The sequence below is a fragment of the Genypterus blacodes genome, unplaced genomic scaffold (genome assembly GCF_046128005.1).
Source record: "Genypterus blacodes isolate CSIRO-AG114 ecotype Tasmania unplaced genomic scaffold, CSIRO-AGI_Gbla_v1 ptg000056l_1, whole genome shotgun sequence".
Taxonomy (NCBI): domain Eukaryota; kingdom Metazoa; phylum Chordata; class Actinopteri; order Ophidiiformes; family Ophidiidae; genus Genypterus; species Genypterus blacodes.
The window spans coordinates 2,212,482-2,273,429 of NW_027466868.1; the positions used below are offsets into that span (position 1 = coordinate 2,212,482).

A 60,948-nucleotide genomic window follows, 5' to 3' on the forward strand; every position below is an offset into this window, starting at 1 on the left:
GAGATTAGCAACCACCTAAAGGCAAATATGATCTAACACCAACATCTGCAACACATCCACCAGTTGCAGCAAATTGAAGGTAATTTGTTGATATCAAATTCTGCGCTGTAAGTTTAGTCTTCACCGCTCGTGACCTCACACTGTCCAGTAGGAGGGGCTGATGTCATTAATGGCGGTAATGGCGCTGTAAAGACATTTTTCTCTCATTACTTAGATCAGCGTTATGGGAATATTACTCACCGGCAGTACTAACAGCAGCCAAAACTCGCCGTAATTTCAACTGAGATGACAGGGAACCCGCCGCATTCCTGTGTGAAACACGAGAGCAAAGGGGTTTAGAGAAGCGAACAAACACCTGACAGAGGCGCTGGATGGGACGGACCACACAGTTTGCGCGCTGAGAAACTGGGCTGTGAGATCTATTAACACAACAAACCGCCGTGGGTTGTTTCCCCCCGCAGATGAGTCGAAGCGAGCCAACGTCGGGAATAAAGCTCGTAAAGACAGATCCTCCCTGCCTGTGGTGCAGGTGAGGGCTTCACAGCAGTGGTTTATGGGTAATGGAACGGGAGGATGACCTGAGGAGGAAGGTTTGAGCAATTAATGGCCCAAACGAAAACAGAGGCGGACTGGAAGACGGATGAGGGTTATGCGTTCATATGTGTTTGTTTAGCAGCAGGATTACTTCAAAAGTTATGGGCCCGTTACCATGGACCTCAGCTTGCAGGTTGGGACGCGATCCAGCAAAGAGCCCATTAGGTTTTGGTGCCAATGCGAGGGAGGATAACAGCCACGCCATCCTGATTGTTTTGCCAGTTTCGCTGATGAGAACATCGTGCAGGTCGTTACGCTTTCACGTTCCTCGGCTTGCGGGCGTTTGACGGCTCATTCTGCGTGTACACGGCAAACGAGGCGGGTCAGTTTATCTGATGAGCCGCATGACAGCGCCGGTCTGTCTTTGATTAAGCCTGCATGCTGACCTTTCAACTCATAAAGAAGGCACGTGTTTTGTATTTTGCCTCTTCTGTTATCGACCATACAACATGTGGGCTGAGGTGGGGGGATGAGGGCGAGGGGGGCTGTCCCTGACATTGACCCACCCCCCACCCCCCAACCCCGCAGGAGATGTATATTTTCATAACAAATACATATTAGTACACCATGTTCTTTTTCAGGGTAGGTTCCCCCCCCCCCCCGGCTGTGTGTTATGGCTGCCAAAGTCATGATAAACAAACAGCAGCCAACACAATTTGTTTTCACTCATCATACATAACAGTGCTGCAATGCGCAACAACAGGAGGCAGCAGACTTCGCGCTCAGGTCGGTCACTTGCACTGAAACCCACACTGTGCTTTCAGTATTCCCTTTGAACCGGTTCATATCTGTATGATCACTGTTTGCATTAAGGAATGTGCCCTTAATGCCCGTCTGATTTTGGAATGCCTGCTTTTCCCTTAAAATCCCTGCGATCCGTAGCCTTTGCAGCTAAAAGTAGAAAAGGATTGTTTGTCTTTATTATGATCTGCGCTCCGCATGAAGCAAAGCCCTCATAAACATTCCAGGGGGATTGATTCATAAAAGTTTATGAGAGCAGTAATTTTAAGTTCACTAATCTACGATCAGGGATCAGGAGCTGGAACCCTGAGAGCCACCCAAAGGTCTCACAGGCGTTTGGGAGTAACGATTGCATCTGAAGATGCAAAAGTTTTCTCCCTTTTCATTTAGCAGAAGAAGAGAAAGTGATCGTAAAGTATCATGCAGGGTTTCAGAGCGCGTTTGGGTTCTGCCTCTAAAGCTTGTTTACGTGAAGTCAGATTTGACAGACTGTCCCTTTAAAGCGTCCACGCTGGGCTCTCTGTTTACGACGGGTCGAAGGCAGACCGCGTCGAATCGCGAGGCTTTGTTCCTGTCGACCTCCCGTCGTCAGCAACACCCAAACATTCCAACCCTTCAAAAGAAACCACGTCACATAGCCGGGATGCCGTCCGGCCTGCCAACACCAGACGGTAAAGATCAAAAAGGTCAAATGTCAAAGTCAGGCTTAACGTGAAGATCAGACGCCCAGCTGTGTGAAGGCCGGGGTTACGTCAACGTCTGTCGGAGTCGCACTCTGACCTCCTGTGGAACGAGGTCGGATTTCAAACCTGAAAAAGTCAAATCTTTGGATCTCCGGACTAAAAGTGCGGCTGTGGAGGATATCTGGGAATCACGGAGGGAACGATGGCGTGATGAAACCGAACCGGCCTACTTTTCGCTCGTTAGTTTGCTTCCTTTGTGCTTTCCGACTCATTCAAGCGCCGGATCCTCCCAGGATAAACATCTCTGCTTCTCTGCTTTACACACCTGCTGCTTCTGGCTTTGTCCTGTGGGAGGCTGCCCATTAGACCGGATTAGATTACACACACACAAACACACACACACACACACACACACATACACACACACACACACAAACACACACTTGTGAATTTCAGCAATTATCCACTGTTGTTGTTCCCAGTTCTCAGGAGTTCTGGAGACTTTTGAACCCAGCTATGGTGGGAAAAAACGGCAAGATCATTCGGAATATTTTAACGTGATGTGGAACGCTGTGGGCAGTGTGAGGGAAACATTCCCGAAACAAATGTCCACTCCAATCTGAAAAATGTTTGCTCACATTTTGAGCTAATTTTTGAGAAGTTGAACATCCAGCTCAACACACACTTCACACACTCACACCGCTTGTGTGAATTGCCTCGTTGTCACCCGCCGCTTCCTCCGCTCCTTTAACGGGGAACAATCAATCATGGTCATTTCCTGTGCCAAAGTGGACTTCCTGTCTCACAGGACGTGGGTTAAGAGGGTCGCGGGCCGCGTGAGACTAACCCGTAACCCAAGCACGTCATGTCAGGAAACGTGCCAACTAAACAAACGACTGTACCTACTGTGTGTGTGTGTGTGTGTGTGCGTGTGTAATCGTGTACAGTAAGGAAACGTGTGGTGATAAGTTTGAATATGTATATTCTGGCCCACTTCCTGTAATTGGGCTGAATCAGCGGTAAATTGCTTTTTGGTTTCGATTATACCGGAACTGGGGTTCAATTGGAGCTGCGACCACGTCCTCCAAGCGGCATGGGCGCCACTCAAAGAGACAAAACTCTGCAGGTGTGAAGGCGTCCTTAAAGGAATATTCCACTTTTTGGAGCTATTTGGTCGTTACTTCATCCTCAGAATAGAAACTTTTGTGTGCAATATAATTTCAGAACTTTTCTTTCGGACTTCATTAGCTGTCATGCTCGTTGTATCCAGGCGCACGGGGAGCAGCTCGGCTCCTGTAAAACCAGGCTGAGAGAATGGAAACTGCACATTAGAGCGCGTGGGCGCAGGTTGGCGCCTTCAACATAAATGAGGGCGATGCCAGCGAGAGCCTGTCACACACACACACACACATATATACACTGTGGAATCTGTGCCGCTCCTGGCTTTGTGAGCAAGTTTACGCTGCATTCCACAGTGGCTCGATCCGGACACACACACCGGATTCCACAGGCGTCCTGCTGTAAACAGGCAGTAAAATTAGCAGAGGATGCTCATTGCAGAATCCAACGCTGCGAGCGAATCTCCAGCCTGCGTTCTCATTACCCTGGTGGTCTGCAGCACTTTAGGCCTCTGTAAACTTTGCTGAAATGGGAATAATTGATGCTTTCAGTGTCGTTAGGAAAGAAACGACAATGAGGATCAAAGCCCAGAGGACTTAATTATTACCCCAACACGTCGGCTATAGGGCAGGCGGTGGAAAACTGTGTTAATCACGAGTCAACTTAGAACTTTTTGGAAATATTTCATGAACTTTCGGGCAAGAGCTTTTCTGTGAAGGGAAAATGAAGACAGGAACAGAGGAGCGATTCACTTAAAGCCAAATAAATGGTTTTAATGTGGAGATTTGTGTCGTTTAGAACAGAAGGGCTCCAGTTTGAAGATGCCATCTGTGATCCAGGTTCATCTAAAGTGTTTAACCCTCTGCACTCACTAGAATTGATTTTTCTCCTAGTTTATTTTATTTTATTTTTTACAGCATTTTAGCTGATAAAAGAACACCAAAAATAAGTTAAATATTAATAAAGAATTCAAAGGGATGTTGCAATTGTTAACCAGTTTAACCTTTAACCATATTTCCCATCCTGTAAAGTCAAAACTGTTCATAAACAAAGGCGTTTAAAGATGTTTAGTCACTTATTAAGAGAAGCTGCTGTGAGGTTTTGGTCAGTGTGGGTGCAGATAATAAGACGAAGATGTTCATCCTACGCAGGTGAATGAGTCAGATTAGTGCCGATTCAGCAAAATGCGCGAGGGGATGAAATCCCTCATAAACCCGGATCACTCCTACACTCGCTCTGTAGGCCTTCGCCGTTATATTATGTCCATGCAGCGGCTGACTCTGCTTGCTGAGACCCCCGCACCCCTCCCAGGTCTCAGTGGACAGGAAGTAGGAGAGGAGAAAAGAAGAGAGGAAATCCAATCCGGGCTTTTCGAGTCAACAGTTGAAGAATAAAGTCATGACCTCGTCTCAGTCCCAGACATTCAATATAAATACGTGCATGAGATTGAGATACATCAATAAGCTTTGCAGATGTCTTCATGCAGCACTGCCAGCACGGAAAAAACATACAGCCCTGTGTGTTCTGGAAAAGAGGGAGACCGGAGACTCACCTCACCCACGTCGGAGCGGATTCACAGTTCAACGCACGCCTGTATGGACATATGGCTTAGCGGTTTGGAGACGAGAAGAGCGGATGAAAAGATGAATAATGATGAAATGATGCGGCACGGCACAGAAACAGAGAGAAAAACCAGCAGAAGATTTACTTTTATTTACACTGATTGCATTTGTCAGTTCGTCCCAATGAGGCGAAAAATCTCAACGTGTGCCACAGAGAGGATAAATACAGACGAATATGGAAGTGAAATAGGGGAATGGAGACGGAGAGCTGGGAGAGACCAGGGCGTCTTGGTCTTCTGGAAGGGTGGAAGTTAAGTAAGGGAGCAGCTGCGGCAGGATGTGAAAGGATCTGCCAGCCTCGGCCCTGGAATCCCCCAAACTGCTCCCACCAATACTGGGATCAACTGGAATCAGCTCCCACAAGGATAGACGTGTCTATGCCTTCATGTAACTGCAAGGGTCAAGGACTAAACTGAGCTATGAGGAAAGAAATACAGACACAAGACACGAAGGACATGAAAAGGGGAGTGAGAGGGAAAAGGAAACAAGGAGGAAGTGAGGAGGAGGAAGGGTGTAAAGAAGAAAGGAAGTAAGGAAACCGTGAAGGAAGGAAGGAAGAAAGACGCATACAAGGAAGAAAGAGAAAATAAGGGCACAAATAAAAGAAGGAAAAAAGAATACCTCCCCAAAGGAAGGAAAGAAGGGTATGAACAAAGGTGTAGGATAGAAAGGAAGATGGACAAGCAAGAAATATGACACAAGGGGGGACGAGAGAGCGACACAAGGAGGGAGGGATGTTAGGACGGAAACAACAAAGGAAGAAGAATGAAAGTACACAAGAACATATGGCAAAAGGATACAAGGAAGGAGGAAAGAGGGAACGGAGTAAAGACAGAAGTACAGTTGAAGGTTTTTGCTTTGTTGTGTCTCCTCTGACCCTGAACGTTTTGCTGTAAGTTGAATCCAGACAGACACACAGAGGGTGGTATCCTAAAATCCCACAGCACCCGAACGCACCACACACAGCCGCAAAAACACACTTTTCCCACCCATCACTCATCTCTTACACATTCAGACAGACAGCTAGTCCGACAAGATTAGTGTAATGTTCCCACACACACACACATACACTCATACACACATCTGGTGCCAGCCATGGTCTCGGTGTGTATTCTGTGTGTGTGTAAGTGGAGGTGTTAGTACTGTCAGTCTTAAAAGTGATTAATGTTGGCCATGCTATCAGCACGAGACCACATACAGGATTAGTGCAAAGGTTGCTGGCTCAAATCCCATTACCCTCAGTACCCTGGGGCCCTGGGGCCTTGAGCATGAGCGTTAAAACCTGTTGGAGCCTTCTGGTGTGTAAAATATGTGTGAATGGAAGCGTGTGCTGAGCCACTGAGCCACATGTTTGTGTGTTGTTTGTACAGCTCTGGGCTCAACTGTTTCGCTGCAGCCGCTTAGTCAGGTGAGAAAAAGCAAACTAAGGGAGATCGACATGTTTATGACTCAAATGTTTAGAGTCACGCCTTTGTGTCTCTGAATCATTTTTGATTCAATATTTTCCTTCAGAGCTGTTTGGACTGTGAATGACATGTTTTTTGGCTTTTTTCGACTGAAATCAAATTTAACAACATGACTAGATAATGAATTGCATGAAATATAAATAAGTTCAAAAATGCTTCACACACACAATGTTGTCATCACAGTCACAGAAACATCTGCTGTCATTCCACTGTTTTTAGTTTCAGTTCAATGACGTTTCTGTTCATCAAACAAAGTTCATGTTTGGATTATTTTGAGGAATTTTAAATCTGTGATGTCTGAAACCAAAACATGTCGGACTTAATCAGAGGTGCTGACACAGGACTGTGTGTGTGCGTGTGTGCATGTGTGTGTGTGTGTGTGTGTGTGTGTGTGTGTGTGTGTGAGTGTGAGAGAGAGAGCGAGAGAGAGAGAGTGAGGGTAGAAGACAGAGTTAATGGGGCTTTGCTGATTGATATGTAGGCATCTCTTTTTGAGAGGGAAAGGGACAAGGAGGATACAGAGTAAACACACACACACACACACACACACACACATAGATTAAAAACACACACACCCACACATTCACAAAAAACACACATTCATGATCCAGTAAGATTGTTTGGACATTATTGTAACTAGAACCTCCCTGATCCAAATCCCTGCTCCATATCTGTCACTTCTGCTGCTGAGGTACCCTTGAGCAAGGCACTTCACTCTTGATTGCTGCTGCCTCTGCCAAAAGCAGAAGTCTGTGGCTGGCAACGGGACGTGCCGGAAAATTGCAATTGTGGTAATCGGAGTTCCTCCAAATGAAACATACTGTACGGTGAACACACACAGGCTAACACACACACACACACACACACACACGTCTGTCATCAGTCGTGAACTTTTTAAGAGTGCCAGCATACACAAGCAACCCCTCACATTTATCCATCCATTAGGACACTCCCTGCTTGATTAAGTTTCCTCCTGAACGGGAAAACTGACAGAAACGTGGCATCATAGAAGTGCAAGGAAAAAGGGAAGAGGTGAGGAGGAAGGCAGAGAGAGAGAGAGAGAGAGAGAGAGAGGGGGAGGACATGGGCATGCAAAGGAAGACAAGTCAGCAGCTTTACTCTCTTCACACACTTTTTGTTGGAGAATGTGGGTCACAAAAACACATTCCACCCTGTAAACATTCATACGATCCCTAAGAAAGCAGATGAGAGTGAAGGGGGGAGTGAAGGAGAGGGGGGGCTCTGGTCTGGACCAGGCAGCCAGAACCCACCAGAACTTCCCCATTACACATCACATTTACACAAAAACCAGCATGGAAGCACAAAACAGCTGAGGGAAACTTTCTGCGCCAACACATCTGAGGCGACTTTATCGGCTGTGAAGTTGTGAAGTTGTGATACAAACACGTGTTCATTGCAGCTCTACTGATATAAAAAAACATACTTAAGCTGTAAACATCATGGCTCACTTAAACAGATATCATCGGGATGCAGCGTTCCGAGCTCCCATGGAGTTGATCCACATGTCTGGTTTATGAGGCGACCATATTGAAAATGATGGATTTGATTTAGTGATGGATGTCAGATTCCATAACTTTCTATTTTCCTGGCTTTGACACAGTCAGGCATTCTCATTTTTCCACCTGCAGTGTGTGTGTGCTTGTGTATGTGTGTGTGTGTGTGTGTGTGGGATGTTTGCGTTCAGAGGGCTTCAGGTGCAAAGATCCCACGGGAGCAGAGAAACTAGATGGGATAATGTATCACAGTGATTGGTGTGGAAGGTGAAGGCTGGATTTAACATTATAGGAACGTCTTCATCAAAATCTTTCCCACCACGACTTCCTCAATCTTTCCTGACGCATTTGAGGTTAAAACGCAGTAAATCCGTTTACTTTGAGGCTTTAAGCTGCACATGGAGGGGGTTTCACCGTATTAAAGAAACAGACATTAATCATCTTAAATCGCAGAGTAAATCAAAGAAGTGTCTCCATTTCCCTTTAATCAACGGCTAATTTTCCATCGGACGCGCTCAAATAAAATTCCAGGATCCGACGTAATCACAGGAAATGAGAAATCAGATGTTAAAGGGGGAGTTCACCAATTTTCCTCATCAAATTCAGTTTTCCGGTCTTTAGAGGAACCATTTGGCATCCGAACACAACTGTTAGAATGTTTCTGCAGCTGTAGAGGGCGCTGTGCAATCTGAGGGACATTGACCTCTATGACATCACACAGGTCACTCCTCATAGTATCCGCTTATGGTTCTTGTTTAAATTCTTTGTAAAGTAACATTACTTTAATTTCAATCTAATTTTGTGGTTTACAAAATCTGTTTACTGCCTTTACCGGATTATAATTGAAGTGTTGTGAAAGCAATTTATTATGAGCCATACTCATGAAAGTCGAGAGTAAAGGCTCTACTTTAAATTTACACGCAGTCGGCAGCGTGGTCGACTTGAATGCGCTGCTGACATGAACCATGCTGTCATTGTGATGTACGCTCAGTGTGTGTGAGATCGTAATTACACGTCTGGCCGAATGTGTGTGCTCGGCTGCAAGTCAAAAACCACAGAGACAGCGGCCTGCATTTGTGTGTGTGTGTGTGTGTGTGTGTGTGTGTGTGTGTGTGTGTGTGTATGTTTGTGTGTGTATTTGAAGTATGAGTCTTACACAAACCATTTGCTCAGCACAAGCTCACAGGATAGCACAGAGTGAAGACTAAAGCTCTTTCTATTGTTCTTCTGTTTTCTTCTGTAGGTTTCTTTGGACATTAACTACTTCCACACACTACATGTGGAAAAAAGTTTCAGCGCTTGCTTCATCTACATACAGAAGAAGAAGACAAGAAAGAGTTTAGACATGTATGAGTTATGTAGCCTGAATAAAAAATCAGGCTACATTTAACACGAGTGATGTGGATGTAATGGTGCCCCCTCTGGCAGCTGGTGGTAATAATAGGGACAGGATTTCAGCAACTAGGACACAAAGTCAATGACATTTTGTGTGTATATGTGTGTCCCAAAGCAACATTCCCGCCTTTGCCACTCCGTCAAAGAGCCTGCAGGAAAGAAGTGAAACACACAACCTCCCCCGAAATACAACAAACAACGGCAGTTGCTGTTTTTCGGCTCAGTTTAATCGTTTAAGGTGGAGTTTCCTTGTGCAAACAAACCTGTGTGTGTGCAGATTTGTCATATTTAATGAAGTCTTTTTCGGGATGTTTGTCTGTTCTGCTAATTGTGGTGCTGTGATGGGGACTCAGCCGCTGCCCCTGGCACTGACCTACTTCTCTCAGTTTGCTGCCGTTTTAGGCCACAATGATTATCTGTGATCAGAGCTCTGTGCGTGTGTGTGTGTGGGGAGCATTCTGGGTAAGTGAGTGTTTGGATGTGTCAGTCTGTTAGTGTGTCAGTGTGTCAGAGTGCACCAGGCCATGACACAAGGGTGTGGAGGTTCGGGTGGGTTTCATCATTCTCTGTGAAAGACACACACACACACACACACTTGCAGTCCGTTGACAGATTAAGCCAAGCGAGCCCTCAGTCAGAGGTGTCCTCTCTCACCCGATCCCCTCTTACTTTACTCTAACTCATCCAGACAGGACAGGAAGTTGCCTTTGACCACTAGGCCATTGACTGTGAGACTCAGACACACAAAAACAGGAAGGGCACTTTTCCCTTGGATGAATGAGGCCAGCGGACTCTGATGGTGCACGCTATCGCACAAGAGCGGCTGAGCCTGGCACGCAGGATCAACCTCACCCTTACAGAGGAGGTAATGAGATACATTCTGTCTCATTTAGCTGATTTAAGAGAGTAAATGTAGATTTGTGTCAATACGTACAGCAGTATTAAGTTTAGAAATGCAGAGGATGCTTACAGAACGTAAACAAAAAACAAACAGTGGGCGTGATGCAGCGATGACTGGAACCCCTGGGGGCTCCGGCCAAAGCTGTCACTTTGTCCAAATGTTTGAGTTTTGAGGAATTTTGCTGCTGCTGAGTCATCCTACATAGAAACTCATTCTGCTAGAGTGGACATTCACCGACGATTGCCATATATTTGGAGTTAATCATGAAGACATCTGGGAGGTAACTGTCCAACCAAGAAATAGGAGACTATACCTAACCACTAATTTAGAAAAAATGTTTTGATCACTGTTGCCAAAAAAAACATCTCAGGCAAACGGTAATTTTTTTTTAAAATTTGAATTTGAAAATTTACAAAGAAATTATGGCATACCGGCTGGTGTGGAGTTAAGAAGTTTAAGTTTGAGAGAGCTTCATGTTGTTGTCCCCAGAGCTGAATCAAAAGGGTGTGTTTGGGTTGACTCTGCCATTCGTCCAGAGGGCATTAGCCGGTTGGGAACACGATCCCGAATACTGGGGAGCATCAGAAGCCATTAAAGGGAGGTGAGGAAAACCAGAGCCAGGCCTCTGGACAGCATCACTGTGAGAGCTGCAGGGCGGAGGAGGGGAATGAAACCTCACTCCAAACAGAGGCCTGCGTGAGCCGTTCCCACCATGATCCGCTCCGGCTACCGGCTGATAAGGAATTCAATAATATTTTTAAATCAGCTGGACGTGTGTGGTGTCGGCAGAAATAACCGAGTGCTCCAAGTCATCAACATGTTTCAATAACTAACTGGACATGGCTGCTTGGGAGTGAATGCTGCCAGAAAAAGATCGTAAAGGCTCTTCAAACGACAACTGAATCAACATTTTCAGCGAATCCCAGAGGGTCGGCGCTAAGCTGCGAAGTTCATTGCTAAGTTCAATTTTTGAAGTGAGGCGGAACCAGCGCCCGAGGTGAAGTCATGGTTGCTTCCAGGATGAGGACATGCAAACAGCTGCAGCCGCTGACCTCCTCCTCGGGACGTTGATGTTGCCATGGTGCTTACACAAGCGCTGTGTCACGCTGCCTGTGCACACACTGCCACATGCAAATGCAGCGCACGGGGTGTAAATCAGATGGAGTTGACCACCATTTTTATGAAAATCCCTCAAGCTTCTTTCATCTCCTTCTATTCAAACGAAACCAGTCTGAATCAACGCAATACCACTGGAAAGACAGAGAGCTTTCACACTCTCATCAACCCTGCTTGTCCTCGGAAAACCTGTGTCAGCATTTTGATAGAGACTCTCACACACACACACACACACACACACACACACACACACACACACACACACACAGATTGTGGGGCGGTGCAGGGGGGTCAGATCGTCTCCAGATGTCTAATTGGAGGGGGGATGTAAATAGGGTAACAATGACGGAGGATAAAGTCACAAAGTCAAGCTGAATCAGATGAGAGGCTTGTGGCTGCCTGTCGGAACAGATTTAAGACACACACACACACGCGTTCCTGCGTCCTCTTTAAAATCAGCAGTGGCAGGGGTATTAAGATTCAATCAAATATTTATCCAGTTAAGTGCTGCTGTGCTCCAGTTTTTACAGCTTTTCTTTGTCACATTTCAGTATATTTTGTTTGTATTTTACTTATTTTTGCTTTATGTTAACTAACCACTTCTCTTATTGCTCCGCCTCAAATTATTTACTCTAGAAACTGGCGTTAAACGTTCTGGGTAAGATTCTGCTTTTGGGGGTGATGAGGTCCCCCCCCCCCCTCAGAGGAAACGTTTGTAATCACGTTTAATAGGAGGAAGTTTGACACGGCAGGAGAAACTCCAGCCACGCAGCTCTGTAATGGTAAGCGGTGGGAGAGTTTGCCGTCTAGATACGATCTGTGAGAACCTCCCTGTAACATCAGCCGTCTGGTCGCTCAGATAGCCCCCCCCCCCCCCCCCCCCCCCTCCCCCCCCCCCCCATCTGTGTGTGTGTGTGTGTGTGTGTGTGTGTGTGTGTGTGTGTGTGTGTGCAACCCAACTCTGATACACTAATTCAGTGTGTTCTGTATACTTATCGCAAAAGCAACAGATTGGACAGGATATATGCACTGAATGTTCAACCACACTGTATACTACTTTGTCAAAAAGCTGTTAGAATTACTGTTTGGGACACCACTCTTGTGTACTTTTGTCGGAAAGAAGGAAGGAATGAACTTGACCTCAATATCTACAGTTCCATCTGTTTGAGATCAGTGAACGAAAGAACTGCAGGTGTACTGGTGTATTGCACTAGAACCTCCAAAATGTACTTTTTTAACAACATCTCTCATAACGTTGAGCTACATGCTGGAGGGATGAGGCGATGGATGGAAGGAATAAGGCTGAGACACATAAGGAATGACAGCAGGACAGAAAGTAAGAGAGGTGCAAGTTGAGGACAGATAGAGACAGCTTTAAAGGCTCTTTGTCTCCCCTGAAGGGGGGGACGGACAACCTGCGAGCCCAAAGTCATCTGGAAACAGTTTAGTCTCTCTTGAATGGATGGAGAGAATTAGAGAAGGTACAGAGGAAAGAAATCTGAGATGAAAGGCGATAGAGCAGAGGACAGAGCTCTATCTGGATGTATCGTGCTATCCTCCCTGCACGGGAATAAAAAGCATTCCGATGATGACCACGCTCTCTTAAAAGTGGCTCTGGTGGCATTCCAAAGCTGGGACCCCTCTGCTAATCTCCCTTTTATTGGCGCCAGGTGCTGGGGGGGCCGGCAGAGCGATCAGGTCTAGGCTGGGGGGGCGTGGACGGGTATGAGAACCTCCACGGATTTGTGATATGCCCAAACAAGATCGACCGGTTCAAGAGGTTAAAAGCAGTTTCCAGCTTAACAAAGTTGTTCCACAGTGGATTCCTTGGGGTTTTAAGGCACGCTTCAGTGGGTCCTAGGGGTCTTTTAGGAGGTTCTACGTGTTCTTGAGGTGCTGTGAGGAAGCTCCATGGATCTGTGAAGAGGCTCCATGGATCTGTGAAGAGGCTCCATGCCTTCTTGAAGAGGGTGTAGGAAATAGAAATGGCTCCTGAACACAAACATTTCCTGATTTCCTAAGAAAGTTTGCATATTCAGATATCGCAGACGTAATTGTCCATATAGAAACAGGAACTGCGATTGGTTCAACCATGTACTGTATGTGTGATGCGTCCAGGCCTCACAGTGTGGCTGGCCTGATCCCTCCATCTTCCACCTGTTCCTAATCATGCTGGACGCACCATTTTACATCTCTGCTCCAATGACTGCAGAACCGTGACCAATCAATAACCGTGAAATGGTGCCCCCGAGTGACGTTTCCATGCCGATCATCACCATCGCCATCATCACCGCTGGCATTCTGGAGCTCGGAGACATTCTTTTTCAGCGTGCAGAGCGGCGAACACCCATGCCGCATATTTCTTCTGCTTCCCAGAAGAAGAAACCAGAAACACATGGCAGGAGTTTTCTAAGAAACGGCTCTGTGAAATGTTTTGGATAATATTCCAAAAACCCAGACATTTTTCACACTCACACATGCTTTTATAGGACATATAGGTCTAATGCAGGCGTCTAACAGGCGAAGATGAAGCTTTGACTTTGGATCTAATTAGGAAAAATGACCACATGTAATTTCCACATGTGGTTTCTACGCTGTATTGTCTCCTGTCTCAGGTATGAGCCCCGAGTATTCTGAACAGTCGTAATGGACACCATGTCAATCTACTTAGCTGGAGTTTGAGGATGTCCTAGAATGTTCAGCGAAGGATCTAATGTTAGTCAGATGATTGTATCTTGGTGGGACGAGTATCGGACCACTGTAAGCGTAGGTAACTTCCACGGGTGGTCCATACGCTCTATGTACCGTTACTTGATTGGGCAGGAAATGTATTTACCGCCGGTCAGGGAATCGTTCTCTGTGAGGCGTGACTTCCTGCTGCATTTCTGCTACAAATTGACAGTTTGATTCGCTTAATGGCCTGATGGTTGTGGACAGATCAAACACTGGGTGTATTGATATTGGCGTGGTGTGTGTATGTGTGAGTGTGAGTCCAGGAGGATCCCTCTGGCTTCCACTGAAAGAAGCCCTCTGCAGTGTTCCCTCCCTTCCTTTTACGCTTCCTCGCTCTGCTCCACCCTCCAGACCTCCACCCAGGCCTCACCGGTTATGTTGGCCCGGGGACGTGCAGCTCTTCCTGGGCAGAGCCGCCCGATTGTTCCCCTGTGTTATTCTGTCATGGTTCTTCCTCCCAAACGTCCTCGCCAAAACCAGAGATGGACTGATAGTGTGTGTTTTTCTGCTTGCGTGTGTTTGTGTGTTTGCACTTGGTTGTGTGTGTTTGAGGGTGTGTTAATTCCCATTGGTGCCTGCCAACAAAAGAAGAGCAAGGAAACTAGCAACATCTTCTTGCTGATGTCAGCGCCTTTGTTAACTTTTGGCCCCTCCTATTGTTAGGCTTGACACACTGACCTCCGGTTTGATCGCGCTTTCCCACATAAACATTCAAACAGGAAGCCGGCAGAGTCACTCCGGGATGTAATGATTATTGATTCCCATTGGATGAAGCTGCTTCTACTTCTCAGCTTCATGTCGCCAAACTTCTTCACTCACATCTTTTAATGCAAATTCCAACAATTTGCAGCTAAACACACAAAACGCGGCAAGTGGCATGAAAACGCTTTTGGTTTGACCCATTGTGATTCTCTTCTTTCAGTGACCTGCTGGTGGCGTTGTTGCGCTCGTGCGTGAGATTTTTCTTCCCACTTCGGTGACTGATGTGCGTCTGCAAGGCACGACGAGCGCCGACGTAGGTGGCTCACAGTCTGATGGATGGGAGGAGGTCGTGTGTGTATTTTTCAGAAGACCCAAAGGGGAATAGAGCCCCTCACCTCTGTGTGTGTGTGTCAGTGTGTGCGTGTGTGTGTGTGTGTGAGGGAAATGTAGCCGCTTAACATTCCACCTCTCACGCCCATGGAAACCAAGGACAAACTTTATTTTTTCTGTTTCTCTTACACCACACACACACACACACACACACACACACACACACAGTCTCCACCAAGAACAGTTCATGTAACGTTACATATAAATCACTTGAGAAAGTTTTCAATCCACTCCAAATTAAACTTTTGTTGTGAGTGTTTGTGTTATTGTTTAGTGCCGCTACCTTTTGCTACCCGTTTGTTGCACTTGTGTGTTAAGGTTTGTTTGTTTACTTTCTGTAACCCAGCATCAGGATTCACATCAGCTCTGTCTGTAACCTGTAAGTGCATCTGTGCCCCATTAAGTCAGAGAAACAAGCACGATCTGTGGACATATTCTGTATACGAGGACGGGCCCAGATCAAAAAGTCTTGCACGCGCACACACACATACACACACACACACACACACACACACACACACACACACACACTTGCACTCTTCATCCCTAACAACATCAGGCAGGGAATTAGAGCAAAACCCCCGCAGACCATTTTGGCTTTCGATAACAGGCCCGATGACTGATCTGTGTGTGTGTGTGTGTGTGTGTGTATCTGTGTGTCTGTGTGTCTGTGTGTGTGTGTCTGTGTTCACATGGTTTGTCAGGTGATGTATGTTGCTGACTACCTGCAGTGCAGCTGCAGACTGTTTGTTCTGCAGTTTTGGCAGTACCAAACTCACACAGAGAGCTACACACACACACACACACACACACACACACACACACACACACAGATGAACTATTTTGATTCTTTGTAGCCAAGTTTGATTTATTGTCACACACACAGGACTCTCACACACACAAAGCTCATACCTCCGCCTCTCTGCCGTTAAAACATCGAGTCAAAGCCGAAAAAAACACCTGAGAACTTAACAAATGACTCACGTTACCGATCAACGTGTTCACCTGCAAATACACACACACACATGCACAGTGCCAGACATGAGGCGTCACAGGGATGCTCACACCTGCAGATATGTACAGACACACACACACACACACACACACACACACTGAGGGGGCGCTGGTACAGTGCAGTGCAGTGGTTCAGGAGTGTGTGTGTGGGCCCGGGCGATGTGGTTGGACTCTGTCATGAGAGCGCGGTAGGTTCAGCTGTGCTTCATCAGGGAAACCCTCACTGCCAAACCTCCCTTCTTCCTCCTCACCTCCTCTCTCCTCTACTCCTTCTCCTTCATTCCTTCCCCACCTCCCACCTTTCCGTTTGCGTCCCGCTGGCCATTTTACCCATAATCCTCGGCTCCTCAAACCCATCTGTTTCCCCTCTTTTCCTTTATGCTTATTTTCCTTCTCTCCTTTCTGAGATTTCCACTTTTCGTCTTTCAGCGAACTTTAATCAAAGCCATAAAACATCTCTGCATCCGATCTTCACATCTCATCTCTCTGTTTGCCGTGCCGGCCTTTAATCTCTCCGCGCTCCCTCCCGCTCGACCCCTGTGACCTCTGCTCCTCCGCCTCCGCTCATATCTTTAATGCTACCAGGAGGCCTATGTTTCACCGCTGTAGAAAAGACGTTTGATCTCGTGTTTTGATGTACGGAGGCCGCAGCGCTGACGCCAGGGGTGGGGCAGGTGGAGAGGGGTCGCCTCCTACAAACCACGCTCCTGCTGCATGTATGCACAACGCAGCAGGCACGTGACGGCGCGTACGTGTGCGCTGGAGTTAAAGAAGGGGGTTGATTTTGGCTCGGTCTGGAGCCGCAGAGGGGAAGGGAAGGCCCCGGCTCGGTTTTCCCAAAGGATGTCGAAGGCCGATTTTCTCACGGTGGTCTGAGCTGAGCCGTACGCTGGCATAGGCTGGCATGGGCATGGCGCAGGAAGTGGCTGCCTTAAATCCCTGCAGTGAGCCCTGCCAGATCCATTTCCTGTCAAATATCCTCCCAGAGTAAAGGAGCGCTGAGACGCCAGAGACAAAACGTAGCGTGAGAGACAAGAGACAAGAGAGGAAATGTCGAATCTGGGAAGAATTCTGTGTTTTGAAGTTGCAAATTTAAAAAAATGTGCCATGGAAACACTCAAATATCGAAATTATCGCTTTGTACGCTTTGTATCACTTTAGGTGTTTTTTGTTTCGAGTCGATAAAGACTTAACCTTTTATATACCAGAAGTTAATCCACAAAAACGCGAGGACACGTTCGAGACTGTGGCTGATGCTCAGTGCATTCAGCGAAGCCACACTCTCTCACAGAGCTGATGGAGAGCTGACCGCCTACTGGATGGAAAAGTACCTGCTGCACCTTTCTGACACAAAGTCTTTATTTGCTATCAATCAAAACGCTTTTACATGAATGTGCAACAGGAAGTAAAACTCGTATGACTAGGGTGCCTTTTTTAGAATCCTAATTTGAACCGACCGGTTTCAACCAAGTTGGATCAAGTTTATTTTATCACCACATTTGTTGTGCAACAGCTACTTTATCAGCTTCATCATAAGGAACCTGCATTGGGCACTGGGATCACACAAACTGCACTGGTGAGACTCTTGTTACGTTACCTGACTCATCGAAATGAAAATGGAAATCCTTATTTACATGACAATTTGGGAGATCGTCCAAGAAGACTCACTTTTTCTCTGTTGTAGGTGAAGAACGTGAAGATCACTCCTGCAGGGAGTCGCAGATCCTGTTTCATGTCAATCATCCTCAACAAAGAAGGGCTAGGAAGCTGGAGACAAAAGACAAGAGAAAAGTAAGAATCTAATGATTTCTGATTACATTTTGGGGCGGACAGTAACGGAGTACATTTACTTGAGTACTGTACTTAAGTACACTTTTTAGGGATCTGTACTTTACTCGAGTATCATGTTGGGGGAGTACTTATGACTTTTACTCGAGTACATTTGAAAGGCAAATATCGTACTTTTTACTCCGCTACATTTCTATCCATAACCATAAGTACTCGTTACTTTTTCTAAAAAAAAAAAAAATGCGGGGAAACCCTGTGGATTCAGTATTTTGTTGTTTCCCTCTCAAACGTGATTGGATTGTACAGGTGCCACTGACAGGGACAGCCTATCAGCAATCCGGAGAATGTCAGAAAAACTTTTACCTTCTGTAAAACGGTTCGGAAAAACGACTTCAGATAATACTAGTCCAGACTCCCGAGCGAATACGACCCTGTAAAAACGTATGTAGGTAGTCCGTCATGTCCTGTTTAAACGTAGTTTTCACTGCTCTGATCAGTTGTGGTGTTGTTGTTGTGTTTGTATGTACTTACTAGTAATGTGATTTTGTTATGGACCTTGAAAAATGACTTTTTGACACACACTCTCCCCAGTAAGAGGCTGGTCAAGTTTACAGCCTAGATACCCAGCGGTTCCGAGGCCATCAGGGCAGGAGCTTCAGTCCAATTCTGGTTTCCCTCGGATTCAAAGTTCCTGAAAAGAACAAAAGGCACAAACAGAATTTAGAGAGGAAACTTCATGGCATCAGAAATGTAAATAAGCGGGAACATGTCAAATTTGTCTGGGTTGTTGTTGTTGTTGTGTTGGTAGTGTAATCTCCCCTATGAGCCGCGTTCCACTGTGGTGTCGTTTCTATCAGATCATGTTTCACAACAAACGCTGATATGTAAATAAGCGGTGGCGTCCTAGCGTTGTTGGGTGAGATGGTATCGGTGGCGGCGTTGGTTCGGCTGCATTTTTTGCATTTTTTTCTCCTCTATCTGCCGTCTGGCTTGCTGTGTCCTGGCCTCTTGGTTTTTGGACGCGCGCCAGCCGTGAAGCAGGGCAGCGTTTGCCTCTGTGGTTTTTGGTCATGAATTTTCTCATGCAGCATTCCAGACGGATCGCCTTACATCCACACATTTGCTCCCTTTTTGTCTTTCTCTCCCACCCTCTTTTTCTTCTTTTTCTCTCTGTTCTCAGAGGGCAGAAGACCACAAAATCACCAGCTGCTGCCGCGAGTCGCTGAGTCGCCGCGTTGTGAACATTACATTTGAGCTTTATAGGTTGAAATAACAATAAAAATGTATTTATTCTACAGCAAAAAATAGAGGTAATGCTCAACTTAAAAGCTACTCTCAGCCACTTCAGGTTATGGGGCAACATTGCACAAGACAGCATCAGGAAGTTACTATATGATAGAGATCTATGAAGACATACAAAGGTTTCAGAGTCAAAGGTCATTGGTGAACATGTTTCTAATGTTTCTATCTAACTAAACTTATGGCTTGTTGTAATGGAGCTTTTACAGGTTTTAACGTGTGTTCATGGATCCATATGGGTCCATTCAAAGACCTACAAATCTGAGACACCCTTTTAGTGTGAGGAGATAACACACACACACACACACACACACAGACACACACACACACACACACACACACACACTTGTGCAACTCCTTCTTGTTTGGGTAAATCTTGGCAAACTCGCAGCGACGTCTTGTGTGTTTTCACTTTTCATGTGAGGTTTATCGAGCAACAAGCCGCAAGATTAGAGGAAAGTTCACTTTTAGGGATTTCAGATGTCATGTAGTCAAAGCTTGGCCTAAGTGTGCTGCTGCTTTTGTTCTTGTGAGATGTTTTGGTAAAAACAATTGTGACTCTTCAGGACATTGGCAAGCAGACAGCAGCAGTAGTGGAATGATGCTGGAAGCACAAAGTATAATTTTAGGAGGCCAATGAAACCACATCACGTCTAGTTAAATAACCACGACCAGAATCCTGATCTAGTCCTCTTTTGTCCTATGTTTATGGTGCGAGTGAAGCGCATGAAGATCCACTCTGATTCCAAGAATCAGGAGCTCCGTGTGGAATGAAACCCTTCATTCGCCCGCTGCCCTTCTAACGCCACCAAACACAAGGCAGCCACAGATCCACGAGGAAAGCTGTTCAAGCTTTTATGACGTGCTAATGTTGAGGAATGGTATTTGGCCGCCATTAAGAGCTTAGATGGGAAAGAACTCTTTAAGTACAGGAAAGGAAAAAAAAAACAAGACGTCTCATAGGAAAAGGACGCGAGTGTCGTGCGAGGTCAAGCTGAAGGCTGGAATTATGTGGCATGGAAGTAGAAAACCAGACAAGAAGATTCCTCTTACCTCCGCTAAGGGGTCAAGTTCCTTCTGTTGATATATTGGTTTGGTTTGAGGCTGCTGAGGACGTTCCTCTCTGTGGAGACGTGGAATACTTCATCATAGCTTGAGAGATTTACACTCGGTCGGAGTCCAAGAATTAATTGTTTGTGGGTCGAGAATCTTGTCTTGGTCCTACAGGACAGCGAGCTCCTATTGTGTCTGAGAGAAATTCATCATAAGTAGAGGGGCTGTGGGGGGGGGGGGGGGGGGGTGCTGTAAATCTCACTGAGCGGCAACGACTCGGGAACCAGAGCCTTAACTCACCGCCGACATGTGAGAGAGAGAGAGAGACAGAGAGAGAGAGAAACAGAGACAGAGACAGAGACAGACAGAGAGAGGGAGACAGAGACAGGAGGGAGGGAGACAGAGAGAGAGAGAGAGAGAGAGACATCTTACAGTACGGGCTCCGATGCCAGCGACAGGAGCGAAGGTCATCTGAACATGGTGATATTTATTGAAGTGACGGCTTGAGTGTGTGTGATGATGAGACGCCTCTCTGGCTCTCTGGCGTGAGTCTGGGCATTCTTACGACTCAAAACCTAACTGAGGCTCTTCACAGATGAGCTCTCGGGAGAGGCTGGCGAGGTCATGCGGAGGAAAGGTTGGACGCGAGACACGGACTCCTCCCTTCACGTCCTCGCTGGCGACACGCGTCTCAGACTTGAGGAGGGGAATCCTTCCTTCTCTTGACCTCACCTAAAGAATGTGGCAGGGATAAACTAAAGGGCTCCATGGCGACCCGCCCCTCGACTCACAATCAGCAGATTTTTACAGAAGAATGTTAACAGGCCGGCGCTCTGGATCGCAGCCCCTCTGTTTACGCCTCAGGAATCCAACTGTGTTATTAGGAGACGTTTTCTGTCAGGATCCTCTCCCTCCACCTTCGCTGTTAAATAAGTGGCTGTTGAAAGTCGGCAGGGGCGGTGCAGCGAGACGATCTCTCATTTCCTGCATGAGGGGTTGTAAATACTTCACCGTGAACAAATGACTTCTGAGCTCGTTCACAGGTGCATATTTACAGGTGTCTTTGCTCTGATACAAGCAAACATGGATGTAAAGGTGATGGGTACATTCATTTCTTTAATGCTCTGTATTCAGTCTAAAGCCAGACAAGAGGTCTGTGTGTAAGCTCCTGGAAGTCCAGATACACTCTTTATTGAAAGTATTGTGGCACGAGCGGAACACAAATCATATTCAGCTCACTTTGGATGTAAACAGACCGTTCAAAACAGAAAATCAAGGGCATCAAGAGGGTTAGTGTCAATGAAAAGGAAAACATGAATGTGAACTGACAAGACTGAAACAACAGAACTGAGCCTGGAATGCTGGAGGGCCTGACCAACACAAAGCTAAAGGTCTCTGTCTATGTCTCTGTCTCTGTCTCTGTCTCTGTCTCTCTCTCTTCTCTCTATGGATTCATACTACAGCTACGGGAGGAGACGCATCATTCCTTAAATTCTCAGTGAGACGACTGAATGCGCAGACACGTCTTGGTGATGAAAAACCCAAACTCAAATTCCCGTTGTATGCCACCAAATGAGAATGTTTAAAAAAGAAAGAGAAAAAGAAAAGAGACTTGTTACAACAAATGTGTCTAAATCCCCCGGTGGACGTGTGTGTCTGTGTGTAGGTCACCTCTAATTACAGTGTTGTTAAAGAGAGATAGAGTCATTTTTGGCATAATTATACCCACACCCTTTCCCTCTTAGGCCGGGGCAAATGCATTCCAGGCATCTTTCCTCGCAGCGTTTCAACAGTGTGACATGCTGTCACATTTTACTATCTGATGGCGTGAACAGGCAGGGTCACCCTGACAAACGATCTGCCTGCGAGCATGTATATGTGCCTCCTATAGAGACATGCCAGGACGACGCAAGCATGCACACACACAAATCCATAGCGTTGGCGTGTGCTGCAGTAATTAAACTTTTTCAGTTTGTGAGTCCACGATGGAAAAAATTCCATCGATTTCAGGTGTAGTTGATTCTCTGCGATACTGTTGTATGTACCACAGTTTGAGAACCACCCCCTTAAACATAAAGGCAAAATGATGTCTTGACTCAGCTACTTCTACTCCAACTGAACTATGAATCCAGGATCATATACCGTCTTCCACAGTTAAGAATAATTTAAACTTCCAGTGATGGAAACAGTGGAAATGTTTGTACGTGCAGAGGAGACGTGAGACGGTGTTCATTATCAGTGACTGTCAGCCTGCTAATGGTTCTCCTACGCAATGGCTCTGTCACCACACACACACAGCCACACACACATTCATACATCAACCCACAGTATGCTGACTTCCAAGAAAGTCAATTCTTTGTTACTATATTTATTTATTACTGCTGATATTGGAGCCTTTTATGCATTAAACATTCCAATATTCCAAGCAGTCATCATCACGTCTATCTTCAGGCTGTTACACAAAGCGCCCTTTGATCAGCACAGATTGAGACGCAGCCAAGGTTCAACATCAAGTGAGCATGAGAAGCTTTAAGCACCATAGGTGAAGGACTCCCATTGGCACCAGGCTTTAGCCACACCCACCTGAGGATTTGTTTTTAATCTTGAACTTGTTTCTGATTACTTATAAAACCTGAGTGGACGACCAAGGAGCCAAGTTTACCCGGGTAAGACATTTACTTTACAGCTGAACTGCATCCAGCTATTATAATATCCAGTGCAGTGGTTTCGATTTTTGAAAAGTTCAAATCTGGTTTGAACCTCCAGATAGTCGATAGATAAATGGGAGACTGATGTTGCACAGCTTTTAAATATGCTATATATATTTTAATTGTGCCAAAATCCATATTTTTGCCTTTTACATTTTACGCTTAGGGGTTAGTTTTTCTTTTTTCCAAGCGCCCCCTGCAACATCATCATACTTTTTTTTTTTTGGGCGGGGTCTGGAATTTCCTGACGTTGTGGGCCTGTAAAGCCCTTTGAGACTTTGTATGTGATATTAGGCTTTACAAATAAAGTCGACTTGACAAGTTGACTTGACTTTATACTATATCCAGAATCCCTAGAAAGTACGACATCTCACTGTCGCCTGATACTGACCTGTTACATCCTTCTTGTCAGAATTCGAGTGAGGGCAAAATCAACAACAGCAGCTAAATGACTTGGTGAGACGTTGTGTCGAATGTGACGTTAGACTGTGAAGCCGAGTCAACACGTAGAAGAAAGCAAGAAGTCATCACTTCTTCTGTATTGTTTGGCCGACGTCTTGGTTGCTATACAGCTTACATACATCAGTTATTTACTTAGAGTTGTTACAGAACGACTTCACCTCTGTGCTACTACAGGGTGATGTCATTTGTGTTGTAGCATGTGTGTTACATTTGTGGTCCCGATTTAGCTGCATAAGGACTTTGTTTCCCTCGCCAAAGTTGACCACCGATGTTTCCAAGCCTTTCCTGTGATCCCACCGCAGTGCTGAGGCAGCTACTTGGATTTGGAAAACGTGGCCCATGCTTTCTGTCACCGCCGCGTGGCAGGGCTTTGGCCCATGTCAGGAAATGTGCCTTTTGATGGCTTCTTGGCAGGAGGCAGAATGAAGCAGAATGAATGTAATGCAACCTGGGAACGGTCTTTACTGCCTGGTTTTCCCCCAAAAACCTTCCGCTTGTCAAAATCTCCTACCGCTTTGAGTCAACAGGGAGGAAGAACGTGATGCTCTGGTGTTTACCACAGCTGTCTATGATCGGCCTCTGAAGGACCCTTATGGATCCATGAACATGTGTTAAAGCCTCTAAAAGTTCCTCTACATGAAGCAGTAAGTTTAGTTAGACACAAATATGTTCACCTATGAAACCTTTGTATGTTGTCATGGATCTCAACCCTGTAGAAACTTCCAGGTGCCTTCTCACATCAGTCAGCAGCTTGTGGGATGTCATCATGTGAAGTGGCTCAGAGAATGTTGTGGAGATAAACATGCAGGGTGTCATAAGGAGAATTAGTGGAAGAAGACAATAGCCGTTATCAACTCATAGGGTCATTATGTCCCAGGTCATGGGGGTGGCGAAGAGAGATATGAGCCTCCTACTGTAGATAAGAAAACAATGAACATAGCCTTAATGCTGTTGTTTGAGTTAATGATAAAACCAAACACTTATGGAGCCATTCAGTTTATCTCCAGTCTCTGCATCTTTTCAAGTTTTTACAGAAGGTTAACACACAAACAGAAACAAAGCAAATTCTGTGAATATCTGAGTACTTCACTGGCCCCTCAGAAGATCCCCGGGGGAGCAGCGTGGCCCCTCTTGACCGAGGTGCTTAACCTCAATTAAATCTCTTGGCATCCAAGCATATGAAGCAGCCGCGTATGGAATGCATATGTAGCAGTCGGAGCAGCGAAGTGAGTGAAGAAGTCATAACGGAAGCGATGGGCTGTAATGATGTAATTACCTCACAGGTCATCCAAAAGGACCTTATTCTAAATTATCTCCAGCACGTATGGGCTGAGGACTTCTTAAAGCCATATGTTGGTGATTTTACGGATTATCATGATTTTCAGGTCATTTACATTTGAAGTAGGTGACTGACGTTTGTCCTTAAATTGTCGCATTGTGTAGATGTGTGTGGTTCTCTTACAGGTCTATCGGTCTATGAATGGATGTATTACTTCATGTAGAGGTAGAAGTGTTAATACATGTTCAATGGATCATGTAGGCAGATAGTCTGTATACATTTCGAGCAGTCAGTACTCAGAGAGTTGTTTTGACAGATTTGCAAAATGCTATGAGGGTCAGCATGAGGTGTTGCATGGTTATAGCCATTCCATGCTTGAATAGACTTCAATTTAGGGTGGTTTCACTCACATACAGGCGTATGTTTGATGCCTTAACTGCAGCATAATCAAAGTTCAAAGGTTTAAGCACGGGCAAGGACTTTCTTTTGTTTTGGTCATTCCAAAGTGAGAAATAGACTGGAAGTTGGCCGAATAAACACAACAGCAAAGCAGCACTGTGACCTCAGTGTGATGCTTGCTGTGGTAAAAAACAATGTTGCATGTTGGGGATGTTGGGGATTGCCCCTCAACACATTCCTATAAAATCTACAGGAAGGATTATCAGCAGCAAATATGGAGAAGTAATGAAAACAAACAGCAGTAATCTGGTGACCACAAACTTTAGGAGAACCCTGCAAGCCATGGAAAAGACTCTTTTTTTTTGCACACCATGTTTTTCACACAGGTCCGAGAGGAAGGGGCTTAAGCCACAGGAATGTTCACCTCTTTAGGACTTGGGAAGTAGAAGTATAAGTGCAGGAGGTAAGGAGTTCGAGGTCCGACGCTGGCCACATGAGATCCTTAAGAACGGGCGGAGTACAAACCATGCAGCAGAGCCAAGACCAAACCACTTGAAAGTCTTGCAGTGTTTTTGGGCTGTAACCTGAAACATCAGATGAATGATTCTGTAGTTTACTTGACTCCCAGTGAACTCTAGGTAAAGATTAGCTTTCTGATATTTGGGGTCGCCACACCGCATTCTTTGTGTTCCTCCAACCCGTGGATGTGGATCAACCACTAAAGTGAGGACAACTATTAAGTAAAGTAGCCACACCATCCTTCTGTCATTCATTCCAGCACACATAGAGATGCATGGCAAACTGCCTCCCAAACCTCTAGTTTGATCGTTCCTCTCTCTTCTGGTCATCTTTAATCATGGACATCCCTAAGCACTTACTTCTGCTCTGAGGATTGACAAGCAAGTAAGCAAGAGAGCACTGTACGAGGAAGTCTTGTCAAGACACTGCAATTAACTGGAAATCTGATTGGACACTGAGCAAGAGCTGCTACAGGATCTCAATATTGTGAGAATTAGTCCTGAAACGCCTCAAACTCAAAAATGCCATTTTATGGAGTCAAAAGCATGCAGCCATTCTGCCAGTCTGGTGATGCATTTCGTTATCAAAGTATTATACGAGCATACAGGACTGTGGCTTGTGTACCTGCAGCAGCGTAGCAGGATGGAGGCTTCCCACAATGGCAAGCACTGTATGTCAGTGACCCACTGCCCTGGATGCCAGACACCAATAAAAGCGGTCATAAAGTGAGCAGGAACGCTGCGTGGCTTCGGCTGGTCTGAGTTACGCACCGTGGCACAGCGTTTACAGCATTAACAGCGGCTAAGGATTTGTCAGGGCAGAACAATGGCGACTGTATGGGGGAAACGCTTAACGCAGCTCTTTTATTTGCCCCCGGGGAAGCAGAGCGGAGTCAGAATTTGGAGGGGATATGCAGGCTGAGGGTGTTTGTGTGTGTGTCTTTGTATTACTGAGTACACACGTGTAAGCCGATGGAATTTGTGCATTGTGTGCCATTGTGAACCTTTTTACCGCTTCCTGGCTCTCGACCTCTTCAGGCCCCAAAATCTACATTTTGTTCTTGGATTTTCCAAGAACGAGGCACTAATGAGGCAGACATAAATTGAAATATTTATTGATCTGTTTCTCTCCCAACTCAACAAATTTAGAGAAAACGTCTCAATGTTTTAACTCTAACATTACAGCAGAGTCAACAAATCAACAGTTAATCTCTCTGCACAGACTTGCTGAGGTTTTCAATTAACAATAAGTACTAACAATAAGTACATTGAAGCAGGTTTATAAGCTGTGGGGGTTGGCTGCTAATCTTCCTCAGGTTTTATTACTTTGTGGGGAATTTAGTGCGATGCCGGGTTTCTTATTTCTCCTTTTCTTCATCCCATGATCGTTCCAGTCTGCAAGATTTGGGTGGAAGTTGCTTCAAATAAATGATAAAAGTAAACAAAACAAGTAAAAATAAGAAATAAATCATAATGCCCAAAGTCTACATCTATTTTTTTGTTCGTAAACCTCACGTGTCAGAGTGCAATATTCCTCATTTTTGCGCATGATTCATATCTGTGATTTATATCGGATATCTGTGATCCGTGGAGCAGGAGCCTGGATTTTTATTGTGTGTGGCAGAGGTGGCTGGTTATGGACACGGGTAAGATGACATTTAGAATCAGACAGTGTGGCTCAGCTGCTTGAGCAAAACATTATGCTTTGTTGTCTTAGTCCTCTTAATATTTCAATTACTTTCTGTAGAAATATTACACATTTCTTCTTGTAAAACTTATTCTTTCATGTTTATTTATCAATGAATCGACTTTCTCCCTCCAAATCTTTCGTGTTTTTTCCAGCAGCTGCCCCAAAACGCTGTTGTTGTTAATTTAAGCTGTAAAACTACTTTACCCACAATACCCTGCGGCTCAGTTTGTAACCCTTTAACTGCCGGGGAACAATAAAACGTGTATTGCAGCTCGGCATCTGTCCGGAGCGTTCCACTTAACATCCAGGGCGGGGGTGGTCGTGTAAGGGGTCTGTGGAAATGCGGATGTAGGAAGTGAAATTTGAGTTACTCGAGGTATTTATTCTTTCCAAGGAGGCATCGAGGAATAATAAAATTAACGTACAGGTGCGACGAAGATGTTTCACTAAATGTGCGTCGTGACTGCCTGCCCTCGCCTCTTCCATTCGTCTCTACAACACAACGGCACCCTGCCTGTGAAGTCGTTACAGGTAATTACGTAGCACCTGAATATGAAATTAGAGATATAACGAATATAAGGGCACTTTTCATTTATGTGCCCGTTTATGTCGCTGCTCGTGAGAGAATTTCTGCTGATTCACGCTTTCACACACACATGTCACTGTCGAATGGAACAACGGTGAACACATTGGACTTTAAAGGAGTTTCACTTTATATTCTGTGGTTTTAAAAAGACTTCCTTCGCAAATTCAGAGAGGATGGAATTCGTATTATTTACATTGAGTTTTATCTGTAACGCGTATAAACATTTTCATTGAAAAATAACCAAAAATATGCAGTGTTGCTAGCTAGAAAAAGCAGTACTGTTTTTTTTTGTAGCACTTTTTCTAAAAGGGAAGTCTAGGAAGTAAATGGAGCAAGGCAGGCCATGGAATACTTTATTGAACTCTATTGAAGTACTTTTTCTTCTGTTTGTTTATATTTCATATGGTGGACAAAAATTACAGAGCTGTTCCCAGTATGCATACTACTGAGAAATATAATCTAGCCTCAAGTGAGCTGCAGAGCTCAGATAAAGGACACACACCCACATCATTCAGAGCTTCATCAGATAAGTCTGGCTGGTAAATAAACCGTCACGAAATACACACACACAGAGTCTATTTTTACATCCAACATGTGCGTAAACTTTCTTCTGAATATGTTAAAAGGGCAATTTCAAACATCTGTGTTCCTCTGTTTTGGTCTTCTTCAACACTTTAGGTGTGTGTGTGTTTGTCTCTGCCAAAACCCGCGATGACCAACCAACTTGATGCAGGGCAGGATGCGGCGCAGCATAATGGATCCTACCGAGAGAACGTCTGCAAGGGGAAAGAGGCTGGCTCACAGGTCCTACACGCCAGGGGCCAGTGGGCCAGTAAGGCTGAATTCCTCCTGGCCGTGGCGGGGCAGATCATCGGCCTGGGCAACGTCTGGAGGTTTCCTTACCTCTGCTACAAGAATGGAGGAGGTATGGCGGCTGATGGGACTTTGTCTTTGTTTCTTAACATAAGGCCACATCCACTCTAGTCCGGATACTTTTTAAGATTCTGCTTTGGTGTGAAAACTTCTCGGAGCACATCAGAGGAGAAAAGTGGTGATTTTGTTTTTTTCCACACTGAGATTCCTCTCTGGCTTTGTTAAACTCGGGGACACATTCTCTTCGTGAAGCTCTCAAATACATGCAGGTTAGGTGAGCTGGAAACTACATTGCTGGAATGTGAGTGTGTGTCCATGCACAATCGCCCTGTTAATGCTCAAATAATCAATCAGTTCCACCTTTCCACAACCTCGAGCTGGACATCGTCCCCACCAAGCAAACACCAAAGAATAGTACACAAAGAAACAATTGCATGCTCTAAAATGTCCCTATGTGATGTTGAATCATTCATAATTCTATTTAGTTTTATTCCCAAGTTTTTCATTTTGTAAAATTCTGTTTTTGTGCCAAAGTCTACAGTAAAGAGTCTTTCTTTGTTTACATTATTTACATCCCTGTGAAACATACAAATCTTTGCTAAAGGTTGAACCATGAACATTTATTGCATCCCGTTTGTCTCTCTGTGTGTGTGTCCAGGTGTGTTCTTTGTGCCGTACCTGTTGTTCCTCGTGCTGTGCGGTGTCCCCCTCTTCCTGTTGGAGACCTCGTTGGGTCAGTACACCAGCCTGGGAGGGGTCAGCGCCTGGCGGACCATCTGCCCATTATTTGGAGGTACTTGTTAATATTACAGAGACGCATTCCCTATTAAAATACAAGTCTCCTTCTGGCCATTCATACTTGCATGAAATTTAAAGTATGACAGGCAGATGAAATCGGACTTTTTTCAGGCCTTCACACTCAGGCCCTTGTTCAGCAATGACAGTGCATTTTCTTTAGGAAAGGCATTTCTAGATCAAATTGCAATTATTGCAAAACATTACAATTACTCAGTGATAATGTTTTGGTAGAAAGTTGTTGAAGATGTGGGGCTAGCATTAAAAAGGTGATTTGTGATTTTTATGTAAAAAATATTTAGGTCAGAGGCTTTAATGACTGCTCTTTTACCACGGCCCCTAATCACCAAGCTGTAGTCATACTTGCTCACTCTACGTTCTTGTTAGATGGTGTAAATGTGTCAATGGCAGCTTGTTCCATGTCTGCAGAGATAAGATGAAACACAACCAACAGTGATTAAAAGGATCCCACTGTCTAACATCAAACACACTTTACGAGAGTACATTTTGCTCACACACACAAACACACACACATTTTGGAGTTGCCGGCTTCTTCACCAGCGGGCAGCTGGAGGATTACCCTAATTACACCACCACCATGATTTGGAGCTCCTCACACTATGATGCATTTGATTAGATGGCAGCTCCGTATCATTTGGTGATCACATTTGGCCTAATTGAATTTGAATATGGCAGCTTTCTCCCTGTTTTTCTACATTTTCTCATTCTCCGTCCCTCATATTTGAAGTGATCCTCTGCCCACACCAATGCAGTACTCATATTAACAAAAGCACTGCAATGAGATGGTTTACACCAGCGATCCCACGGACCGGTTTAATATCAGCCTTTAAGGTGTGGCGGATAAATACAACAAAATAAAATAATAAGACCGGCATAAAAACTGGGGTATTTTTTAAATATGATAATAAACGTGAATCCAATGTGTACTCGCAACTTTATTAGCAGTGTTCTCGTAACATCGCGCCGACAACATAACCTTAACATAACATTACGGTCATTTGGCAGACGCTTTTATCCAAAGCGACTTACATTACATTACCACCCTTCGCAGAGGGGGAGAGCAATTGAGGGTTTGGTGCCTTGCCCAGGGGCACCTCAGCAGGGACTCGAACCGGTGACCCTCCGCTTCACAAGCGGAAGCTCTACTCACTGAGCTACTGCCTCCCATGCCTCCCTCAACATGACTTACATCCTCTCTGCCCCACCCAGATCCACAGTAATGTAATCATGTGACTGAGGCAAGCGTCTTAACATGTGTCAAGAGTGAGTCATGGACGGAGGTAACAGAGAGAATCTGGTCATTTTTTTAAATAAAACATCTTTCAGACTCGGTACCAGCATAATGTTTTGCTTGGGGACCCCTGGTTAACACAACCTGCCAACTTTGTGCACCTGCAACTAATCTGTCTCAGCCTGTCTATCAAAAGAAAGATTAAGATTACAGCTCTTGGATACCTCAAACAAACACAGACACAATGAAGGTTGGATCTCTTTATTTCTATGGTATCCGACATTTTAAATAAGGGATTCAAACTGTTCTGATTCACGTGATGGTGTCTGCTATGAGGAGACAGGAAGTTATTCGGGGTCCACACAAGATTATGTGATTTACAAAGGGAGCCGCCTTTACAGTCAATGAAATAAAAAGGACTTTGATCTCTCTCCCTATCCAGCTTTTATGTGCTTATAGGTGCAGTGGAATTAATAATTAGTTGAGAAGCAGGCAGTGGAAGACAATCACAAAGAACATACAAGTCCTTCACAGTCAGAATGGGATGCAGTAACGTTAAACCTGCTGTGATTGTTAAACGGGCAAGTCATTCAACGATTGGGAAAGAGAAGCTTTCTGTTGTGCAATGTAAAGCGTGGGAACTCTGGCGGCGTTGGGTGAAAGTGTTGCTCTGCACCGCCAGCTGAGATGAGCCGACGCGTGCCAGGTTCACTTATTTTCCTCACACTCATGGCTCTTGTATAGCGGAACTTTGAGATTTCTGGTGTGCAGGTGCAGCGAAGGTGGGCAGCGCGTGGGCGAGACCACCTGGGCAACACATTGTAAAGTGTGTGTGTGTGTGTGTGTGTGTGTGTGTGTGTGTGTGTGTGTGTGTGTGTGTGTGTGTGTGTGTGTGTGTGTGTGTGTGTGTGTGTGTGTGTGTGTGTGTGTGTGTGTGTGTGTGTGTGTGTGTGTGTGTGTGTGTGTGTGTGTGTGTGTGTGTGTGTGTGTGTGTGTGTGTGTGTGTGTGTGTGTGTGCTTTATTTACAGTATATATATGTGTGAACTAGTCGTCATAACATCTGCTCGGCACCTTCATTCATAAGGTTGCAGCTGCATACACAAACACACACGCCAGCTCGCTGTGTGAAGGCCATCAGGTAACACAAGGACAAAGAGTGTGATTAACGCAAAAACAGTTTGCAGCAAGATCTTCTTGTTCAGTATGTTTACACACATTGAATTTGTTTGTTCTACAAGTTGGCCAATCTTTTTTTACCTAATGACAAAACCTTGATCTATTGATATTGGCGTAACTCAATGTCGGCAATTACGTAACAGGCCTAGATTTGCCAATTGCAAAGCGATTTACTTCATTCCATATGATACCTTCCATATTTCCTCATGTAACCCCATGTACCGCTCCATCTCATTGAATGTTCAAATCCTATTAATGCCATCTATGCTTCATCTCAATGTAGACAAAATTCTGTTTATTTAGCGTGCGTGTAAACGTACTCGATGTACCAAAGTGAAGTGCTGCAGCCCACATCTATGAACCAGCACAGACTTGACGACACGTATCTGCCCAGCCCCTCTTTTTTCACAACTTTTTGCGCTTCAGTTCCCCCTGCATTTGTCACAATCTTTACCAAACTTTGTGCGGCCTGACGTAGATCACCACTGAGGTTCAATTGGTCATGAGATGCGTCTCCAGAAATGGTTTTGTTTTCCTCATTAAATTGTTGCTCATTAGCATCAGAGTAAGTCAATATGTCATTAAAGGAAGCTACAATCCTCAGCCTGTGGATACAAACAATCATTTGTCAGGGCAAATGACCTACGCTGTGTCACCCACTCGGGCCCTGATGAGATGCTCATTCATTCCTAATGAAGATGTACACTGTGTGGGCCGTAGGCCATAAACGGACGCTTTCATGTGAGAGTCAAGTGACTTGGAACAGATGAAATGATGTCATATCTCAGCTCGTGTGTTTCTATTTCTGGCCATTAATTCCCATCCTGTCTTTATCAGCCTGTTCATACGTTTGTGTTTCTGTAGTCTAGCTTTATGTCAGAAGCGGCATTCCAAAGGCTTAGGTCACTTCTGCAAATGTCCCTTAGTAAAACAGAAAACATGTAAGTGCTCGGGTAACAGTATCAGTGTGTGCTGGTGTGCGTCTGCAGGTCTTGGCTATGCCAGTCAGCTGATCATTCTACACGGCTGCGTGTATTACGTCGTCATCCTGGCCTGGGCTCTCCTCTACCTGGTCCACAGCTTCCAGGCGGAGCTTCCGTGGTCGCACTGTAACAACACGTGGAACACTGGTGAGTAAACGAGAAATCACCTTCATACCTACCGTGTTTGCTGTTCACCAACCGAACCTTCGCTCGGTTAATCCCGGCAGGTATGAACACTCGGACTGGACCAGTCAGAGCTAAGCAGGAAAAGGACTAGTATCAGTATCAGTACCTGCTAGTTGGAATGAAGAAGAAATAAAATGTGTACTGGAAATATAGGCTACAACATTGAATGATTATGACCGTCTGTGAGTGTGTCTCTACCAAAACTCACAATGGCCAACCAACTCTCCTGCAGATGCTTGTGTCATATTCACCCAGAATCACACTGCCAGTGGGAACAGCCTTCCTGAGAACGCCACTTCCCCCGTCATTGAGTTTTGGGAGTGAGTGCGACCCGCTCGTTGTTGTTGTTGTGCTTCTACAATGCTCTGCAGTGGAGCGGCGGGTATTAACAGCGCTGCGTGTTGCAGGCGCGAGGTGCTCAAGCTGGCCGACAATTTAGACGAGCTGGGCCCAATCAGCTGGAAGCTGGCCCTCTGTTTGGCCGTCATCTGGATCGTCTGTTACTTCTGTGTCTGGAAGGGCGTCAAGTCCACTGGGAAGGTGAGCAGGAAACATCTGGAAACATCTACAAATTGAAACATTTAAATATGTTCAATTCTTACCTGAGCCAATCACACATTCTCATCTTCATCATGACATCCCCCCCGCTGTGTTCTCTCTAGGTGGTGTACCTGACGGCCACCTTCCCGTACATCATGCTGTTGGTGCTGCTGGTGCGCGGTGCCACCCTGCCCGGTGCGACCCAGGGCATCATCTACTACCTCCAACCCAACCACACCCGGCTGGCGGACCCACAGGTACCGAAAACAAACACACACTCACTCAGTCAGTCACTCTTTGGATGCCACATTGTTCTTTCATTACGGCAAAATAAAAAGCTTTAGTTGTAAGAAGTAACAGAAAGAAAGAGGATGCAGTTCACCGCCTGTTCTGAAGTTTTCCTCACAGTGGCGTGCAGGCAAACGTGCCGTGGCCCCGCACAGGTAACCCAGAATCCTGACAACATCCTGCGGTTCAGCATTGATGTAGAAGTGGTACATTTCAAGGTAGACTTGGCAGTGCCAGGTTGACCTTTGACCCCGAGGAGCAGACAGTGAGGTTCAGATTAAAGGCAGGATATGAGAAAGAGAGCATTCAGATGAATATGAACTGGGAAGCTGACAACCTGCTGTGAACTCCTGGAGACTCTCGCTGTCTCTTTCCATTTATCTCACTCTTTTTGTCTCTCGCCTTCTCTCTCTCTGTCACTCTGTCTCTCCTTCTCTCTCTCTCTCTTTGTCTCTCTCTCTCTCTGTAGGTTTGGATGGATGCAGGTACTCAGGTGTTTTTCTCGTATGGAATCTGCTTGGGGAGTCTCACTGCACTGGGCAGTTACAACAAATACAACAATGATTGCTACAAGTGAGACACACACACACACACACACACATACATACACACACATCAGAGGAGCTGTGTTCAACAGATGAATGCTCCCACTGGTCAGATGGCTTCCAGAAGGAATGGCAGGAATGGAAAGAGAAAACACAGTGATACGGCCCCACCTTAAAGAAAAGCCTTGAGTGCCATGTTTCCCACACTCTAGTGCTTACACACACACACACACACACACACTTGAACATTTGCATTGTGTGTGTTCCTCCTCCAGAGACTCCTTCATGCTGTGCCTCCTGAACAGCTGCACCAGTTTCCTGGCAGGTTTTGCCATCTTCTCTGTGCTGGGCTTCATGGCGCAGGAGCAGGGCGAGGACATCGCCACCGTGGCCCAGTCAGGTGACGCACAAAACTTCCTCTCCTGTCCTGTTCCGTCTGTCCTAGATCCTGTTTCTTGTCTCGGATTCGGCTTCGTCCTCTGCCGTCATGTCTAATCCCGTCTTGTTGTGTCTCGTTGTGTCCCCTCTTGTCTGAATCGCCCGTGTCTGTCCTGTCTTGTTGTGTAGCATGCTATACTGTTGACAACGTTGCCTCTCCTGCCAAGTTGTGTCCTGTTATATCTTGGCCTGTCCTCTTGCGTCCCACCCTGTCCCGTCATTTCAGATCCTATCTCTGGTCCTGTTTGACGCCGTTTGTCCCGTCCTGTTGTCGTTTCCTGCCGTCGCGTTTCCTGTCACGCGTGAAGCATCAGAGTAACGTGCGTTTTGTCCCATGCTCCTCTCAGGGCCGGGCCTCGCCTTCATCGCCTTCCCCAGGGCTGTAGCCATGATGCCTTTACCACAACTCTGGGCTGTCTGCTTCTTCCTCATGATCATCATGCTGGGGCTCGACACACAGGTGGGACCACACACACACACACACACACACACACACACACACACACACACACACACACACACACACACACACACACACACACACACACACACACACACACACACTGACATCACATTTGCTGACCCTGGGCCTCGTCTGTCATCCAGTTTGTGAGCCTGGAGGCCCTGATGACGTCGCTGACTGACCTGTACCCTCACCTGATCAGACGGGGCCATCGCAGAGAGCTGCTGCTGCTCTTCTTCTGTGTGGTGTGCTTCCTCGTGGGACTCGTCATGGTCACGCCGGTAGGTCACACTCTGGAGGAATGTGCGTGTTTGTATTATTGATATAGAGTAATGGTCTCCCTCCACCACCATCCAGGGCGGCCTGTACGTGTTCCAGATCTACGACCAGTTCTCCTGCAGTGGAGCCAGCCTGCTGCTCCTCTCCATCTGCCAGTCTATCGCCATTGGCTGGGTCTACGGTTCGAATCCCTCCTCCTCTCCCTTACACTCTTTCTAAAGTTGGGCACACTGTGTACATCTGTAGAAATCACAATCAAATGTCAACACAAATGAAAACAGCAACCCTACTTCTCACAATCCTGCACAGAGGGCAGACACTCCGGTTAAACTGGCTCAGTGTTTGCTTAGCTTTGGTCCACTGATGAACATTATCCTCAAAAGTTTAAAACACGTGTTGTCAACCCTTTCACTGCCTCCTACTCTCTCTGCATTCCAGTTAGAGTCAGTCGACGGTATGTTAACATGGTTGTAGCTGCCCACTGTTGTATGCAGACTGGCTGTTAGCCAGGCCCTTGTCTCTCTCCTCTGGGCCCTAAATCGGCCCAGGCCCCCCGTCGCCTCTCAGTCTCAGCCCGGCAGCCCCAGGGAGCCACAATCCCAGCTAGACCCTGGGTCTCTGCTGCATTAGTAAATAGCTGAAATGGTTTGTTTCAGCATGAGAGGAATGTGCCGAGTGCTTTAGGAGAGGACAATAAGTGCCAGAATGTTCAGACGACAAGGAGAGGATTTCATTAAAGTCATTAACTAATCAACTGAAACAAAGCTCATCAGATTCTGATTTTTAAAGAGCATCTTCATAATTTGGCTTCAGGGTGAAGTGGTTTGAAATGATGAAAGTATCTCAAACATTTAGAAGAATTCATATGGAGGAGTGAAAACTACATCTGCACTGAGGAAACGAGGCGGCGAGGGTTGCGAGTAGACATCTTTGGATTCTCTAGTCTGATGTGAAAACAGATTTTCACTCTTTGGGACTGATTGGGACGGCGACTCACTGGAGTGTAAATGTCGTCTTAAGGTATCGCCAATAAAGGTGAAGACGCAGGGAGCTCTGTGTTTCATCTTCAGCTCAAACTTACACTCACAGTGAAGTAGTATTTATAAAGAAATGGTATGGAAATGGCAGCCCGGGCTCTAAATGTACAGGATAAAGCCCTTGGTGGTAAAAGTAGCGTGTGTCTGTGTGTGTGGCAGAGGCTTTAGATGGTTTTAGTGGAGTGGGTAAAGCAGCGGTCAGGACTCCTCTGAACCTTCCCCCCTTTTTATGACTGTGGGATTTAGCTCACCATGTACATTCACACTCTAATGGTGGAGAGGGACGTGAACAGTGGAATATTCTGAGTATTCTTGCGATAGTAGCAAGAAGTAACTCTCTCAGAGGTTAGATTGCGCAACTCTTGGATCTGCTTTTGCTTCTGCTCTTTTCTGGGTGACCTGTGACTGAACGCCAACCTCAGGCGGAAGATTGCAGTGGTTGAGCTTCGGCCACAGCAATTTCATAAATAACGCAACCAAAACGGAAATCAAAAATAAGAAGTAGGAATGTGTGAGTACTCAAAGTTTGTAGGAGTTTTAGAGCTGTGTTACTTTGCCCAGTCTGTCCCATCCAATCTGACTGGGAGCCTCAGAACCTTGGCCTGTTCCTTCATCATTTTCTGTTTTACACCCAGATCTGAATAAGTGGGTAAACATCTAAAAAGCAGGTCCAGTTCACCTGAAGTACTGCAGCTATTTATCTAGTGACCAAGACGGCTAAGTATCTACATTACCTCAGAGCATTCACCTGCCATTCAAGCAGCTTCAAAACGTTTGTGGTGGATTTCTTTAAAAATATTCCAACCAAAATTGGTCGATAACTCCTTTAAAAAAAAAAAAAAAAAAAAAAAAAAAAAAATACCTGTCGTAAACCAAACCAAACTGAGCGCACACACACACACACACACACACACACACACACGTGCTGAAGTTGATCTCGTTTTTCCCGCAGGAGCCGACCGATTCAGTGCCAACATCAGACACATGATTGGCTACAGCCCCCTGTTTGTCTTCAAGGTGTGCTGGAAGTACCTGACCCCGGTGGTGTGCACGGTGAGTGCAGATCCAGATTCTACTGCTCCAAATCCTATCCTGGAGGAATATAGCTTCTATCTGAAAATGACTGTCATGTTCGAAATTTAATAACTTTAAAACTGTGATCTGGATCAACATCAAACTTTTCTATAATGCTCCTTAATTTCCCAGAAAAAGAACCTGTTCAAAGGCAGAAAGTCCCCCCCTCAGGCAGAAGTAATTAGATAATTAAAAGTGATTTAATCGTCCTAGCAACCTGTTTTGTATAGGCTGACTGATCCACGTTTGGTTCCCTAGGGCACCTTTGTGTTTTCTCTGGTTTGTTGGTCTCCGCTGAAGCTGGGTAAAGACCTGGTGGCTCCGGTCTGGGCCACCACCCTGGGCTGGGTCCTCTCCCTGTCCTCCGTCTCCCTGCTCCCCATCTGGGCCATCTACGTCTTTGCCACCACCCCAGGAACCATTGCACAGGTTGGCAAATTTAGAAAGGCTTTTTTTCAATGCATTGCGACGTCTTTGTCAGGGGAAAATGGTAAAAACAGGTTTGAGTTACTGTGACCGCTTTGATCCCGCAGCGCTTCCGCTGTCTGTGCCGCCCTGCTGAAACCTCTGCGCTGGACTCCAACAACTCATCTCTCCCCTACCGCGCTGCAGTGGCCCTCACCGAGAAGCCAAAGGAGCCGTTCACAGACATCATTCAGGATCACATCTTCTGATCACGGTGTTCCCAGCCACCACAGGTGCTGCTCAACCAATCAGGTGCAGCAGAGGAGCCGACAGAGTCTTCTAACTCTGTTTGGTTGAACTCATTTATGTGGAGTTAGCATCTCTGGACAGCTGAAGTACTGAGAAAATTTGTGGGGCTGCAATTCTTACATTTTGTTATACTGCAGAGAAATATAGGCATAAAAAGACACACACTTACGCACAGATACTGCCAACAAACATCAGATGAAGGTCAGACCAAAACAGTTCAACACTTCTGGATGGAGACAAAGCAACTATACGTAATGGAAAAAGAAACCTTATACAAATACTCAATACCTCATAATTCACAAGTGCACCAGGACGAGCGGCTGCGCTGGCGTTCATGACGTGTGTTACATCAGCAGCGCGTTCACAAAGACGCTGTGCCAGAGCATCCATGTTTACGAAGCAAAGTCAATGAATGGCAGGATTGCACTGAACAGCTTTGCATTCCATTGCAGCAGCTATTTATTTTACACATCGTGAGTTGAGAATGCGGTTGCCGGGTAATTTATAATGTTGGCTTCAGGCTCCACGTCACCCCCTGGTATAGAGTTTTCATTTCTGGTTTTCAGGATATTGTTGTCTGAACTTGTTCCTCTGTAGGTCGTCTCATTGTGTAGATGTTTGTGGTTCCCTTCCAGTTCTGTAGGTCTTTGAATTGGACCCTTATGGATCCAAGAACACGTGTAAAAGCCTCTCTAAGCTCCTCGACATGAAACTATACGTATAGTTGGATACATATATTACGTTCTCTGTATGTTTTCATGGATCTCTATCCTAAAGTAACTTCCGGGTGCCTCTTCGTGTGACATTGCGGTCCAGGAGAAACTTTTAGCTTTCATTGCGGCGTGCATAACTTCTGTCTTTGTGCTGTAAGACAAATAACAACATGGATCCAAACCGGTCCATTGAAATCTGCAGACCTGTAAGAGAACCACAAACATCACACATTGAGACAACTTACAGAGAAGCGACAACAGAGAGCGAGTTTGGACGTACGTTTCCTGAAAATCATGAAATTGATTCCTTTGCCATCTTAAATATAAAATGTGTTCCTTGTTTACAATGTTTATCAAAATCACAAGTCGTCTCTAAGACGTTTCACTGCCGATTAAGGACGAGTCATTGTTCAGGTTCCATATCGCCCCCTCGTGGTTGCTGACATATATTTGTGCCGACGCTTATTTATGTTGCTCTGGCAGAGTCCAGAAGAAGAGTTTTGTTTCTAAGCACCTCAAGTTTAGCTTGAAAGACTAAGTTGAAACACCACATATAAACTGCATTGTAAAAACATCAATGTGACACTACTGTGGGATTCTAGACGACTACAGCACAGGATCAAAAGAGGTCTTATATTCAAGCTGTGCATTGAAAAGCTCAAACTCTGACATCCATAGATCAAACATGCATAATGCACACTAAAGCCACTGCAAATGAATGTCGGAAACAGTCAATATTTACGTTTGGATCTCGTTGTACACAAGGCCCGGACATTACTTTAAACTCCCGCTATGAGCTGGGAGATGGTCGCTTCAAAGATTGCGTCAAAGATTGCGTCAAAGATTGCGGCAAAGAAACACTTTTTGCGGGATGCAGTGAATGTATAAAGCAATAACCCCAAACGCAGTGCCGCAAAACCGCAGTGACCTCCTGCGGTGAGTTATGCAGGATGTGAGTCGTTGGCAACAAAAGTTTCAAGTTCTTGGCAAATTTGCGAGATTTTTGAGAATAATTTGCCACATTAACGGAATTTCCGTCAACTTTAACCGTTTTGGATGGAGACAAAGCAACTATACGTAATGGAAAAAGAAACCTTATACAAATACTCAATACCTCATAATTCACATGTGCACCAGGACGAGCGGCTGCGCTGGCGTTCATGACGTGTGTTACATCAGCAGCGCGTTCACAAAGACGCTGTGCCAGAGCATCCATGTTTACGAAGCAAAGTCAATGAATGGCAGGATTGCACTGAACAGCTTTGCATTCCATTGCAGCAGCTATTTATTTTACACATCGTGAGTTGAGAATGCGGTTGCCGGGTAATTTATAATGTTGGCTTCAGGCTCCACGTCACCCCCTGGTATAGAGTTTTCATTTCTGGTTTTCAGGATATTGTTGTCTGAACTTGTTCCTCTGTAGGTCGTCTCATTGTGTAGATGTTTGTGGTTCCCTTCCAGTTCTGTAGGTCTTTGAATTGGACCCTTATGGATCCATGAACACGTGTAAAAGCCTCTCTAAGCTCCTCGACATGAAACTATACGTATAGTTGGATACATATATTACGTTCTCTGTATGTTTTCATGGATCTCTATCCTAAAGTAACTTCCGGGTGCCTCTTCGTGTGACATTGCGGGATGCAGTGCAGATTGCCCGAGTCATCCGGGCCATTTGGGAACACGTGCCACAGTCTTAAAACTGTTGAGCAATGATCAGAGAGACAATGTACATCTGATCCTTACGTGTGGGTAAAGGTACTTGGGTTGAGGTTGTAAAGTGATATTACTGTTAAATTGCTGTACATTATTGTGTGAAATAGAATGTGCTGTTTGTTCACTTGGATTAAGCGCGATGAATGTATAAGATGATTTACAGAGATTTAAGATCAGGAAAATAATTGAGAAGCTGCTCTAAGCTTAATCTAAGTCATTTGAACCGTTTTTGTTTACTTTGATTGTTCCATCACTTTGTTCACTGATTGTAGAGATGCATCTATATTTTTGATTAACTTTTGTATTCCAGCTCGTTTTGTGTGTCTGGTTGAATATATTTGATGCATAAAAACTTTCCTGTTACTGTGTTGATTTCTGATGCTGTGATTGTGTGTTTGTGCGCATGTATCCTGAGAGAATGCGTGCGGCCGACACCCAGGAGGCACCGGCGTCATGGTAACAGATGGATGCTTGATGTGAATGCTTGTGAAGGCGAGATTGGAGGAAAAGGAGGAGAGGAAAAAAAAAAGTTGGGTCGGGAACTGACAAGGTGGCGCTCGGCCGTGACGAGAGCAAGCAATGCCTTCGCCATTTAGCGTCCATGCATGGAGGGAGGTAAGCAGTGGAGAGGGGGGGGGGGGAGTGAGGGATGCGGCACTGTGGGAATTCTGATAGCACCACTTACAGCCCGGCGGTTACATAAAAGGCTCGAGTGTCGATTCACCGTATTGGATTCTTCCCCTCCCCTACCAGCCACTGTAGGAAGCGGGGTGGGTTTCACACACGTGGCTTGACATGCGGACACACACACACACACACACACACGCGTTGTTTTGGTGTTGTGTGTACCCTGCCTTGCACGTGCGACTCCCGTGTAATTGTCTGGCTTGTAGGGGGGTGGGGGGATAACGGAGGCTGTTCACATCCTTATGGTTCATTTGGCATACATCACTGTCTCAGATGATAGGGATTAAAATGATCCAATGGGCTGAGCGCGTGTGTGAGGGAGGATAAAGGATGTGTGTAGCACTGAAAGATGCTGAAACGGTGAGGGAAAGTTGCCTAATTTTCCCTCTCCGGCGTGCTGCCATGGGTTTGCAGCTGCAGCACTTTTCAGCACGTGTATAAAATCATTCACATGTAGGAAACTGGCCAGATGTGCACGGCTCGACAAGTGAAGGAGCCCAGATTACGATCCTGCTTATTAATTGTTATCGGCGCTGGTCGCGTTTCCGTTCAGGTTGGCGCATTTTCCTTTCTTAGTCGAGTCGGGAGCAAGTTCCTGAATATTCATGCTCACATTTGCACAATACTGAGGGAAATGTGCGACATATCAGCGCTACGTGATACAAAAACAATGGTTCGCTTCCAGTTTTGTGCAAAATATCAGCACACTTTAAAACAGGACGGCAAAGGTCCAATGTGAATCTGCAGCGTTTCCTTTAAACACTCATTTCTCATAAGGACGACAATTTGACTGAATTTTCAAGTGGATTTCTCAGCTCTCTGTAGATTGGACTCTTTCGTACATTTTATGGGGTGACATTGCAAACTGGCAACAGATAAGAGAAGACACCCAGGTGTTGCCACAGGATAGAGATCCAGGAAAACACACAGAGGTTTCAGGGTCAAAGGTCGTAGGTGAACATATTTGAATCTCACTAAATGTAGAGGAGCTTTTAGAGGCTTTAACACGTGTTCATGGATCCCTCAGGGTTCCATTCTGCTGTAACACACACATATCGGCTATCTGCAGGGGACACAGGATACACTATGCACACACTCTTCACCCACTGTCGGTGTTCTGTTCCCCATTCAAACACACACACAGCCCGTCTGACAAGGCACTGTCCTAAACAAACATCCTCTCTCTCACACACACACACACACACACACACACACACACACACACACACACACACACACACACACACACACACACACACAGGTCTGCTTCAGTCTTCACAGGCGTCTTTTACTTGACAGTTGGGTGAAAAGGAAGAGCAGCGTGGGTGTGCGTGGGTGTTTGTGTGCATGCGGGGGTGTGCGTATGTGTGTGTGTGTGTGTGAGGGATGAGACCAAGGACAAATTGATGGTGGGGGGGTTGCGTTAGGTCCATTGAATAACAGCTGGAGGATGGCAAGTTTACCTCGATACTGGATCCTCTGCAGTGGTCACCAGTGCAAAGGATCTGTGTGTCTGTGTGTGTCAGTCAGTGCAGAGGTCACACACACACAGGCTCATTTCAATTCAGAGCGAGTCTGCTGGGGGATGTTTCATCACAGCAGGGGCACTGAGGCTTATACGATTTTACACACACACACACACATTTAAGGCTCTGTACATTTAAGAGATTGCAGTTTTATATGACTCAAAAGTGAACACGTTACTTTCTTAACTTTTAAACCAATCAGCGGCTTCTAAAAACTCTTCACTAATTGTGACTGATGTCCCTCTGAGGTGCTGAATGTGCTGTCACTGTACTTACTGTACTCGGCAGGTTTCTGATTCCCTCACTGTCCACAACGCTGTAAGGGCGAACAGCGATGTGGAGCTTTTGAGAGCCATCACACACACACACACACACACACACACACACACACACACACACACACACACACACACACACACTAACACACACACTCTGCATTCCAAACAATGCAGCTGAAACCTAATCCCTGCTTTGAATTCTCAGGTTTGTGTGTGTGTGGCCTCCCTCTTGACATCCACAACAATGACCCAGCCCCCAGCCCACTCTGTGCTCAGGTAATAGCTTTTAGGTGACTCAGCATTGGTAATTGATGTGTCCTGGAACTTTGAGAGTCACAGAAGCCCCTCTCCACTTTGCCTGTGTGTGTGTCTGTGTGTGAGACATCCTGACTATAGCGCCGTCGTGGTATGCATGGCTAAATCATCTAATTGCACAACCATGACATCCTGTTGGCATTGCCACACACATACACACACACACACATACTTCCTTAAAGGTGCAATAAATAACCAAGACGGCTCCCGGGCACCTCACACACCTGCAGGATCCACACACACATGCCATTATACATCTCGCACAGGAACGGTGAACTCCCTGCACTCTTATTTGGGAGTGGCCATAAATTATCTATTCCCCTCCGGTCGGGCTCCTGCTGGATTTTTAGCCTTTAATTATTAAGGGAGTCTAAGAGGAGAAAAGTGTAAAAATAATAAGAGATGAGCTGAAGTGTAACGCTGAATACAAATAATGTTTATGTTCTGAGAAGATAATCAACCGCTGACAATCTATGATTGCTTACTAATAACATAATTACATAGGCTGTAATTGGATCAGAATAGATGTAGAGGCTTTGGCCAATCCCTGGTGTGGATGCGTGTCACCATAGCAACAAAGTCTCAGGTCATCCGTAGGCCACATTGACATAGAATGTACGAAGAAGATAATGCTACTATGTACTATTTTAAATGGTAAATCAAATGAAAAATTATCTGAACAAAATTATTTGTACCCTTAACCTAACATGTTGTAGCCCCTTTGAGGTAATCACTGTAATCGTGCTCTTTCTGTAGCTCTGGATGAGACACTGCATTCCTCAGTTAGTGGTTTGTTCTGCTCTCAGGGTTGTTATACTGTTGGAGAAGCCTTGACCTTGGAAGTTCCTGTTGCGTACGCAGCCGTTGGCAAAGGGGGAATCTCTCTCTTGCTGTTGTCTTTGAAGGCTTCATTTTTATACAGACAGGGCTCATGCGACGCACCAGAATGATGTAAAGGCCCATTACATGCATACCAAGTCCTTTAAATAACCCTCAGCCACCAAAGTGTGCACATTGACCAATTTTAATTCATTTTAACAATTTGCAATTTATCAGACGATCGTCTTTGAAAATACAAGCATCAACGATTGAGCCTGCAATCAGCTGATGATGTTAACAATGTAAACAACATGCAAGGTTCACTACAAAACACTTAATGATGTATAGTTCATCTTAAAGGCATATTAGTTTTCCTTTCATTTGAATGTATTTATTTAGGTATTTATGTGTATAGTTATTTGTGATATGCTTATTAAATGTGTGTAAAATGTGATGAAGCCATATTATGAACACAATGTTACAAGACAAACTGGTCATAGGTTTGTGGTGAACAGATTGCCCGGGGCCCCTAAAACGCTTGGGCCAGCCCTGGCCAAAATCAGTACGAACCGTCATGAGGCAGCGGGGAGTGATTTAGTGATTTAGTGGCAGCATTGTTCGCTTCTCTCCTCCAGCACTTGACTTCACTGTGATTTGAGAAAGAGAGCGAGAGAGAGAGAGAGAGAGAGGAAAGGGGGAGGAGGAGCGGTGATTGAGCGCAAAGGGGGCCGGACTTTTCTCTCTCCGGCTCCCTATTAAGAGCAAACTTTGTGTTTTTGTTCTCCAAGTTCAGCTCGGTGCTCCGCAGCCCGCACACTGCTCCTCCGCTCTCCTCTTTCTTCTCCTCTGATGCTTTTGTTTGTTGGCTTGTTTTGCGCGTTATTCCTGGAGACCAGGAGGATGCGCTTTGGGGCGGAAGGCGCACTCAAAGTTTTTCCTCCGACCGCTCCGGGCTGCTTTTAGTGGAGATACACATACATGTTTTCACTCTATTTGGAATGAACAATGCTGCGGCTCCTTGGTGCTCTGACCGGGGGGAGGCTGCTCTTGCTGTGCGCCCTGCTCCTGGATGTGGTGCAGATGAGCGCCGGGCTCTCTGCTTTCACGGCTTTCTATCTTCCACCTGCGAACGGCTCGCTCCTCACACCTGCCCGGAGGACGGATGGGGTCGTGCGCACCGTTGACCGGATTTACCACGGAGGAGGAAAGGTGGGCTACCTGGTGTACCTGGATGAGAGCCGGTTCCAGCTTGACATGGAGAGGGATGAGTCGGTGCAGTCAGTCCTCGCTGAGATGGGGGACAGTTATGCGCCTCCGCCGCAGGAGTGCGTGTACCGGGGGACCGTGGACTCCAACCCGGAGTCTCTGGCCGTCTTCAACCTCTGCGGCGGGGGTCTGGAGGGCTTCTTCGCCGTGAACCACGCGCGCTACACCGTCACGCCTATCGTCAGGGCGAAGGGACACGAGCACGACGTGCGCGCGCTGCAGGACAAGGACGCGGACAGCGCGCTGCACGTCTTTACGCGCGAGAGCTTCAGCTTCGAGGCCATGAGGGACGGGCGCGAGAGCTGTGGCACGCGGGACGGGCTCCGGGGACGCCGGCGCAGAGGTCGCGGGAAGGGGGGACGCAGCGGACAGGAGGTCGACGCGGACGACCACGGCGCGCACGGGAGGAGACAGTGGAGCCGGTTCATCGGAGCGACCATGCCGGAGACCGGCAAGCGGCGAAAGAGGTCGGTCTCTCGCGCCCGGCACGTGGAACTGCTCCTTGTGGCGGACGAATCCATGATGAAGAAGTACGGCAAAGACCTGCACCACTACCTGCTCACCCTGGCCTCCGTCGCGTCCAAGCTGTACGGGCACGCCAGCATCGAGAACCCCATCCGGCTGTCGGTGGTGAAGGTGAGCACGGTCACAGAGAAGGAGAAGGGCCTGGAGGTGACCAAGAACGCGGCGGCGACGCTCAAGAGCTTCTGCAAGTGGCAGAACCAGCAGAACCCGCTGGACGACGACCACCAGCACCACCACGACGCCGCCATCCTCTTCACCAGGCAGGTAAACAAATAAACAAACCCCTCGCCGCCTCACCCCGCCCTCGCTCGCTCTGAGTGACGTAACGGTTTGTTTTTATTTTGATGGTCCACGCGCTGGCAGCTGACTCAAACATTTAACGTTAAAACGAACAAACCGTCAGTAAAGTGGTATTGGACACGCTCGTATTTCTTTTTACTGTTATTTGTCTTTAAATAAATCAACGTTCATATCTTCTGTCACACACACATGACGTAGCGATTCATATGCAGCTAGCATGTGTGGTATCTTGTTGGAAAGCAAGCTAGCTCACGCAGCAGCACGCGCTTGTTCAATTTATACCTACATTTAAATCAAATGAAAGTGCGTAAAACTTTTTGGGAACATTTTGCACGATAAGAAAAATATTTGGTAACTTACTAACAACATCAGATATGTTGGGTTTTTTGCGTAAGCTTAATGTAAATTAGTGTTGTTTCACACTTTAAGATGTGTTGGAATAAGATTTGTTGACGGTTGTTCCGGTGAAATTCACCTTGAGGTCAACTTCCTGTGACGTTGGCGTTCGTTGGTGCAGTCCGTCACAATGAATGACGTCCGGCAGGTGCAGCTAAAAGATGTAAACCCAGCGTAAGTGGTGACTTTGGGCCATGTGTTCATGATATTAATTCTCAAATGAAGGGTTAAGAGTCCACAGGTGTGCGTTTGAAGTGAATCAGCTATAATAACAGCCGGGTTCCATCCCTCCGTTTTTGTTTGTTTCTCTTTTTCCTCCGATTTCTCTCTCTTTCTCTCTTTCTGCTGAATCTCGTGTACGTAACGCAGCGCCGTGTCTGTGGAGCAGCCATAAGACAGCGTTTCCTGTGCCTGCTGTTTTTCTGGGCACGCTGCTCTGTCTCCAGCTCTCCCCTCCCAGTCCCCTGACGGCCGAAAGCCTCGGAGGCTGAGGCGCGAACCCGCTGCGTGCACGCCTTACATTCTTCCCATGGCAGGGGGAGGAGGAGGAGGAGGAGGATGGAGCTGAGACAAAACAAAACTGCTGCAGTTAATTAGGAAGTCATCACGCTCTCTGCTCTCCCCCCCCCCATCTCTCTCTGTCTCTCTTACTATTTCTCATCCTTTTCTTTTCCTCTGTCTGTCTGTGGTCTCCCTCACTCATTTTGTATGTGTCTCTCTCTGTTTCCTTCTTCCCCCTTGTCTTTATCGGACTCACTCACTCACTCACTCTGCATCTGTCTCTCTCCCCCCTTGTCTCTCTCTCTCGCTCTCTCTCTTTCTCTCTCTCTCTCTCTCTCTCTCTCTGTTTTTCCTTTCCCCCTTGTCTTTGTCTTTCTCACTCACTCACTTTCTCTGCGTTTTCTCTCTCTCCCCCTTGTCTCTCAGTCTCATTCTCTCACTCTCTCCCTCTCTCTCTGTTTGTCTCTCACTCTTCCTCTGTCTCTGGGCTGGAAGCTGTCAGAATAACAAACACCTCTACCCCTTCAGTCTTTCATCCCCCTCGCTCAGCATCCCTCTCTCCCTCCCTCTCTCCCTGGCTGGTCTGTAGCCGCAGGGCAGCACCAGCCAATCTCAATGCATTTTTCACCTCCTCTGGTGTGGCTCGGCGGCGGTTAGCTCCAGTTGACATGTCGGATCGCTCGCCTTGGATTGCGGCATGTTCGAGTCACGCGAGGTCTTGTCCCGGCTCGGGCGGACGAGCTGCCTGCTGCGGGGTTTCACAGATCTCCCATCACTGCCAACTTGGCACAGCAGCCAGGGCGTGCATACCTGAGGTCTGTAATCTGGCACAGTGGCAGGGTTCCTTTGTGCCAGGCACCTTGTGGCTCCTCGCTGACCCCAGAGACTGCTACACCTGCACAGGCAAGCCTGAAGGAGGCCTGACAGAGCACAGCGCCCCCCTCAGCTGGGAAGGGGTTGGACAGGGGGTCACAGGGTTCACCTACATTAGTGTCTATACATTCAGGGTTTGAACAGGATTCATCGGGTCATGGAGATCTTGGATAATTCATGGAAAAATAAACAGAATTTTGAATGATTTTTTTTCAAATTCTCATTTATAAGAATTTAAAATATAGAAAAATGTAATTGGATTAGAATCAAGCCAGGGTTGATATATGTCACCATAGCGACACTAAGGTCATCTGCAGGTCAAGCATTCACAAATTTGCATGTGGTTTACAGAACGCTTGAAGAAGACGATGCTGCTCTGCACGATGAGGCAAAATGACAGCAAACGTCCTTATTATCCACATTTGATCTAAATGTTCACTACTACAAATCAAACTATGATTCGTGAGTCACTTATGTTATAATAAGAAATAATAATAAAACCAAACAAGTTTCACACCTGACGAAGCAGCTTTTACTCAGAGGATTAGAAGCAATCAGAATCAAAACTAATGAGGGCTGAGATCGGGCATGTGACATGATTCAGCGAGCCCATATACAATGAGCTTTGTCGATTGTGCGTCTACACCAAGAAAGAATCTGAACATCATTCATCATCTACCACTCCCACGTCTGAATGTTGGAACACGGAGCAGAAATGTAATATGTGAGCAAGGCTGCTAGCATTCCAGGTAAGAATGGATGACAATTTCAGCCACCATCAGCATGGAGGAGGATTTATTTATTGAATTTATTGCAGTATCACGGTTTTAATGTGATTTTAAACATACTGAGAATTTCTTAGATTGTGTGCAGGTTGCAGATGATTATTAACCCAGTTAGGGTTTCTTTCCATGATAGTTAATACATTATCCCGCTCAGTTACGCATTACAAGCTTCCGCCAAGAAAAATAGTCTGTGCTATGTGCTGACTTCAAACGGAAACGTGACTGTAAATTGAAAAAAGAAAGAAAAAAAAGAATTGAAAAAAGAAATATCAAATATTAAGTTGTTTAGAGGCAGAAATGCTTCTCCCTTGTAGTGGGGCTGTTTTATTGAGTTGCACAAAGATGCCCCAAGACAGCAGTAATGGAAACTCTTGTGATACTAAGTCACTCTGCCATGAGAAACTTTGTTCACGTTTCAGTTTGTCTAACCATCAGTAATGAGAGCGGCGGTCAGCCAGGGGTCATAGGTTTACCCGTCACTCACAGATGAGCAGGAGAAAATCGGAACAGACGCCTCGAAAATCACGCTAAGGGGGATTCTTTAGCTCGGGCTGACCGATCGGTGCACAGAGCAAATAAGGTGAATGTTGGCGTTCCTGAGTCGTCGGCTCGAGTTGTGTTTACGCAAAAAAACGATGGAGGAAAGCGGAGCCGGTTTATGTGTTTTGAGCGAAAGCAGCGCCCTTAGCACGTCTGTGGTACATGTTAAGAGGTTTGTTTTTCCTGGAAAAAACAAATAATCTCACTTTCACTCGGTCATCCATCATCCGTCAGAGGAGGAATGCCGGGAGGAGGCGTAACATTTTTCACATCGCGGATGTTGCATTTCGGCACACAATTCGGCATTGTGCGAACGGGATGTCGCGACTCGTGTTTCGTGGACAGAGAGCCAGTGTGAAAGTCAGGTGCTGCATTCCCAGCGAAAAAAGTAAATAATTATGATATATGAGCGAGGCGAAGGGTGTAACGTGACCGTACGCTCGCATCTTCCTGTCTTAAAGTGACAGTGCACTATTCACTGGTCAATGTCTTGAATGGAGAGATCGTATTCATATCAAATTGAATTCCCATGGTTGAGTAAGAGGATTTTGAGTTGTGATTGGGAATGTGTAATGTTGCAGTGAGAAATAATGTGCACCAATACAAATATCAACGACTTGATTTATGGTCAAAATAATCAATGACAGCCCTAAATACAGCACTACCCTACCAAAGGTTTTGTCATGTTATGTCGAGCCCAATCTGGCTCGACATAGAGATTGATTTTAAGGGTTTTTCCTGAATCCGAGTGTTTCCAGTGTTTCCTCTTTTCCCTATTGTAATGATTGATCTATCGTTGGGGTCGATCCTGATTTATGCCAACCGCTGAACTTGAACTAAAGCTCATTCAGGATGTCGGGCCTGTGTAGTAAGCCCGGCTCATTGTTCAGAGACTAGAGGGGTCAGCGGGGTCCCATCCATTTGTGGTCGGTTCCAATTACTGGGCGCCGAAAATCCCGTGCCAGCAGTGAGATGACCCGCGTGGCTCCATCGCCCAGATCCACGCATGCCAGCAGCGGGACGACACAGCGGTTGCAGTGCCCCTCAGAGTGCGACCCGTGGGAATGTTAAACGTTAGGTAACGGCCATGTTGGTGTTTGCGAGCTCGCAGCGCACACAAAGCCTCGCTGTGAGGTGCTGGCGTGCCGTGCACTGTTTGATTTCACATTTTGCTTCTTGCTGAAATACTGCAAATATTTGGACAGACGTCGCTGGCAGCTGCTTGTGATGCGTGATAGTGAAACGCTGACTTTCTCAACCCGGGTTGAGCTTCAGTTCACTTTCACACAAACACCTCACCTATGTGTGTTTGGTCCTTTGGTCTTGTTTGGCCTTGGAAGCGGTATGAGCTCTTCTAAGTGTTGTTTTTCATAATTTCTCTCCTTTCCTCCTCTCCTCGTCTTGCCTCCTCTCCCCTCGCCTCCTCGCAGTAATCCTGTGTTTGTGTAGGATGAAGTGTACATTTCCCAGCCCGAGCTCGGTCTGGGCTCCTCCCTCTATTTGTTTTTGCGGCTCCTGATATTTCACACGTGCGCTGTTTGATCTGCTGCAGACGCCGCCCGGATCCAAACCCTCGACCCCGAGCCTGATGGCAAGCGTGCGTGGTCACAGAGTTCACTGCCTGGTAACAACGCCAGCTTCAGCCTCCTCAGAGAAAGTATTGATATGAGCTGATAGTGATTTATAATCCATAGGCTCCGTAGGGGCGCGGGCCAATCCCTGGTCTGAATGTGTGTCACCATGGCAACATAGTCTCAGGTCATGTGCATGTGCTTTACGGCAAGTATGAAGAAGACGATGGCCGATGCTTGGTCTTATCGTCCAAGTTTAATCTAAACGTTTACCATAACAGATCAAACTATGATGTCATTTATGTGGTTGAAGCTTCACGTTTTATCTCCATTATTCAAACAGTTATGGTTTAGCGGTGAAAATCTGAGCAAGTGCTGTTTAACTTTGATTGCACACACACACACACACACACACACACACACACACACCTCAGGTAATCCTCGCACCTTTCCTTCCTTCCTCCTGTTATTCCCTCTGTTCCTCTCTTTAATTTCCCGCCCCTCCCTCCTCTTGTTTGTCTTGGCTCTCTCTCTCTCCCTCCCTCTTTTGTGTCTGTGAGAGTCTGTCCATCTTTATCTTGGCGGCGAGATGAGAACAGACAGGGAGGTTTCACGTAAACACAGGCGTGAGTTTCGCGGCCGTTCCTGCTATTTCTGGCGTGTCAGTGTTTGATGCCTGCTTTTCACCTGCGTGCTTCCCACGTTGATTAAGGAGAGTTCCCATAACGGGAGCGAGGGGCGAGGGAGCGAGGGAGACAAATGAAATGACAGCCGGGGTGAAGGAGTGTGGGAAGAGTGAAAATATGAGGCATCACTCTGACAAACAAACAAGGGTCCTTCATTGTTTCTGCTGCTCATGTGCCTGCAGAAAAGTCACCAAAAACCACAGTGTTTGACTTCCCTTTGTCCCACTTCTCTCTCTCTCTCTCTCTCTCTCTGTCTCTCTCTCTCTCTCTCTCTCTCTCTCTGACTCTCTCTCTCTCTGACTCTCTCTCTTACTGACTCTCTCCCTGTGTCTCTCTCTCTCATTATGTGCAAGCTTCTGTATGTTTACAAAAACATTTACGTTGGCCCCATGGTTACAGCATTGGGTCATGTCTGAATGGGTGCATCATGAAATAGATGTTGTAAATGAGCCTCGGCGCTCTTTTAATGTCCTCATTAAGGTTTCAAATGCAACATTCTGATTCAATTAGATCATGAGAAAACAACACATGTGTTGGTGGTTGGCGTCACCAGCATGTGCTGGACTCTCCCTCGCCCTGTCTAACCCTGCACGGCCGTGGCATGTTTGAATATGAGCAAAAAACACAAGGCGCTATTATCTCAGCGCATATTTGCATCTGTGAATACTGAAAATCACCAGAGGCGCCTGAAAGGTTAGCCAGCATTGTGCCATGATGTGTGTGTGTGTGTGTGTGTGAAAGGGGCTGTAGTCTCTCCCTCTCTCTCTCTCCCTGTGTCTGTTTTGCTCTCTTATTATGTGCAAGCTTCTGTATGTTTACAAGAACATTAACATACAGTAATGTAGTGTGTGTGTGTGTGTGTGTGTGTGTGTGTGTGTGAGAGAGTGAGTGAGTGTGGGCACTGCCCAGTCAGTCATGTGTGAGTCCAGAACACAAGGCAGTTTGTTCTGGGTAAACACCCCCACCCCCCTCCCCTAAGAGGCTGTCACACATTACCCAGCAGGCCTGTCAGCGCCACTTAACATGACGATTCATCCTCCCAACGGGACGTGTGTGTATGTGTGTCCGTGTGTGTGTCCATTTCCGTTCCATGAATGTCCATCTGTGCACATGCTCGACTGTTTTCCTGCTGTGTGTGTGTGTGTGTGTGTGTGTGTGTGTGTGTGTGTGTGTGTGTGTGTGTGTGTGTGTGTGTGTGTGTGTGTGTGAGAGCACGTGCAATCTGAGGTGACTGTATGAGTGAGATTGATCTCTGTACACAGCAGGGCCAGGCACCCTGAGGCCTCATCTGTACTGATGTGTGTGAATCAAAACATACCCCTCTCTGTCTCTCTCTCTCTCTCTCTCTCTCTCTCTCTCTCTCTGTCTCTCTCTCTCTCTCTCTCTCTCTCTCTCTCTGAGCAGCTTCATCATTAGATCTCTCTTGTTCTGTTTAGTCACGAGTTGTTGCCGCTCCACTAACCCCAGCTGTTTCCTCCCTGCAGGACCTGTGCGGTCACCACTCCTGCGACACGCTGGGCATGGCCGACGTCAGCACCATCTGCTCCCCGGAGAGGAGCTGCGCCGTCATCGAGGACGACGGGCTTCACGCCGCCTTCACCGTGGCGCACGAGATCGGTAGGCACGGAGACGAGCGCCGATACACGCCACGGCACGCACAGAGGAATGCACGCCATCCCTGGGCACATTCCGCTCGTTGCTACCCCGCCGCTGTTTGTCTGCTGTCATCCGTGTGATACCTGAGCGCGTTTTCATTCTCTCTTGCGTGACAGACGTCTCAAACCAAGACAACCACCAGCACATCTTTATCTTCTTCTGTCTTGTTTTCCTCTCAGCCCGTCACTCTTCCCTGCCTTTCGTGAGAGGAACAAAAGCAAATACTTTATAGATCCATGAAAACATACACAGGGTTCAGGGTTCAGGAAAGCACTTTATGACTTTCTAACTAAACTTCTAACTTACTTGAACGCCAAATATCCTCTAGAAAAAACCTTAAACTTACACATTCATTTAATTTCAATGACGCTGACGTAGTTTAGACGTTGTTTGCATTTCCATCAGAAATGCATTCACCATTCCCATCAAGCATTTTCCCATTCCATGTGGCACATCAAAATGTCCTTGTCTCATGACTATAACCTCCCTCCGTCTTTGTCCCAGGCCACCTGCTGGGTTTGTCCCACGACGACTCCAAGTTCTGCGAGGAGCGATTCGGCGTCAACAGCGACAAACGGCTCATGTCCTCCATCCTCACCTCCATCGACGCCTCCAAACCCTGGAGCCGCTGCACCTCCGCCACCATCACCGACTTCTTTGACGACGGCAACGGTGAGTCCTGTAGGGCGAGGGAGGCGGTCGGCTCACAGATGCTCGCCATCGCAGAAAGCAGAATTGCTGTAATCTCTGGTTAGAGCTGGTGCCGTGCCAGCATCAGACAGATGATGAGGCACGTTTCGCTCTGTTCTTTCATATGTTTCCACTTATGAGAGCCAGATGAGTTTTGTTGGTTGACGTTTTGCTTAGCAACACCGCCGCTGTCAGCAGAATTCGTGTTCCAGCACTTCAGTGAGTGACGCCCGGTGTGAAAGGTATTCAGCACGAGGCAACCGGGAGCTGATACAGAACTCAGGTTGTCATTGCAAACACGCTGCAGCACATCGAGGTGAAACCTCTCGCTACATTAACACACACACACACACACACTTTACTGCTCAGACTCAGCGTCGGGATGTTGATCACTTTTTTTATAGGCCTTAATTATAATTGATTGCTACAAACACAAAGAACATCAAAACCAGATGATTTAGAGGACTTCCAGGTTGTCTGAAGAACACTGAGTAGCACTATGCAAAAGGAAGGGGGATATTTATAGTCCTTACAAGCATTAAGTCCCTCCCAGCTGCCCTGGGTGGAGGAGCTCTAGCAGAGCATCAAGCTTCTCTTAGCCAGAAATCGGGCTTCACAGGCCGAATGAACAGAGAGCAGTAAACAGAACTAGAGACTAGAAACCAGCAGAACTGGGTCACATAGACACAAACACTGACATGACAGAACACCTAAAGGAAACATCTGGTAACCACACATTTGAACTAAAGTAATGACTGCAGGTACAAATGCAGGTTTTCAGTGTTTTTTTGCTGTTAAATCAAGACGTGCTTCACAATCTGACTGAATGAACTCAGTAGCAACAAATGTGCAGACGGGGTAAAAGTATTTTCCCCTGCGGCTCCAGCGGTGGTTGGTTGAGCTACATGCTGCCGTTCTCTCTCTGATGGGGTCGATTCAGGTCAACCACATTTTGGATAATTGGGTCTAATTACTCTCGTCTGACCGTCTGATTGACTGTCGGCAAAGAGCGCCTCCAATTCCCGGGCATGCTGGTTCATGCTGTCATGTGGTGCTGGGATCCACATGCCAGTGAGCTGTGTTGTTTGAACCCTTCCTGACTCTGGTTGCTGGGTCAGAGCTCGGTTCCTCGGAATTGAGCGAACCCATAAAGACCTCAACTTCAGACTCAATTTTGAAATTCCTTTCTTTTTTTCTGTTTGCTCACAGCCGAGTGTCTGCTGGACAACCCTCGCCAACCCCTGCTGGGCCCCGAGGAGCTACCGGGGCAGAGCTACGACGCCGTCCGGCAGTGCCGCCTGGCTTTCGGCCCCGAGTACACGGTGTGCCCCGGCATGGACGTGTGCTCGCGGCTTTGGTGCGCGGTGATTCGCCAGGGGCAGATGGTGTGTCTGACCAAGAAGCTGCCAGCCGTGGAGGGGACGCCATGCGGCAAGGGACGCATCTGCCTGCAGGGGAAATGTGTGGACAAGACTCGCAAGAGGCACTACTCGGTAAGATGGAGGGAGGGATGGGGAAAGATACAATGTCAACCAACAGGTTAATGTCTGGTGCCAAAATGAGGATTGCGGGTAGTTTCACAGATGCATCCCAGTCACAACAGCGGTAAGCGCCTTGTAGATTAGAGACTATGAGGTAATCTGATACACATGTGCGCCAATCGCCGTGCTGTACGTCATCACGCAGAGAGCAGCACACTCAAAGGACATTTCTGACATGCATTCCCAAAGAGTTCACATGTTATTGGGGTAATCGTTATGAGGGTGGGGCGATGAAGAATGACTTTACAACCCGCATAGATGAAAAACCAAGAAATAAGCTCGACATGGGAGGGGACGAGAGAGAGAGGGAGGGAAAGGAGGGAGAGTGGTAATGTGGTAATGTGATCGATGACTTCATTGGGAGGTCTAATTTATTTATGCCACTGATGAGCTGTGTGTATGATTTGTCCTGTTAGCCTTATTTAAACACATCGAAACTCAATTTGGCCTTAATGACTTTAGGACCGAGTGTGTGTGTGTGTGTGTGTGTGTGTCGGAGTGTAAAAGGAGGTGAAAGGGGGGAAAGAATGTTCCCTTTGTGTTTATTTGTCACATGACACATGAACAGTCTGACTTCGCTCTTGGCAGGCGATCATTTGCATGGACCGGCCCCAGATTCTGACTCACTATGTTTTTGCTGCCTTGTGTGTTGAGCGATTTGCTGCTCTGAGCCTCAACCGCTGGCTTTACAATATTTAAGCCTCTATAGAATTCTATAAGTGTGACAGCAGATTAACCACTTCAGCACAGAGAGGGAAACTCTGCCTTTATATTTATTGTTCTACTGAGCTCATTCTAACAGTCAGCATCTCATATAATACATGGTTTTCAACAGGAGAGCTGCAGCAATAAACCTGGAACATTGACAGTGCAGATTGTTGTTGTTGTATGTCTTGAGACGCCTCATGAAGCTCAGCCTGCCGCTCACTGCTAAACACATGAACGCGTTGTAAAAATGCGATCCCAACAGTCAGATGATCCAGAGACAGGAGCGCTCAGTTTTCAGATTAATATACAGATTTAATGTCTAAATCCAATAGAAAAAAAGGAAACAAATCTTGCTTTAAGTCACGTTAACCGTGGAAAAATGCTGCTACAAGGGGAACATTAATAAATTAACTATATCTGTGAAGGAGTTCTATCATTCTTCTGCCATTCCAGTCATTTTATCACAATGACTCATAGGTTACTGCCTGGATGAATGGAAAGGAATCTGTGTTTTGTTCCAAGCACCTGATGGAAACACGTGAGCTCCCAGATCAGATCAGAACCTGAGAAGATTTTTCACCGCCTGATTTTTATCACACTTGGATCGACTCGATATGTTTGTCTTTCCTCAGCCCTGAGTGTTCTTCTATAATCTCTCTCTAGAGGGGTTTTCCTGCGACACGTGGCGTCCATCATGTCTGATAAGCACTAATTGTCCTCTCTTCGACTTTCCTCTCTATCCTCTCTTATCTCCGATCTCTCCTTTGCTGTCCCCTATGTCCTCTCTCTCCCTTCCTGGCTTCTTCCTCCCTCTCCCAGGCGTCAAACCACGGCAGCTGGAGTTCGTGGGGTCCTTGGGGTTCGTGCTCCAGGAGCTGCGGGGGCGGTGTGCAGTTCGGCCAGCGCCTGTGCAACAACCCGCCGCCTCGAAACAACGGCCGCTACTGCACGGGCAAAAGAGCCATCTATAAGTCCTGCAACGTCATGCCGTGTCCAGCATCCAGTGAGTGTGGCGGCCTTACGGCCAGAAGTTTACTTACTTAAGAAGCCAAGAAAGTCCTACAGTCTCTCATGTTGATCTTGAACTTTACACAGGTAAGAGTTACCGCCATGAGCAGTGTGAGGTTCGCAACGGCCCCCAGACGGATCCGAAGGGAGTGAAAACCTTTGTGGAGTGGGTGCCTAAGTACGCAGGAGTCCTCCCGAAAGATGTCTGCAAGCTGACCTGCAGGGCCAAAGGGACGGGGTATTATGTGGTGTTCTCTCAGAGGGTGAGTTCAGGCGTAGTGCTCAACAATAAAACGTACACAGTGCAGAAATATAGATAGTAATGGTGAGTTTTTTTATCTGTAGGTGATAGATGGGACAGAGTGTCGCCCGTACAGCAGCTCGGTATGCGTGAAGGGGAAATGCATCCGGACAGGCTGCGACGGCATCATCGGCTCCAAGCTCCAATTTGACAAGTGTGGAATCTGCGGAGGCGACAGCACGGGCTGCATACGAGTGGTGGGAAACTTTACCAAGAGGAGGTAAGAAGAACAGCAGAGGGTATTCTCAATTCAAAAAGAAAGGTTGTAGACTTATCTCTGTCCTTTGTCTCTTGTTGAACAGTAAAGGCTACACTGATGTAGTGAAGATCCCCACAGGCTCCACCCACATCAAGGTTCGGCAGCACAAAGCTAAGGACCAAACCCGCTACACTGCCTACCTGGCCATGCGACGGCCCAGCGGCGAATACCTCCTGAACGGCAAGTTCATGATCTCCACCTCGGAGACGATCATTCCGCTCATCGGCTCTGTGCTCAACTACAGCGGTTGGAGCCAGAGGGATGAGTGGCTTCACAGCATGGGGCCCGGGGCCATTCAGGAAGCTCTACTGGTGCAGATTCTAGCAACAGATGCCAAAAAGCCCCTGGATATTCGTTACAGCTTCTACATGCCTCGAAGGATGACTCCTCTGCAGCAAGTGCCAATCATCCCCAACTCAAAGTTGATACCTTCACATAGCAGTACGACGGTCTCAACCATTACTAAAACAACCACAAGTGTCACCACTACATCCTCTGATCCTCCCGTCCTGGAACCAGGGCCACCTACAGCCCCTAGTCCCTCCACCGCACCTCCAGGACCCCAGTGGGTAACAGGGTCCTGGATGACCTGCTCTAGGACTTGTGACACAGGCTGGCAGAGCCGCACAGTGCAGTGTAAGGAACAAAGCGGAAAAATGTCCAAGGGCTGCGTCCTGGCCGCCCGGCCCTCGGCCTTCAGACACTGTCTGGTGAGGAAATGTTGAGACGGAGAGACAAAGCAGATAATCTTTAAATCTAGAAAGGTCTTGAGTGCTGGATGTAGGACAATGACTTTAAGAACCTTAACAGGACTTGAATAAGAGCTGAAGACAGCTGGGCCCCTTTTCCATCGGGGCTGGTGCCAGAGCTGGAGCCAACTGAGAACCGAGTCTTTCCACCGTGAAACACTGGAAAAAAAATATGTTCTCATGCCAACTTTTTGTTAAAAGAACCTGTTGCCGTTTTCCAATTTAGAAATTCTTGTTCTGGAACCAATTCTGTTCAAGGTGCTATCTAGCAAAACGACCCACATTTCCGACTAACTGTTGTGGCAGTATTGTAAGGGTAGAATAAGACGCTGTTCATGATGTCATCACGGTTTGTCGCTGTTGTTTTCCCCAACTTTCGGTTGAAAAGCGGCAACAGAGACTCTGTGACAGTTCGGCCCATCTATGTGCCAGAGAAGATGTACTGTAAACTGAGGACAATTCCAGTATGAGGGGGAGGATTTGTGCTACGAGGACATTAAGTGACTGACTGTCTTCACTTCGGTCTCTTTGGTAGTCACACCCCTTCACACGTTTCCTTTGTTTGTCAACTCGTGTCCTCATCTCAGTTCTCGACACTTGACCTATCTTAATCCATCCAACTGTCCAGGTTCCTGTTTGGACTGGAACAAATACCAGGAAGCAAAATGAGGAGGAGGAGGAGGTGGACGGTGGAAAAGACCGAACATAAACCAGTTCCTGTAGCAATGACAACACCTGGAAGCCGTCGTAAAGAGAGCGTACCAACGTACAGCTCCAAACAGAGATTCTGGGGACACAAGACGCATTAAGACAATGATTACTGTGTCAGTGTACGATACAAAGCTAGGATCCTCAACTCGGGTAGAACGTTCTCCCCAAGAACACGAGCAGTGATTGTATGGGTGGTGATGTTTGGAGGGCAGTACTGTAGCCTACAGAGGACGAACTTTACAGCTGTTAAAGTGACCGAGACACTCCATAACATAAAGGGAGGTTACTGAGTGGAAACAGGTTTGGGGCAATGCTTGATATTGAGTGTGTATGTGTGGTGTGTGTGTGTGTGTGTGTGTGCGTGCATGTTGTGCCAGCACATTGACGTAACCTCTCCTGTGTTTAAAGCACATGTGTACCATGAACATGTGTGAGACGACAATGTCTTCCTTCTCCTTCATTGTAGTTATTCTGCCAGTGCTGATTTTATCTTCTGTCTTTCATAAAGATTGTTTCATGTATTCACGTAGGAGACAAAAACAACTAATGTGACAATGTGCGCTGGACTCACGCAACGACAGCAAGATGCTAGCCAACACATTCAGCGAAGGGACGCACCAGCCGGTGTATGAAAATGACATCAAACTATATCACTGTGTTTGTTTCTTTGTACGTTGTCTCATTGTGTAGATGTCTGTGCTTCTCTTCCAGGTCTGTAGATCTTTGAATGTGTGTTGAACGTGTTCCTCTCGACCTCTGGAAGCCTCTCAAAGCTCCTTTACATGAAGCTATAACTTTAGCTAGAAACAAACATGTTCACTAAGGAGCTTTGATCCTAAAACCTCTGTATGTTTTCATGGATCTATAGTAACTTCCAGGTGCCTTCTCACATCAGTTGGCAGATATCTCCAGAATGTTACAACAAAAAATGGAGAGGGACATCAGCAAACTCGTTCACGTCTTTACGTTCGGTGGAATCACCTGTCTGTTGCTTTAACCTTAGCGTCCTTTTGCAATTCAACTCTTTCTCTTTCGAACATTCCCCGGTCAGTTCTTCACGTTTCTTACTCATTCACAGATTGAACATCATCGCAACCTAAAGAATGTTGGTGTGAGTGTTAAGAAGCCTGTTGCGGGTTAAAAGGGGACGTATTCTACTTTTTGTTGTTTTCTCTTTATGTTTATTGCGTAATTTAGACAGCAGATCAGTTTAGTTTCAAAACTTATCTGATCTGCTGAAATCCTCATTGAATCCATACGGGAATCTAAATGAGCTGTATATGCATCAGCAGATTTACACAAAATGTCCTCTAATCTGTCCGACAACCAAATGTTCAGCGTGACATCTTAGGAATTTTGGATGATGCGTCCCCTTTAAGTGGAGATATGCGGGTTTGTACGCTTTACTTTTGGGT

The 60,948-nt window shown here is 46.4% G+C and overlaps 2 protein-coding genes across 4 annotated transcripts; both read left to right on the forward strand.

Annotated features, from left to right (window-relative positions):
- Window positions 1–17,496: 17,496 nt before the first annotated feature.
- On the forward strand, window positions 17,497–40,085 carry LOC143002427 (sodium- and chloride-dependent GABA transporter 2-like). Of its 3 annotated transcripts, none has more exons than XM_076152518.1 (16): window positions 17,497–17,566; window positions 17,675–17,781; window positions 28,451–28,697; window positions 29,304–29,438; window positions 32,859–32,999; window positions 33,271–33,358; window positions 33,446–33,578; window positions 33,701–33,835; window positions 34,336–34,439; window positions 34,687–34,811; window positions 35,197–35,309; window positions 35,456–35,593; window positions 35,670–35,772; window positions 37,581–37,681; window positions 37,961–38,131; window positions 38,236–40,085. In XM_076152518.1, exons 3-16 carry the CDS (start codon window positions 28,484–28,486, stop codon window positions 38,374–38,376), a joined length of 1,842 nt encoding a protein of 613 aa, XP_076008633.1. In that variant the 5' UTR covers window positions 17,497–17,566; window positions 17,675–17,781; window positions 28,451–28,483; the 3' UTR covers window positions 38,377–40,085. The 3 variants fall into 3 exon arrangements, with proteins under 3 accessions (XP_076008633.1, XP_076008632.1, XP_076008634.1); XM_076152519.1 differs by lacking the exons at window positions 17,497–17,566; window positions 17,675–17,781 and adding exons at window positions 27,499–27,717; window positions 28,195–28,311; XM_076152517.1 differs by lacking the exons at window positions 17,497–17,566; window positions 17,675–17,781 and adding an exon at window positions 27,494–27,717.
- A 3,076-nt stretch (window positions 40,086–43,161) lies between these two features.
- adamts5 (ADAM metallopeptidase with thrombospondin type 1 motif, 5 (aggrecanase-2)) lies at window positions 43,162–60,659 on the forward strand. Its single transcript, XM_076152516.1, has 8 exons — window positions 43,162–46,522; window positions 53,395–53,527; window positions 54,071–54,238; window positions 55,466–55,749; window positions 57,325–57,508; window positions 57,601–57,776; window positions 57,859–58,034; window positions 58,117–60,659. The coding sequence occupies exons 1-8, from the start codon at window positions 45,473–45,475 to the stop codon at window positions 58,796–58,798; spliced, it is 2,853 nt and encodes a 950-aa protein (XP_076008631.1). The 5' UTR covers window positions 43,162–45,472; the 3' UTR covers window positions 58,799–60,659.
- The last annotated feature ends 289 nt before the right edge of the window (window positions 60,660–60,948 follow it).

Excerpts from the sequence above, each read along its gene's own strand:
- LOC143002427 (XM_076152517.1), top strand. The coding sequence starts at position 27,637 with ATGTGCGTCGTGACTGCCTGCCCTCGCCTCTTCCATTCGTCTCTACAA. Across the intron at positions 34,440-34,686 it reads TACAACAATGATTGCTACAA|AGACTCCTTCATGCTGTGCC; the intron begins GTGAGACACACA and ends TTCCTCCTCCAG. Across the intron at positions 35,310-35,455 it reads TGCTGGGGCTCGACACACAG|TTTGTGAGCCTGGAGGCCCT; the intron begins GTGGGACCACAC and ends TCTGTCATCCAG.
- adamts5 (XM_076152516.1), top strand. The coding sequence starts at position 45,473 with ATGCTGCGGCTCCTTGGTGCTCTGACCGGGGGGAGGCTGCTCTTGCTG. Across the intron at positions 46,523-53,394 it reads CCATCCTCTTCACCAGGCAG|GACCTGTGCGGTCACCACTC; the intron begins GTAAACAAATAA and ends TCCTCCCTGCAG. Across the intron at positions 58,035-58,116 it reads GGAAACTTTACCAAGAGGAG|TAAAGGCTACACTGATGTAG; the intron begins GTAAGAAGAACA and ends CTTGTTGAACAG.